General features: G+C 39.4%; 1 protein-coding gene across 1 annotated transcript; it reads right to left on the bottom strand.

Moving 5' to 3' along the window:
- Nucleotides 1–39050: 39050 nt before the first annotated feature.
- On the bottom strand, nucleotides 39051–66028 carry SLC16A9 (solute carrier family 16 member 9). Its single transcript, XM_028123997.1, has 5 exons — nucleotides 65833–66028; nucleotides 54108–54251; nucleotides 43122–43217; nucleotides 39724–40641; nucleotides 39051–39310 (listed from the first exon to the last, which is right to left on the bottom strand). Exons 1-5 carry the CDS (start codon nucleotides 66026–66028, stop codon nucleotides 39132–39134), a joined length of 1533 nt encoding a protein of 510 aa, XP_027979798.1. The 3' UTR covers nucleotides 39051–39131.
- Between the last annotated feature and the right edge of the window lie 6061 nt (nucleotides 66029–72089).

The following is a 72089-nucleotide window of genomic DNA, read 5'->3' as shown; positions in this document are numbered from 1 at the left end:
CCACGTCGTTGCAAATGGCAAGATCTCATTCCTTTTGATGGCTGCATAATATTCCATTGTGTATATATACCACTCTTCTTTATCCATTCATCTGTCGATGGACATCTTGGCTCTTTCCACAGTTTGGCTATTGTGGACATTGCTGCTATAAACATTGGGGTGCACGTACCCCTTCGGGTCCCTACATTTGTATCTTTGGGGTAAATACCCAGTAGTGCAATCGCTGGATCGTATGGTAGCTCTATTTTCAACTGTTTGAGGAACCTCCATACTGTTTTCCAGAGTGGCTGCACCAGCTTGCATTCCCACCAGCAGTATAGGAGGGTTCCCCTTTCACCACATCCCCACCAACATCTGTCGTTCCCTGACTTGTTAATTTTAGCCATTCTGACGGGTGTGAGGTGGTATCTCATGGAGGTTTTGATTTGGATTTCCCTGAGGCCTAGCGATGTGGAGCACTTTTTCATGTGTCTCTTGGCCATTTGGATGTCTTCTTTGGAAAAACGTCTGTTCATGTCTTCTGCCCATTTCTTGATTGGATTATTTGTTCTTTGGGTGTTGAGTTTGATAAGTTCTTTATACATTTTGGATACTAGCCCTTTATCTGATATGTCATTTGCAAATATTTTCTCCCATTCTGTCAGTTGTCTTTTGGTTTTGTGGACTGTTTCTTTTGCTGTGCAAAAGCTTTTTATCTTGATGAAATCCCAATAGTTCATTTTTGCCCTGGCTTCCCTTGCTTTTGACAATGTTTCTAGGAAGAAGTTGCTGCGGCTGAGGTCGAAGAGGTTGCTACCTGTGTTCTCCTTTAGGATTTTGATGGACTCCTGTCTCACATTGAGGTCTTTCAACCATTTGGAGTCTATTTTTGTGTGTGGTGTAAGGAAATGGTCCAGTTTCATTCTTCTGCATGTGGCTGTCCATTTTCCCAACACCATTTGTTGAAGAGACTGTCTTTTTGCCATTGGACGTTCTTTCCTGCTTTGTCAAAGATGAGTTGACCATAGAGTTGAGGGTCCATTTCTGGGCTCTCGATTCTGTTCCATTGATCTATGTGTCTGTTTTTGTGCCAGTACCATACTGTCTTGATGATGACAGCTTTGTAATAGAGCTGGAAGTCTGGAATTGTGATGCCACCAGCTTTGCTTTTCTTTTTCAACATTCTTCTGGCTATTCGGGGTCTCTTCTGGTTCCATACAAATTTTAGGATTATTTGTTCCATTTCTTTGAAAAAAGTGGATAGTATTTTGATGGGGATTGCATTGAATGTGTAGATTGCTCTAGGTAGCATTGACAGCTTCACAATGTTTGTTCTTCCAATCCATGAGCATGGAACGTTTTTCCATTTCTTTCTGTCTTCCTCAATTTCTTTCATGAGTATTTTATAGTTTTCTGAGTACAGATCCTTTGCCTCTTTGGTTAAATTTATTCCTAGGTATCTTATGGTTTTGGGTGCAATTGTAAATGGGATCGACTCCTTAATTTCTCTCCCTTCTGTCTTGTTGTTGGTGTATAGGAATGCCACTGATTTCTGTGCACTGATTTTATATCCTGCTACTTTACGGAATTCCTGTATGAGTTCTAGCAGTTTTGGGATAGAGTCTTTTGGGTTTTCCACATACATTGTATTATCTGCAAAGAGTGAGAGTTTGACTTCCTCTTTGCCGATTTGGATGCCTTTGATTTCTTTTTGTTGTCTGATTGCTGTGGCTAGGACTTCTAATACTATGTTGAATAGCAGTGGTGATAGTGGACATCCCTGCCGTGTTCCTGACCTTAGGGGAAAAGCTCTCAGCTTTTCCCCATTGAGAATGATATTCGCTGGAGGTTTTTCATAGATGGCTTTTATGATATTGAGGTTTGTACCCTCTATCCCTATACTCTGAAGAGTTTTGATCAAGAAAGGATGCTGTACTTTGTCAAATGCTTTTTCTGCATCTATTGAGAGGATCCTATGATTCTTGTTCTTTCTTTTGTTAATGTATTGTATCACGTTGATTGATTTGCGGATGTTGAACCAGCCTTGCAGCCCAGGGATAAATCCCACTTGGTTGTGGTGAATAATCCTTTTAATGTACTGTTGGATCCTATTGGCTAGTATTTTGGTGAGAATTTTTGCATCCATGTTCATCAAGGATATTGGTCTGTAGTTCTCCTTTTTGATGGGGTCTTTGTCTGGTTTTGGGATCAAGGTAATGCTGGCCTCATAAAATGAGTTTGGAAGTTTTCCTTCCATTTCTATTTTTTGGAACAGTTTCAGGAGAATAGGTATTAATTCTTCTTGAAATGTCTGATAGAATTCCCCTGGGAAGCCATCTGGCCCTGGGCTTTTGTTTGTTGGGAGATTTTTGATGACTGCTTCAGTTTCCTTAGTGGTTGTAGGTCTGTTCAGGTTTTCTATTTCTTCCTGGTTCACTTTTGGTAGTTGATACATCTCTAGGAATGCACCCATTTCTTCCAGGTTATCTAATTTGCTGGCATAGAGCTGCTTATAATATGTTCTTATAATTGTTTGTATTTCTTTGTTGTTGGTTGTGATCTCTCCTATTTCATTCATGATTTTGTTGATTTAGGTCATTTCTCTTTTCTATTTGATCAGTCTGGCCAGGGGTTTATCAATCTTGTTAATTCTTTCAAAGAACCAGCTCCTAGTTTCATTGATCTGTTCTACTGTTCTTTTGGTTTCTAGTTCATTGATTTCTGCTCTGATCTTTATTATTTCTCTTCTCCTGCTGGGTTTAGGCTTTATTTGCTGTTCTTTCTCCAGCTCCTCTGGGTGTAGGGTTAGGTTGTGTATTTGAGACCTTTCTTGTTTCTTGAGAAAGGCTTGTATTGCTATATACTTTCCTCTCAGGACTGCCTTTGCTGTAACCCAAAGGTTTTGAACAGTTGTGTTTTCATTTTCATTGGTTTCCATGAATTTTTTTTATTCTTCTTTAATTTCTTGGTTGACCCATTCATTCTTTAGTAGGATGCTCTTTAGCCTCCATGTATTTGAGTTCTTTCCGACTTTCCTCTTGTGATTGAGTTCTAGTTTCAAAGCATTGTGGTCTGAAAATATGCAGGGAATAAGCGCAATCTTTTGGTACCGGTGGAGACCTGATTTGTGACCTAGGATGTGATCAATTCTGGAGAATGTTCCATGGGCACTGGAGAAGAATGTGTATTCCGTTGCTTTGGGATGGAATGTTCTGAATATGTCTGTGAAGTCCATTTGGTCCAGTGTGTCATTTAAAGTCTTTATTTCCTTGTTGATCTTTTGCTTAGATGATCTGTCCATTTCAGTCAGGCGGGTGTTAAAGTCCCCCACTATTATTGTATTGTTGTCAATGTGTTTCTTTGCTTTCGTTATTAATTGCCTTACATAATTGGCTGCTCCCATGTTTGGGGCATAGATACTTACAATTGTTAGATCTTCTTGTTGGATAGACCCTTTAAGTAGGATATAGTGTCCTTCCTCATCTCTTATTGCAGTCTTTGGTTTAAAGTCTAATTTGTCTGATATAAGGATTGCCACCCTAGCTTTCTTTTGGTGTCCATTAGCATGGTAAATCGTTTTCCACCCCCTCACTTTCAATCTGGGGGTGTCTTTGGGTCTAAAATGAGTCTCTTGCAGACAGCATATCGATGGGTCTTGTTTTTTAATCCAATCTGATAGCCTGTGTCTTTTGATTGGGACATTTAGCCCATTTACATTCAGGGTAACTATTGAAAGGTATGAATTTAGTGCCATTGTATTGCCTGTAAGGTGACTGTTAACTGTATGTTGTCTGTGTTCCTTTCTGATCTGTGCTGCTTTTTGTCTCTCTCTTTGCTTAGAGGACCCCTTTCAATATTTTTTGGAGGGCTGGTTTCGTGTTTGCAAATTCCTTTAGTTTTTGTTTGTCCTGGAAGCTTTTTATCTCTCCTTCTATTTTCAATGACAACCTAGGTGGATATAGTATTCTTGGCTGCATATTTTTCTCGTTTAGTGCTCTGAAGATATCATGCCAGTCCTTTCTGGCCTGCCAGGTCTCTGTGGATAGGTCTGTTGCCAATCTAATATTTCTCCCATTGTAGGTTACATATCTCTTCTCCCGAGCTGCTTTCAGGATTTTCTCTTTGTCTCTGAGACTCATAAGTTTTACTATTAGATGTCGGGGTGTTGACCTATTTTTATTGATTTTGAGAGGGGTTCTCTGTGCCTCCTGGATTTTGATGCCTGTTTCCTTCCTCACATTAGGGAAGTTCTCTGCTATTATTTGCTCCAATATATCTTCTGCCCCTCTCTCTCTCTCTTCTTCTTCTGGGATCCCAATTATTCTAATGTTGTTTCATCTTATCGTATCACTTATCTCTCGAATTCTGCCCTCATGATCCTGTAGTTGTTTCTCTCTCTTTTTCTCAGCCTCTTTATTTTCCATCATTTGGTCTTCTATATCACTGATTCTCTCTTCTGCCTCATTTATCCTAGCAGTTAGTGCCCCCATTTTTTATTGCACCTCATTCCTTTTTGATTTCAACTTGGTTAGATTTTAGTTCTTTTATTTCTCCAGAAAGGGTTTCTCTAATAACTTCCACGCTTTTTTCAAGCCCAGCTAGTATCTTTAAAGTCATGATTCTGAACTCTAGGTCCGACATCGTACTAATGTCCGTATTGAGTAGGTCCCTGGCTGATGGTACTATCTCTTGTTCTTTTTGCTGAGGTGATTTTTTTCGTCTTGTCATTTTGTCCAGAGGAGAATAGATGAATGAGAGAGCAAAATGCTAACAGGTTAACAACGTCCCCAGCAAATATACTCTATACAAATCAGAAAAGACCTGAAACCAGGGGAAAAGAAAGCGAAAGAAAGAGAAAAGAAAGAAAGAAAAAAAAAGAGAAAAAGATTAAAAACAAAAACAGAACAATACAAAAAAAAAACGAATATGATCAAATATGATCAGGCTAGTGCATAGATCAGTTCCACACACTAGATTTTGGGTGTATTTTGGTCTGTTAGAAAAAAGTGCCTCCTAAAATTTTAAAGGAAGAAAGACATGTATGTACAAAATAAGGGTTGATACAATGAAGGGATGGAAGATGACTGTAAAGATGAAAATAATAAAAGATTTTATAAAAGAAATTGATATGATAAGAAGTTGTTTGAAAAAAGAAGAAGATTTAAAAAAAAAGGGGGGAGAGAATGTGATCAGGCAGGAGACTAGAACAAAGCCATACACTAGTGATTTAGGGTATATTTTGATCTGTTAGAAGAAACTGTATCTCAAAATTTTAAGGAGAGAACAACTTATAAATATATGCCAAAAATAAGGGTAACTACTATGAAGGGATAAAATACGACTCTAAAAATGAAAAATAAAAAATGTTTTTTTAAAAAAAGGGATTGAAAGTTGTTGATTGAAAAAGGGAAAAAGAGAAATTAAAAAAACAGTTAAAAAAGTTAACTTTGAAAAACTAATGAATCATAGTAAAAAAAGCCATGAATTCTATGTGCAGTATTCCCCTAGCGCTGGAGTTCTCCCATTCTCCTTGATCGGTAAACTTGGTGTTGGCTTGCTGGCTGTTCGTGCTGATCTTCTGGGGGAGGGGCCTGTTGCCGTGGTTCCCAAATATCTTTGCCAGAGGCAGAATTGCCCCACCCTTGTCGGTCCCAGCTAAGCCACCTGCTTGGGTTTGCTCTCAGGAGCTTTTGTTACCTGCAAGCTTTCCATACGGCTTTGGAGGACAACAGTGAAAATGGCGGCCTCCCAATCTCTGCCCCAGAGGAGGCAAGAACTCGGGGCCCCACTCCTCAGTGCGCCCCCAGAGAAAAGCAGTCACTCCCATCTCCATGGTCTCCGGCCGCACTCCGTGCTCACCCGGCCTGTGACTGAGCATTTCTATCTCTGGCACCCAACCCCATGTGGAGTCTCCAAACCCAGCAGATCCCTGTGGTGCGCTCCCGCACCGCTCCTCCCGGGGGAGGAAGGGGAGTCTCCCTGGATCTGCCACTTGTTGGGTCCCTGCTGGAGGAGCAGTGGCACAACTGGGCCGCGGATCACAGTTTATGGCCACCCCGAGCTGAGAGCCCGCGCCTTGGCTCCGTCCCTTCAGCCGGCTTCCCCGCTCCGATACCTGGGAGCTCTGCCGCACTCAGGCACCCCCGGTCTTTCTGTGACCCCGAGGGTCCTGATACTACACTGTCCCGCGAGGGTTCCACCCCCCGCTTAGCCACTGCAGTGACATCCCTCAGTGGAGCCGACTTCTAAAAGTTCCGATTTTGTGCTCCGCGGCTCTAGCACTTGCCAGAAGCAGCCCACAGAGGCCCCCTCCTCCGCTGTCTATCCTCCCAAATATCGCCTTGGATTCACTTCTCCGCACGTCCTACCTTCCAGAAAGTGGTCACTTCTCTGTTCAGAGAGTTGTTGCTACTCTCCTCTTCGATCTCCTGTTGAGTTCATAGGTGTTCAGAATGGTTTGATCCCTATTCAGCTGAATTCCTGAGACCAGATGAAACCCAGGTCTCCTACTCCTCCGCCATCTTGCTCTGCTCCCCCGAAACTGTTCTGTATATTAACTGTGGTGGTAACCTTGCTATTCTACACATATGATAAAGTGCATGGAACTAAATATCACACAAACACACACACACACACACACACACACACACACACAGGAATGCATGTAAAACTATTGAAATCTGAACATGGTCAGTGGATTGTATCCATGTTAATTTCTTGGTTGTGATACCGTACTGTAATTATACAAGATGTGACCACTGGGAGAAGCTGGGTAAGGATATATGAAAACTCTCTGTAATATTTCTTACAAGCACATGTGACTCTATAATTATCTCAAAATAAAAAGTTTTTAAAAATTTTAAATACAGTGGCACTGGATAATGTAATATAGCAATTTTTATGTTTATATATAGATTAAAATGGAGTTTTACTTTCACAAAATGATGTGTGAGGAGTTTATTTATATTTTTGATGCCAAGGTTGATCAGTTACTTCTTTTAAGAAAAGAGAGAAAAGACCTCCAGCACTGAATTAAAGCACACTTGGATATCCAACAAGAATTCTTAGTTTTTCATACCTCACATGTCAACACAAGAGTGGTGGAAATTTGCTCTAGGTAGTTTCATCATAAGCATCTTTGTCAAAAGCATTTTTGCTGCAAACATTTTCTCCACAATACTAATTGGCCATAAGGCAATTTTGCCATAAAAGATAAAATCACAAAAAATAAAAGGACATTAAAAAGAACATAATGAAAAAGGAAAAAAGGATTAACAAAATTAAAAAGATTTTATTGTGAAATACCAAATATTTGAATACATTCAAAATGTGTAGTGGAGATTCACGGCAATACTGTACAAATAACTGATTTTCTTTTGCAGATTGTACCTAAACACTCACCTTCAAAGTCTTTCATTCACAGTATTATACTTTTTTTTTTTTTGGTTTTTGATTCATCTCTTCCTTCAGCATCCCATTTTTTCCTTTTTATGCTAAAATTTCTTCCTTCATAAAGAGAGGCATCCATTTCCAATACTAGGATGCATATTTCTAGCTGAGTTTTGTATTATGTTGTGAAAGCTGTTCTTGGCATATTGTCATGTCTGTTGACAGCCATTCCAAAGTTATATGGGAAATGGGGTTCAAAACTCTGTGCCACTGTATAGACCATCACAGGGGCTAAGACTTCCATAATTTAAAAATTGAGGTAGTACATCAAGGGAGAAATGAAACCACACTCAACCAGTTGATGAAACCAACAAACTGTTCAGCCAAACTGTCAACCACTTATTTTTTTTATCTTTCATGGCAAAATTGCCTTACAGCCAATTAATTATGCAGTGAAATGTTGGCAGCAAAAATGCTTGCGGTAAAGAGGCTTGCAGTTAAAATACCAGACACAGTGGAAATGCTCCTGACGTGGTAGTTAGGAACCTTATGCCTTAAGTCTGATTTTGCCTCTTTCAGAGGCTAAGCCAGTTTGACCTTTAGTAATAATATAACACAAATATAATTTCCTTTAATAACATCGGTATTTGGAATATCCCTCCTTGCTAAATACTTACTGATACTATTAAAGCTGGTAAGAACAATTTTTTTTCATATTTCTCCTATTTAACTTATATACTATGATCCAACTTTTTTTAAACAAATTCGTGGAGGACCTCAATAATATTCATAAAATTTTAGACATCTGTTCAAATAGCAAAATGTCCCAAGCCAGAAACTCAGAACTTCTCAGATTTCATAGCAGACCTCATCCCTTTCATACACTACTGTTAACCTAGTAGTGCAGACTCTTCCCAATATCTCATACCCTCCTCAGCCAAAATAAAACTTGAACTCATTCCAAATGATTATGTCATTAGAAGAACATTTTTAACTGCATGCATTGATCTAACTACCTTTCAACAAGAGCATAGAGTGATTAAAATAGCAGAGGAGGCACACACTGACATGGTTTCAGGTTGTTTATGTCTTTGGCTTTTATCTGGACAAAAAAGTCACAAGCTTTAGAAATGCCAATATGTGACTTTATCTTGCAATTAATGTTGCTGTGTCCACATTCTTTTTTTAAGTTTTTATTTAAATTTCAGTTAGTTAGCATACAGTGTAATATTAGTTTCAGGTGTACAGTATAGTGACTCAACACTTGTATACATCATGCAGTGCTCATCACAGCAAGTGCCCTCCTTAATTCCCATCACCTATTTCACCCATCCCCCTGCCCACCTCCCATCTAGTAACCATCAGTTTGTTCTCTATAGTTAAGAGTTTGTTTCTTGGTTTGCCTCTCTCTCTTCTTTTTGCTCAATTGTTTTGTTTCTTAAATTCCACATATAAGTGAAATCATATGGTATTTGTTTTAGTCTGACTTATTTCACTTAGCTTAACACTAACTCCATCCATATTGTTGCCACTGGAAAGATTTTATTCTTTTTTATGGCTAAATAATATTCCATTGTGTGTGTGTGTGTGTGTGTGTGTGTGTGTGTGTGTATATACATACCACATCTTCTTTAACCATTCATCAATTGATTCCTCAAACTTGGGCTGTTTCCATAATTTGGCTATTGTAAATAATGCTACAATAAACATCAGGGTGCTTGTATCCCTTTGAATTAGTATTTTTGTATACTTTGGGTAAATACCTAGGAGTGCAATGGCTGGATCATAGGGGTAGATCTACTGTTTTTAACAGTAGCTACACCAGTTTGCATTTCCACCAACAGTACAAGGGAGTTCTTCTTTCTCCACATCCTCCCCAACACCTGTTGTTTCTTGTGTTGTTGATTTTAGCCGTCCTGACAGGTGTGAGGTGATAACTCATTGTAGTTTTGATTTGCATTTCCCTGATGATGAATGATATTGAGCCTGTCAGTCATCTGTATGTCTTTTTGGATAAATGTCTATTCATGTCTTCTGCCCATTTTTAATTGGGTTATTCATTTTTTGAGTGTTGAGTTTTATAAGTTCTTTATATATTTTGGATACTTTATCAGATAGGTCATTTGCAAATATCTTCTCCCATTCCACAGGTTGCCTTTTAGTTTTGTTGATTGTTTCCTTCATGGTGCAGAAGCTTTTTTATTTTGATGTAGTTCCAATAGTTTATTTTTGCTTTTGTTTCCCTTGCCTCGGGAGACCTATCTAGAAAAAAAAGTTACTACAGAGATGTCCAAGAAATTACTGCCTGTGCTCTCTTCAAGGACTTTTATGGTTTCAGGTGCATATCTGACTGATACTATTTTTCTCTCTTGAATGTTGAATCACCTTGTTGCAATGTCAGGGAGATACACTACAACGTGGGGGACCCTATCCCCAATACATCTTGCTTGTGATTTTAAATCAGGTAGGTTTCAGAGGAACTTTAGAAAAATGGATGGCCATCTCTAGCAAATATAGGCAATAAAAAGAGAATCTAGTAGAAATCTCTTTGGATTATTCTTACAAGAGAATATTTGTATTAAAATAATCTGTAGCAAATATTCTTTAAGGGTTGGCAAGCTTTGAACATGGGCAAATACTATTTGAAACTTATGAGTAGAGGTGGTAGATAGAAAGTGATCATTAAATTCTGAAGATCAAAATCAAGTTTAAGATTGTGTAGAACTCTATTAATAGACAACATTTTAAAGCTACCATCATAAAGGAAATCAAACTTTTAAGTCATAATATGGGGTCTGATGGGTCCAAAACACAACAGTAACAAAAATTTCTTGGTGCACTGGCCAAGAATGGGTCTAAAGTTTTGAAGGAACTAATACAAAGAAAGAGCAAATAAATAACTACCCAGATGTTTCCATGCCACCGAGCCCCCCAGGTAAGTCAAACCTGTTTGGGATTATAACTTCCTCAGTACAGACCTCCTGGGGTTCTCAGCACTGGGACTTTTTGGGGTAAAGGGCAGACATGGTCATGTTACTAGCGGAGATATTTGTGTGTATACATTGCTAGTCATTCTTGTCTAATCTCATCACTGAAACCATCACTTCCCCCACCCCCGGCCATGTCAAAAAAATAACAACTCAGAAACAAATAAAAACAGGAGATTGGGTGAAGAAGTAAAAGACTATAACTTCCTGGCTTTATTTCTTTAAAAAAATTTAATTATAGTTGACACATAATGTTACATTAGTTTCAGGTGTACAACATAGTGATTCAACATCTCTCTATGTCATGCTATGCTCACTACAAGTGTACCTGCGGACCATCACCATATGGTATTACAATACCATTGACTATATTCCTTATACTGTGCCTTTTATTCCCACGACTTAGTCATTCCATGTTGGTTGCAAAGCCTGTCTCTCCCACACCCCTTCAGCCACTTTGCCCACCACCCCCCTTTCCTCTGGCAACCATCAGTTTGTTCTCTGTATTTAAATGTCTGATTCTGGTTTTTGTTCATTTATTTATTCATTTGGGTTTTTTTAGATTCCACATAAGAGTGATATCATATGTTTTTGTCTTTCTCAGTCTTATTTCACTTAGCATAACACCCTCTAGGTCCAACCATGTTGTTGGAAACAACAAAAATCTCATTCCTTTTTTATGACCATGTAATATTCCATTGTAGATATACCACATCTTCTTTATCCATTTGTCTATTGATGGATACTTGGGTTGCTTCTATATCTTTGTTATTGTAAATAATGCTGCAATAAACATAGGGGTGCATATATCTTTTCAAATTAGTGTTTTCATTTTCTTTTTTTTAAAGATTTTATTTATTTGACAGAGAGAACACAAGCAGAGGGAGAGAGAGGGAGAAGCAGGCTCCCTGCTGAGCAAGGAGCCCGATGTGGGACTCGATCCCAGGACCCTGGGATCATGACCCAGGCTGAAGGCAGCCGCTTAACTGACTGAGCCACCCAGGCGTCCCTAGTGTTTTCATTTTCTTTGGGTAATTACCTAGTAGTGCAATTATTGGATCATATAGTATTTCTATTTTTAATTTTTTGAGGAACTTCCATACTATTTTCCACAGTGGCTACACCAAGTTACATTCCCACTTACAGTGCACAACAGTTCCTTTTTCTCCAAACCCTCACCAAAACTTGTTATTTCCTATCTTTTATATTTTAACTATTCTGACAAGTATAAGGTGATAGCTGATTGTGGTTTTGATTCGCATTTGGTTTGCATGATTAGTGATGTTCAGCATGTTTTCATGTGTCTGTTGGCCATTTGTATGTCTTCTTTAGAAAAATGTCTATTCAGATGCTCTGCCCATTTTTAAAAATTAGATTGCTTTTTTTTTTTTTTTTGGTATTGAGTTGTAGAACTTCTTTATATATTTTGGTTGTCCTGGCTTTGTTTCTTTTTCTGCAGCCCCCACAGTTGGAAATATACAGAAATGCCAACAACTAAGCGCAATTACACATGCAGGAGGGGTCAGATTCACAGTACTGTCTGTCGTGTATTTCCCCGTTGTAGTCCTCTAGACTTTAGCAAAATCTCCTTCTGACTGTCCAAGCTGTGATTCACAGGTACTCTGAGAAAAAGGGGAAGGGTCAACTCTCCATGGTGGGCTAGAATTCTAAAGAGAAGCTGGAGAGCATAGAGATGGCAGTGGGAATTAGACATGATCCCAAGAGGAAAGTAAATCTTTGGGAAGAGTTGGGATCATGTACTCCTGCCACCCCACCCCACTTAAAATATTTATTATCTGATCCTTATAGAAATATTTTGGGGTGCCTGGCTGGCTCAGTCAGTAGAGTGTGTAACTCTAGATCTTGGGGTTGTGAGTTTGAGCCCCACACTGGGTATGGAGATTGCTTAAAAATAAAAGCTTTAAAAAAATAATTTTGTTGCCCCCTGGTATAAATAGTAAAAATAAGAAAATAAAAAGAATGCATACTTTGTACTGGATTTTTTAAAGCTCCTTTCATATACATAACCCTATTGATCTATCAATATGTTCTCTTTGGTTTTCCCACAATAACCCTGATTGAGGAAAAAATATGTTTTTAAAAAATATCCAAATAAGAACAGGGCTTTAGTACAATGTATGATAATAATCTATTTACCATCATTTTCACACATTCTGTTTGCTAGCAAGAGCAAATGCCAATCATTATTAATTCTTGACCTTCTCAGGTCTGGTGTAAAACTAACTGCAGATAATTTAACTAGCAATTCTCCCCCTAATGGTTAGGGATGTGGCAGTGAGAGTTGGAACTGGGACCTTCACACACTGGCGGCTGCTGGCCATCTTGTCGTCCCCAGCCTTTGAGAAAAGACACATGTAGCAGCTACTTCAGATGGAATTCATCCATGGGAAAAGTTACAGCTTCCTAACAAATATCTTCAATGTTTTGTGCATCAAGACTTCTTTTCTTGAGATAGCTTGAAATTTTTCTTCTTTGAGCTTTTTCATATTTTTCAAATTTTCTAAGATAAATATATATTACCTTTGTAAGCAGAAAAAAAGCTATTTAAAAATAAATTATACAATAGCCTATTGTTTTCATGTGCACTATTTAGACTAAGTACATGTCATCCCACAAGACTACTCTTCTCAAGGAATAGCCATTATAAAGGGACTATGTCGCCATGTGCAGTGTTCTATGGCCACCAAAGTATGTAGGGCCTACTCCAGAGCAGTTGGCCCACGATGTACCTATAAGATCTAATACAAGATCTCCCAAACCTTATGGTATTTTTTAAAAATAGTTTATTTTTAGAGTAATTTTATATTTACAAAAAAAATACTGAGAAAATAATACGAAGTTCTCATATACCCACCCCACATACAGTTTCCTCTACTAACCTCTTACCTTAGGATGGTTACATTTGTTACAATTAATAAACCATCACTGATACTTTATTAACTAAAGTCAAAGTATTTCAGACTTTCTCAGTTTTTCATGTCCCTTTCCTATTCCAGGATCTCATCGAGGATACCACACTATATTTAATCATTATATCTTCTTAGTCACCTCCTGGCTGTGACAATTTCTCAGACTTTCCTTGTTTTGATGACCTTGATAGTCTTGAGTACTAGTCAGGTATATTGTAGGATGTCCCCCCACTGGGATTTGTCTGATGCTTTTCTTATGATTCAACTAGGATTGTGGATTTTTTTTTTTTTTTGGAGGAGGATCAGAGGGGTAAAGTAGCATTTTCCAACACATTGTATCAAGGGTATATGCAATTAACATGACATATAACTATTGATGTTGACCTTGATCAACTGGCTAAAGTAGTATTTGGCAGTTTTCTCCATTGTATGGTTATTCTCTTGTCCCTCTCGCTTTCTATACAGTATTCTTAAGAAGAAATTCACAGCACACAACCCACACTTAAGGAATGGGGTGTTTTGCTTCACCTCACTGAGGGTGGGGTATCTACAGAAATTATTTGGAATCCTTCTGCATAGGAGATTTGTCTCTTCTGCCTCATTTATTAATTTATTCAATCATTTACTCATATCCATATGAACTCATGGATATTTATCTCATATTTTAGGCTCTACGAAAATGCGCTTTCACAGAGCTATAAAATAGTGTTCCAGAGGAACATAGGCCCTGCCTGTGCTGCTCAAACAATTGATTCTATTTCTTGGAACAATCTATTTCCAGGTCCAGCTCTGTCCTTCCGGGGATGGTTCTCCACTATGGAAAATAGAAAGGATTAAAAGTGAAATGCTGAGCCCAGCCTTTCCCATTCCAGCCACACCTGACTTGTGGCTTCTGCCTAGAACATTCATTTAAAAAGTACTTGCAAAATGATTAATCAATGAAAGAATGAGGCCCTACATCTTTCAAGAGGGCTGTTTGAGTGTCGGAGAATAGAGTAAAGGACATTTTTCCTAGGATGCACTACAGTTCAGACAGAAGCCTTGACTCTCCATAGAATTCTTTCTCTTTCATTTTCTCCACATGTCGCCATTGGATTATTGCCTCTCCCAGCAAAGACAGGGACAACATACTTTTGCCCCTGTAATTGAACTTTGATGTTGAACTAAGAATCTCACATCTATCATATGAAAACTCATATGAGCACATTTGGAGTTTTAGTTCATTACCAAAAGACAGGGGTCTCTTGAAGTCAGAAGACATCCTTCCCAGAGAAAGAAAGCACGCCTCTAAGAGGGGGTCAGGACTGTGGGCAGAAATAGCACTTGCACCCCTAGTACCCACATACAATAAATGATAAATAAATATGTGATGAATGAATGAATGAATGAACTCAGGGAAGGAAATCAGGAGACCCGTCTCCCTGGCTTCTAACTGGCTATCTTGAGAAATCACATCCTTGCTCTGGGTCTCAGTTTTTCTTGGGCTGGGATCAGGAAAGGCTGTTCATTCCAACTATTAAAAAGCAAAAGCATTCAATATACTTTGTACGGGAAGTTCTTAGGCTTAAAAATATGTTCCAGGAACCCTACTGTGAAAATGCCTTTGCTGAGTGGAAGTAGCCAGATTGATTACAATTGTGTGAAAGTCACAAAAAATGTTTAAGGCAGCCACTTCCAGCAGCTTTAACAATTGCTCCTGAGATGGAAAGGGGAGTGAGAATAAACAATACACCTATTCTTCATAGCTATTTCTCTAGATCAAGCTGGATTTCAGCATTGAGAATTAAACCGTTTGTGCTTTTCCATTCTCTGCCTTCTTTGTGTGTTAGGTTTAATAATTTTTAAGTCTTTTAAAATAACCTGTAATTGCAGAAACAGGACATACGATAAAATGCAAACAAGTAAAACTTAAAAAATAAAAACATCACATTCTTACCATACAGAGATTTCCACTGTGAACACCTAGTACATGTCCTTCTGGGTCATTTTCTACATATATAGTACCTATGTGTGTGAGTTCAACTGAAATGAGAGCATATACTTGTTTACGATCTCTTTGTCAATCAACAATCTCCACATTATCTCTGCTAATATCCACACAATAGTCATATTTTCCCAACTGACCCCAAACTATCCTTTAGCTGGTTTGTTCAAACTAATATCCAACACAGGACAGTGATTACATTGCATCTTTTAATTTTTTACCTTCAGTGTCTTTTAACCTAGTTCACTGCCCTCCTCTGACTTATGAAATAGGTGGCCCCAAATATCCTGAAGAATGTTCTACCTTCTGGATTTGGATTTGTTGTTCCTTTGCAGTGTTGTTTAGCTCTTCTCATACGATGGAAATTCAGTCTAAAGACTTGATGGATTCAAGTTGTGTCACATCAGAAGACGTAATATCTTAGCACACTATTGGAATGTTCAGCCTGACCCTGGCTTAGTGTGATGATAGTCTCATATCACATTGTACTGGAAGGTGTTCACCTTGCACCTGAGCGTGTGACTATGTGCTGTTGTCCTGGCACTATAGGGATGTTCGATCATCCTTCAACCGTCTGCCTAATGATTTTTAACATGTTGATCATGACTACCCGGATCAATACTTTCATTATGGTTTCCAAAATGACAATTCCTATTTCTTTCCTTCTTTGCACAGTGAGTGTCCATTTCCCTTTGAGTATCACAATTGTCCCAGTCACTTGTGGATTCTCAAGGTGCCACATCAATGGTCCCTATAACCTTCCTGCCATGATGACCATACATGAAGGTACAAGTGTCCACGTTTGTATCATGCTGTTGAGCATGGGGAAGGTTAACCCTGGTCATATCCTCATGAAAAAGTGCCTGATGCTTCTCTGTTTTATAACAACACTACTTGAAATGACACTCATGTAAGGCAAGTTGGGATGGGTCATCAACTTCCTATGTGGGATCATGAAATAGACCTTGAAAATAGGCACACTCTGAAGTGCTTTGCTTTTGCATAGGAAGCATTTAAAAGCTGGGGGGTTCTCCCTTATGGAGTTTACCCTCTTCCCCTCCCTCCTCCTCATCACTGACCCATCAAGCTCCTCTGTGAGGTCTAGTCGAAAGGGGCTAACCCTATCTAAGTCAAGTTCACTTGCCCCCATCAGTTGTCCTGTCTGGCCCCCATAACCCCACGACACATGACTGTTGGGACAATAGGTTCCTGAAATGCTTGAGCTTTGGATGCTGGAAGGGAAAAAACAGTTTTATTGAGTTCATCTTGTGTGCCAGGCATCCTTCTAGGAACATATCTTAGCTTAGGCTGCTATAACAGAATACCACTGTCTGAGTATCTTATAAACAACAGAAATTTATTTCTCAGTTCTGGAAGCTAGAAGTCTGTGAGCAGGGCACCAGCATGGTCAGGTTCCGGTGAAGGCCCTCTTCCAAGCTGCAGACAGCTGACATTTCTCTGTGCCCTCACACGGTGGAAGGAGCAGGGAGCTCTCTGGGACCTCTTCTGTAAGGGCACAAATACCACTCCTGAGGGCTCTGTCCTCATGACCTAATCACCTCCCAAAGGCCCCACCTATTGCTACCCTCACAATGGGGATTAAGATTCAACATATGAATTCTGGGGGAACATAAACATTCAGCGTGTAGCAGAACATAGTTCTGAGATACCAATTTATGGATAAAGAAACTGAGGATAGAGATATTAAGAGTCTTGCCCTGTGTTTCAGACATTTAGTTGCACATCTGATCACATTACCCTCACTTCATCACTGCTGATAGAGTCCACCACCCATTCTATAGGCTAAAAATGTCACAGATAGGGCATGGGCATGTGACCTATCCAGGCCAGTGATACGCAAGAAGTGTTCAAGGGGCTTCAGAGATCAGTTTCCCTGCCTCATAGAAAGAAGTACATGAGAAGAATCTGCGCCTCTCCACTGTTTTTCCTTTCAGCTATAATCATGAGAGAATGTAATACCTGGAGCTATGGCAGCCATCTTGCTACCATAAGAGAATGTGTCTGAGGAAAAGTAGGCACACTGATGATGGCAGAGCAGCAAGATAGACAGAACTGAGTACCTGATGGAATCAACTGATCTGCCTTACTAGCCTTGGAACTGCCCCGGATTCCAACCCCCTATTACACGAGATAGTAAATATCACCTAAATAGCCTACTAATACACCTAGGAAAGCAAGGAGTGAGGGCTTGAACCCCTCTCTGTCTCCTATGAAGATAGAAATTTCAACTCCCTGGTTCTCCGGGTTTGTTTCTTGGCCCTCAAATTCATAGGAGACTCAGAGACAGCTTCCATGCCAAGTTCCACCCAGCTGCCTGCAAACATGTGGCGTGACACTCAGCTCTTCACGTGACTTTGGTCTCTTCCTGAACTAGGATTTATTTTCCAATGATTTGGTCTGCGACTTACTGCCAACACTGGCCTCAAGTCTGCCCCTCCACCAAGGTTTGAACATGCCCTTAGGATCCAGCTCTGGGGAAGGCATCTCACGCACTAAACCTCTTCATAACTGCAAGGGCCAACAGAGGGGCTTTGTTGCTGCCTGGTAACCCAAGCCAAATAAATGCTGGGCAAATACTTCCCGTTTTCAGAATTCACTGGCCATGCAGCTATGCTTTCTGATCATAGACTTGTTATCTATTCTCTATCTATGTTATATATATATCTTTATGTTACTATATATAATTATACACATTTCATATATATATGAGAAGGAATGTTCCTACCCTCTGCAATATTGTGTCTTGGCAAGTAAGTACATACTACTTACCCCCATCAAAACTCACCTTCCACAAAGTCCATGTAATGTACTTTTATACTAAGGTTAAAGTGTCAGATAAAAGCTTAAATCTACTCCCTTAGCAGAATTGTACTTTAAGGATTTCCGCTGCCTTAACCCAGAGGAGAAACTTGCACAGGAACTGTAGTTACTGAGGCCACCTGGTGGGAAGGAATTCCGGGTTCTGAGGTTCTTTTCCTGTGCCACTTGCGTGGCTCTCACAGACACAGCTGTGACCGGCAGGGCAGTCCACAAGCTTTAGCAAAAAATTAACAGTGATCCAAGAGCAGGACTCCACTGTGTTGCCTGATCCAGGAGCATTCACAGTCGGGAGCTTGTTTCTATTTTTATTTAGTATCTGGAATTGCAAGTGCCTTCTGACCCTGTTTGGTTGGAGGTTGGAAGAAGGGTGGGTATTACATTTTATGGCCCTGTTAATTACCACCATTGTTCCTTGCCTTTGTTGGACTATGTAGTTAGAATCCTATAGGCAGATGTGCATTTCTTAACATGGAAGGATCTCCACTCGGGGTCATGGGATTCCCAGCTCACTTGTCATACAGGAAAGGTCAGCAAGGCAGTGCTCAGCCAAATGTCAGGAGTCCGAGAAGCTTGTGTCCAGGACCCTGCAGTCTACCCTTTTTTGCCCCCTCTCCTCTCAATTAGAAGCCTATCTATCTAAGTCTCTTGTGCTGTTTTTCTTCCCAGGAGTCCGTGTTAGAACATCCTCTCAGCTAAATCTTAGGAAAATGTTAAGATAGGATAAGAGCTTACCCTAGGAAGGAAGCCCTTAGGGTGAAATCCCAGAAGGTGAACACAGAGATGATGGGATCAGGCTGTCCAGCGGCTCCTCAAAGTCTCTCCCCGGCCACTTGGGACACAATGTCATTAACACTCCGAATAATGCTGTTATGGCTGAATGTTTGTGTTCTCCTCCACCCACCCAAAATTCCTATGTTAAATCCTAACCCCCTGTGATGGTGTTAGGAGGTGTGGTCTTTGGAGGATGATTAGGTCATGAAAGTGGAGCCTCCTTGATGGGATTAGAATCCACATAAGAAGGGGAAGAAAGCTAGCTCTCCTCTGCTCTCTGCCAGGAGAGGATACAACAAGAAGGCAGCCATCGGCAAACCAGATGGTCCTCACTGGAACCCAACCATGCTGGCACCCTGATCTTGGACTTCCATCCTCCAGAACCATGAGAGAAAAATTTCTGTGTTTATAAGCCACTCAGTCTGTGGTACATTTGTATAGCAGCCCAAACGGACTAAGGTAAAGGCCATGTAGGTACCAGCTGCATCATCATCATCATCATCATCATCATGGCGAGGACTACAGGGAGGCACTCACTGTCACGGTCATTTTGCACCTTCACTTAGTCCCAGCCCTGATTACTGTCATCAGTGAATACTTAGGTTGCAGGCCCTGTTTAAGGCCTTTCTATGTTACCAATTTAGTGAATGAGAAGAGGAAATTGAGTCTAAGAAATATGATCAATAGACATTCTGGCCAAGCTACACAGTTAATGAAGGGTAAAGCGTAGATTTGAATTGTTGACAATAAACAGGTCCCCCAAGGTTTTTGTCCCCTCAGCTTTATTGAGATACAATTGACAAATTCAAAATTGTATATATTTAAGATGTAATGTGATGATTTGACATGCATATGCATTGTGAAATGATTGCCACAATCAAGCCAAAGTTCTGAAGTTGGGAGACTGGGAAACTCAGGATATACACTCTATCCATCACTGAGTACAAACATATGTCCACAAAAATCCAATGACTTATTTTTAATAGGAAATTTGTGGGATGAAGCAATGATTAAAAATGTTAAGTTAATCAATAAAGTTCTGCCAGTGCCTAATGGTATGACCACAAGCAAGTCAATTGGCATTTCTGGACCAGTAAGGAAATTGCAAACTCACACCTTTCCAACAGAAGTAACCAATAAAGGGGTTAAGGAATATGGGTGCAAGATAATAGGGAAGCATGTGAAGTTATGGATATCAGTAAAGCTTCTGCCCCATCTGTTGGTTTTCTAAGGCCACTTATTTGCAACCTATACTGGCCACGCCAACATGTCTGTTGGTGAAATTCAGCCACAGGTTGGGTTGCAGATCCATGAAGTGAATGCAATTTCCAGGGTGTATGGCCAGAAGCTAATTCCCAACTTGGAGTAACTGAAGGCACTAACTCAACATTTTACAGTAACAGCTGACGGAGATGCCAAGCTCTCTGGCTGAGCCAAGTCATCTGTGAAATGTGGACACAATTCAATTTAAATAATAAAACAGTAGCAGCCTGGATTTATGATTCTGCGTGACTCTCTGCTTTATTCAAATTGGACCCACTACACCGCCTGATTTCTCAGCAGGCAGTTTAGCCCATAAGAGATACTCCATATCCAGCAACAAATCTCATTTCCTCTCAGACTGAAGAAGACAGCAAAAGCCAGATGGCCTTTCAAGGCTGTTAATTATGCTCAATGATCCCAAGATGGATGCGGCCTACTTCTGGACTTTTTCTGCTAAACCACAAGGTGGGGCTGAAGCATAGGAAATGCTTCTTAAGCTGGCAGGTGTCACCAGCTTCGAGGAGGCAAAAGAGAAGGCAAAGATCCTTTATCTCTGATCGCTGAATAAGAAAGGAAAAGGCCTAGAAGGGCCCCGCGAGGAAGGTCTCTGTGCACAGCGAATTCCTACTTATTCCTAGCAAACCCACAGATGCCTGAGTTTCAGGAGCTCGAGGCTGCTGGTAAATTAGGTCTGAAAATTCAAAGGAGCTTAAAGAGCAATTAAGTCACACTTTGGTTTGGTAATGAAGCCAGCACCAAGCAATGGGCCAGGTAATTAATATAATTGAGCTCAGAGCTGAAAAAGACACCAAGTCTATGTTGTAAATCCTACACCTGTTAAGGGCTGTGTGTATTTACAGGTGAGTTAAGCAGTGAAGGAAGCCCCAGGAAGACCCTGCAGGAAATTGTAAACAGCTAGTCACCTCCTCAAAAGTCAGGGAGCAAAGACAGAAAAAAGGGCCGCCTTCCCCACAGTCTTTCTAGAACAGCATTGTCCACCTGTGGCTGTTGGGTACTTCTTGAAGTTTAAAATACACACTGAATTTCAAAAAAAATGTGATCTCATTAATCATGTTATATATTGATTATATGTTGAAATGATAACATTTTGGATCTACTGAGTGAAATAAAGTATTAAAATTAATTTCCCATTTCTTTTTTTTATTTGGTTCCTAGAAACTTTTTAACTATATATGTGGCTCACATTGTTTTTCTATTGGATATTGCTTCTTAGGAGCTAGGTACTGGCACAACCATATCACTTTTAAAATACTGAAATACTTTGGGGGCACCTGGGTGATTCACTTGTTGAGGGTCCAGCTCTTGATTTCAGCTCAGGTCATGATCTCAAGGTCATGACGTGGAGCCTGGCCTTGGGCTCCACACTGAGCATAGGGCCTGCTTCTAATTCCCTCTCTCCTTCTCCTCACCCCCAATCCCCGCTAGCAGGTGTGTGTCCACGCATTCTCTCACTTTCTCTAAAAAAATAATATAAAATAAAATAATACAATAGAGTAAAGTTAAGTAAAGTAAAATAAAATATTGAGATATTTCCATACCAGCAGGATGAGAACACCGCCCTAGTCCCCAAGCCCTTCCTGCGTCCACTGCCCTGGCCGCTCAGTCCCTCAGCCCTGAGGTGCCCACTCCTCCATCACTCCTCCACTCAAAATGCCTCCATGGAATATAAAATGAAAAACTAGGAGTTTATTATTTTAAAAAATGCATTTCTACCTCACAACCCAACTATTCTACTTCTGGGTATTTCTCCCAAAAGAAATAAAAACATATACCCACAAAAAGACTTGTACAAGAATATCCATAGGGGCTTTATTCATAATAACCAAAAACAACCTAAATATCACCAAACTGTGGTACATTCATACTACTGAGTACTATTCAGCATTAAAAAAAAAAAAAAGAACTATTAAGAACACAATATGGGGCACCTGGGTGTCTCAGTCATTAAGCATCTGGCTTCAGCTCAGATCATGATTCTGGAGTCCTGGAATCGAGCTCCACATCAGGTTCCTTGCTCCACGGGAAGCCTGCTTCTCCCTCTCCCTCTGCCCCTGCTTGTGTTCCCTCTCTCACTGTCTCTCTGTGTCAAAATATAAATAAAATCTTAAAAACACACACACACACACACAATATGGATCAAAGTTACAAGATTTAGCAAATAAAAATACAAATACTGCATGGGACATACTTTTACTAAAAATTATTTGTTGTTTATCTGAAATTCAAATTTAGCTGGGCATCCTATACTTTATCTGGCAAACTTAACAGGGCTTAATCCCAAAAATATAATGTTAAGTAAATGAAGTCAGATGCAAAAGAATAGATTCTAAATGATTCCTTTTCTATGAAGTTCATCAACAAACAAAATTAACATTTGCTGATAGAAATTAGAACGGTGGTTGCCTCTGGGAGGTAGAGATTGAATGGAGTGGAGCCTCAGTGAAATTTCTAGGATACTAGAAATGTTGATTGGGCTAGTAATTACACAGGTGCATACATTTAGCAGAAGTCATCACTTTGTACACTTCATTTTACCTCAATTTTTTAAAAAAACAACAATCTTCTATGGATTCTCAATACCTAACCTCTTGCTAAATAGCATACAAGGTCCTTCGTTCTCTTGCCGTTATTTTACCCATTATTCTTCCATTATCCTTAATGAATCCTACAGGCCAAGTGTGATAAAACTTTTATTCATCATTTCACCCGCTGCTTTGACTGTCTCCTAGAAGCTGAAGACCTGCTAAGAGACGTGGACCAACAGTCTTCTCTGGTACATTATACCTTGCAATCTACCTCCATGATGCCACTACCCCATTGCATTATTGTCACTGTCTACACCACACTAATCTGTAAATTCCTGGAGGGCAGGGACCTTTCCTCCTTGTATTCATGCAGCATAACGTAATGCACTTAGTACCAACCATAACCAAAGGAACTAATCATCCAGTCTAACCTCTCTCCTTAATTCCCTACACCTATTGTATTTTTTTCAAATACAATATTAAACACATCTGTGCATGTAAAAAATATTCAAGTGGTCAGAAGAGAATGAAGGGCACAGTTTCCCTAACCATAAGCAACCACTATGTTTTATTCTAACTCATTCCATAAATGTTCTAGGCATAAGCAAGTATATATTATTTGTGCATATATGTATATATTTATATATTCCTCCTGTTTATATAAGTGGGAAATACTGTATCACTTAATCCCCATTTGGCACTCCCATTCCCAACTTATTTTTTGTCCTATTCTTTGCCCCCAAGAGGTGGCCCCTGTATACCTCATTACCCAGCCTCTTTTGTTGGTTGGTTTCCAATTGGGTTTATCCAGTGAGAGACAATGGAAAGGGGTTGGAGGGTAGGAGAGAGAAGTCTGGGTCTCTTCTTCCTCTGCTTTGGCCCCATATCCCTGGTGGTAGCTGCACCCTTCCATACCATAGCTCCTGCATACAGTCCCTACTCCAGGCTCCAGCACCTTCAGCCCCATCAGCTCTAGGGATAGACCTTAGAATCGGTTTCCTGGAAACACACTGAGATGGAGAGGTGAATGCTGATGGCTTATTGAGGAATGCTCTTTGGATACACACCTATAAGGAAAGGAGGAGAGCAGGATTGGCCAGAAGGAGAAGCTAACATGAAATGCATTTCAGTGAGACCTCAGATGGTGCTACAAAGAGCTCTGGAGCTGGGAGGGCCCTTCAGAATTGTCCCAAATTGAGAAGAGGGGGCTGGGCTTTTGTACCCCTATGTCAGATAGTCATTGGCCATGGCTGCTCCTAGGAGGGAATATAACCTGAATGAAGCTGTCCCCTATAGAGGCTGAGGGCAACCAAGTGAAGGGTCATCCGTGAGCCAACAATGGTTGATATTTTCAGCCCCCGTGAATGAATGCATCAGCCCTGAAAAGGAGACCTGGGTGGAGAACCTTAGTAGCCTTTACACTGGTGTCTAATGCCTCTGCCCACACTTCTGCACACCACCCACTCATTTGTCCCACCTGGGGCAAACTCTGTTTCCCGATTGGATCCTGACTAACATATATACAATACACAGCCACACACACACACTTATACTCACACTTAATGTGTTCTGAAACACATTCCATCTCAGTCAGTTACTGTCTTTAATAGCTGCAGAGTAACTCGCTATATCAATATAATATAATGCAATTATCAAGTTCACTTCTTAGACACTGTGGTGGTTTCCAGCTTTGTTCTTACAGATAATACTGCAATGAGCCTTTGTGTGTGAGCACACATCTACAACATGAAGATAAATTTTAATTGTGAAATTGCTGGATCAAAGAGTATGTACCTTTTAACTTTGACGACTACTCTCCAAGTATCTATGAATATCATGGTGAGTATGTGAGAGAGGCTCTGTCAGCACTTGTTGACTGGATGCATGTTCACTACTTTTCAAAGCAGCCTGTTTGAGTCCAGGTTTCTCCAGCATGCACAGCGCTCTTACCCTTCTCTTCCACCTCCCTCACCCCAACACACACACATACACGCATGCACGCACGCACACATGCATGCACGTACACATCTCTCTGGATACAAACTTACTGCTGGACTGGAGGAAGGCCGCTCTGAGACTATGTGTGGCTTCACCAAACCCTCATGGTCTTTCTGACTTTCCTTCATGTAGATGGTCTTATGATACTTGGCTCTCAGGACTACAGCGGCAAGTGTGATTAGTGGAGGATTTTCTATCTGTCCTCTCTCCCTCTGGAGTTCAGGATGTCCTTAATAACTCCATTAAGTGTCAAGAACCAGAAAACTGGAGGTTAACCTGGGAAAATGAACCTTTTCATACGTGAATGCACCTTATTGTACAACCAGTACTCAGACCAGTGTCCCCCATTCTGCAGACATTCAGACACTCAGTATGTGTTTGCTGCTGGAGGATACTAGTGATCTCACCTTGACGCCCTTTTAAAGCCATTACAACATCTCAAAGGAGGACCGATCAGCTTTCTGGTTAAATTCAGCTTCATCAATTCTGCCACCTCAGCTCCAAATTCTCCCTTTAATGCCCTCCCATCCAAGCATAACATATAGATATAGTTCATTTGTTTTGACTAAGAACATTAGTATGTGAACTACACTCTAAAATTAGTTCTGGAACATTCTTGGAAATGGAAGAGAAGTTATATAATTTCAAGAACACAAAATGAAGGGACACCTGTCATTTCATCTAATGCTTTAATCTCTTGGTTTTAAAAGGAGCTACATTTGATTTTAATAGAAATGGAGGTCATCCAGCACAATCTGATAGGCTTGTCACCTCCCATCAAACTTTGAGTCACAACTTGTGAAAAACAGACTGTCCAAAAGGGCCCAGGAGAGGAGAGCAAAGGTCAGGCCAGAGTCGACTTCCAGAAATTGAGGCAGGGCTGGGTGCCTCAGGCTGTAGAAGGACCATGGTGAGGGCTCCATGCCATCCTGTTACCAGGAAGACACAACCCAGGGGAACAGAGCAACTTCTGCTCACTGAAGCCAAGTACAGTAGGGCTGAATTAGCAGGAGAATCAGACTGAACAGGAGATAGGTGGTCAGAAGTTTTAGGTAACCATCCCAGCTCTAGGCTCTAAAACAGTTCCTCAGCCACGGGAGTCCTCAGTTTCCTCCTCTATAAAATAGTGATAGTGTCATTGCCTGCCCTACATCATGTGGCTGTTATGAGGATCAAATGAGATATTGGATTGAAAAGCCCTTTGTAAGCCACCCCACAGGCCCAATGGGAATGACTCGTCCCGGTTTGCTCAATGCAGTAGAAATAACTTCCATAGGAAATAAAGCCAGGGATCACTATTAGTCATACATCTCAAGCTGTTCTTCCAGGACTGTGGATGAGCTTGTAGTTATCTGTCCACACTCTCTCAGGTCATCCCCAGAGGTGACTATTCTAGATAAGCAAAGTCAGGAATTCATTTTTGGCCAGGAGACAAAGCAAAACAAATTGACCCTGTATTTAAACCTCACATAGTAACAGAAATGGTAATTTTGGGCTAATTAGCGCAGTCCCAAGTCAGTGAACAGAGTTAATGACATTTTCATCACACATAAGAATAAAACTGCTTAGGAGTTGTTTGCACTCATGGGCCCCATCACCTTTCCCCATTCCCCATCGAACCCACTCTAACAAGACACTCGTGTACTGACTGCTCCTCCATCCCACTTATCAAGCACCGGTTTTGTCTCCACACTGGGGAAGCTGACTGTGTTTGTGGCCTTCCCCTTACCGGACCCACCTGTTAGATGGCACAGGTGACTATTTCCCTTCCCTGAATCACTTTCTCCACTGGGCTTCAGGGATGCCATTCTTTTTCCTCTTATTTATCCACTTGCTTGCTCCTTTTTGGCCTCCTTTGTTGGTTCCATCTTATCTTCCAAATTCCTAAATGATGGAATGCCCAGATTCAGTTCCTCCCCTCTTTTCTTCTCTATGTACAATCACCTCCTAGTGATCTCACCAGACTTGAAGCTTTACTTTCTATGATTCTGATGACTCCCAAATGCATGCACAGCAACCCTGAACTTCACTCCTGTGCATCCATTACCTGTTCAGTATCTTTATTTGGATGTGGAATAGATATTTCAAACTTAACATATGCATAGCAGAACTTTTATTTTACAACCTGCAAAATTTCTCTCATCTCAGCAAATGGCAAATCCATCCTTTCAGTTGCTGAAGCCAAAAGCCCTGGAATAATCCTTGCCTCTCTCTTTAATATCCCATGTCAAACCTGTCAACAGATCTTCCTGGCCCTACCTTCAAAGTATATCCAGAATCTGACTACTTGTCACCACCCCTGATCAGTTCCAATTCACCCTCATTCCCTAACTAAATTACTACAATAGCTTCCAGGCTTGTCTCCCTTCTTATTCCCTAGTCTTCTATAGGCCATTCTCAATACAAAACCCAGGATAATCCTCTTAAAACATTAATCAGATCTTCTTTCCTCCCTCCCTCCCTCCCTCCCTTCCTTCCTTCCTTCCTTTGTTCCTTCCTTCTTTCCTACTTTCTTTCCTTCCTCCCTCCCTCACTCAGCCTCTCTCCCTCTCTCCCCCTCATCACTAGGTGCTGTCAACCTCATTTAGAGGAAAAGCCAACATCCTCACAATGGCATATAAAGCCCCGTATGTAAGCCTATAAGCACCTTCACTCTCTGATCTCATGTCCTCATCATTCTCTCCACTCCACCCACGAGTGCCAAGCACACTCCTGACTAAGGGCCTTGGCACTTGGTTCCCCTGCTGGGACTGATTTCTCCCTAGACAGCCGCATAGCTCGATCTCTTGTTTGCACCATGCCTCTACTCACAAGTCATCCCGCCTGTGAAAGTTTTCCTAACACTCGTATTTGAAAAACTCCTCATACCCTGGCACTCACGTCCCTCTTACCTGCTTTTCTTCCATTGTGTGTGTGTCTGCATATATAGGCACACACACGCACACACACGCATACACATAGGCAGGTACACACATACATACGTACACACGTGTGCACATGTACACATATGCATATGCATGCATACACACGTACATGTATACATGAACACATACACACGTACACATTTTTATGTGCACACATATATACACACATGCACACACACATATGCAGGTACACATACACACATACACATGTGTGCACATGTACACATATACATATGCATGCATACACATGTACACGTATACATGTACACACACGGACACATTTTTATGTGCACACATATACACACATATGCACACACGCACACACATATGCAGGTACACACATACACATGTGCACATGTACACATATACATATGCATGCGCACGTACATATATACATGTGCACACATACACACTTTTATGTGCACACATATATAGACATACACTCATGCACATACATACATAGAATATATTTGTTGTTGTCTCTCAACCTTACTTAAAATCTAAGATTCTAAAGGATACTATGTGCCTGGCAGATAGTTGGCATTTGGTTATTTTTATAATAAATAAGATATAAGTATATTTAAGCATTCAATTTTCAAAACAAACTTCTCAGCATATGAGTCATGATTTTTAGGTTATATTCCATATTGTTTATCTAGATTTCAGATGGAGAGAGATATCACGTCTCTGGCTTTCACAGTATGGACTTGGAATGTGTGAGCAATGCAGTTTCAAGGTGCTATCTCGCAGGAGTTTATGTGAGATCATGAACTTAAAAGACTTGATCAAAAATTCCCAAGAGATCAGCAGATTTTTCCCTCAATATTTCCTTTTAGAAACTCTCATAAGAGAGCTGATTAAAAAGATAAAGTATTGGGGTGCGTGGGTGGCTCAGTTGTCTAAGTGTCTGCCTTTGGCTCAGGTCATGATCCCAGGGTCCTGGGATCCAGCCCCAAAGTGGGCTCTGTGGTCAGTGGGAGTCTGCTTCTCCCTCTGCCCCTCCCCCACTTGTGCATGCACACATGTGTGTTCTCTCTCTCAAATAAATAAAATCTTTTTTTTAAAAAGAAGGTAATACAAGTTTAAAAACATGCACATAGCTTATATCTAAAATATATAAATTTGTATTTAAAATCAGTTTGAAAACAATCAATAAAAAATCTTCAAACACAAACATAAAAAGTTTCAACATGGCAAAAGAGATCAAAAAGCACAAAGACAAATGACAAACTGGGAAAAAAATCACTTTAAACTTATAGTACAAGGGGCAAATATCCCTAACATATAAAGAGTTTCTAAAAATAGAGAATAAAAACACCAATAACCTATAGAAAAACAGTTTACAAAGAATAAAATTCAAATGTCCCTTAAATATCTGAAAAGATGTTTAAGTTCACACATAATAGGAAAAATGCAAATTAGAACTGAACAAATAAGCCTCAGTGAGTAGCAAGTTGGTGACTTAATCACACAGAGAGGAACTATTTCAAAGGGCTAAAATATAATAATCTGAGTGCACACCCTGAATAGGCTACCTTCAGATGAAAAGAACTGCAAAGTAGTGTTTCAGTAATCGTATTACCAATAATAATAATAATATCATTATTTTGAAAATGTTATACACATGACAGGATAGAGCAAATACTGTCATTAGCAAATCAGGATTTTCAACATCAAAGAAAAGAGTTTAAATATAAAATCAGTTGAAGGTAGGTTAAAAACATGTGATCCTTAATTTAAATTAGAATTATCAGTATTAGCACATGATGCATTTTCTGTTGAAAAAATAAATATAGGAGGAGCCTGGGTGGCTCAGGCGATAAGCGTCTGCCTTCGGCTCAGGTCATGATCCCAGGGTCCTGGGATCGAGCCCCACATCGGGCTCCGTGCTCAGTGGGGAGCCTGCACCTCCCTTTCCCACTCCCCCTGCTTGTGTTCCCTCTCTTGCTGTGTCTCTCTCTGTCAAATAAATAAATAAAATCTTTAAAAAAAATAAAAATAAAAATATCTATTTTGTAGAAACAATCCCAAGTGCCCAGATTGTGGTCTAAAAGCCATCCCCTTGTGCTCCTTGGAGGAATGGCTAATTGCAGATCTGGGGCAGTAATGTACAAGATGAGTTGGGCTAAAACATTTTGTCATAAGAGGAAGTAAAGAAACTAGCAAAGACTATGAGCTTGTGTCATTCGTACTTAAGGGTAAACTTAATGGGAAAATTTGGGCATCAGGAGAAAAAACCTGTAATTGCTGAAACCACCCCCTCAATGCCCCCAATTTAAAATCCATGAGTTCATAATGATATCTTCCCCCCAAGGCGGGAGGCGGGGGCGGCACGACTCATTGGTGGCATCTGAAGGACGCCAGAAAAACCAACTTTTTTTTTTCTGAAACTAATAAATAAAGAGAAAGAATTAAATAAGTAAAATAAGTATCTTGCTTTTCTTGTATGCACTGTTCCTTGGGGAAAGTGAAAGTCGACAAGAGGAAACTTCTCTTTATAGAAGTATGTCAGTTAATAAATAAAGGAATGATAGAATTAGAATATCACCATTTTGCACTCTCTAATGTAATAATGAGCATAGGTAATGCTAATAACTAGCTACAAAAACCATTAGGTGAAGAAAATATTATGGGGAAATTTATAAAGGATAATCATACTAGACCTACTGTTCAATCTTAACATCAAAAAAATCAGACAACCAGACATTTAGTGCATCTTGATGAAAGTACACACAACCAATGAATTTTTCTTACCAAAGCAATCAAACCTGAATGTGATCAAGCTCTAGATATAACTACTAGTTTCCAGGTAATACGGGATACAAAAGAATATATTAAATAATACGGGGGGGTACAATCAGCAAGACAGACTATAGGAAACTCTACAGGACAAATAATTTGATTTCTTCAACAAATAAATCAAAGGAAAATCTTGAAAGAGACTTGAGATTCATATCAACCAAATATAATGTGTGTAGAATTTTTAAATATGTTTTTGGATAGCAATATCTACAATTGCACTGCCCAAAAAACATATAATAAGAACCATATATAGAACATTAAATTTTCTCACAGCCACATCTTTTTAGTAAAAGAAACAGAAGAAGTTAATTTTAATAATATATCCATATTGTCATCTAATCATAAAATAATCATTAAATATATAATCAATATATAAAATTATCCAATTATTTCACTTTTTTGTACTAAGTCTTTGAAATCCAATGTACTCTACATTTAAACTTAAAACACAGCTCAATTCAGATTAGTCACATTTCAAGTGCTCAATAGCTACAATTTCTAGCACCTATCCTGCTGGGGAAAAAAAAAAGAAAGTTCTTGCTAAAAATAAAGTTCTGGTTACAGATTGAATGCCTGTTTTCAAGGGGCAGGAGTGATGTCATGAATTTCTGGATACAAATAATGATGCAGGAGAGTTCTGTTCTGGACCTTGTCTCCTTCTGGCCCACAGTGTTTTCTTCTCTGAGGTCATGGGGTTGGATCAGATCATTTCTATATGCACATTCACTTCCCCATCTCCATAAATAGACAGGATCTGGGCCTGTGCCTGAGACACTGGCTGGGTGACCTTGAGCACATTGCTTGGCTCATTTGATTCTTTGGTTTCTTGATCTGTCCCATGGTGATGGTGGCTCCCTCAGCAAAAGTACTGGCCATGTAGACTGCCTTCTGAGCAATAAAATATGCAATCAAGCATAATGCCTCTGAACAGATAATTGCCCAGAGGCTTTGACCAGTAGCACTTGGCTGTAACCTAATCAAAGGTAGTAACATACTAGGGAGAGAGGAGGGGTTGGTCAGCCATAGTACATTTATAAGAGGATTGCCATGGAGGTAAATATTGTTTGTGCCCAACTATGCACAGTCTAGAGGCAGTTCCTTAGAGTGGCAAAGTTTGAACCAGGCTGTCTTCTCATGATGCTCTTAAACACTCCCATCACTCAATGAACTACCATGGCGCTGATCCCAGGAACCTCAAACACCTTCCAATTAGTGGTATTTGGCTTCCCCTTGAACTTAGCTACAGTTTGGAAAGGGTGACTACCAGGTGAACTGGCAGGTCCAGTCCTCTTGGCTATTTTATTGCTCATACAAATCAGTAATTCTCATTGTGCCTCCTATATCCATTCTTTGGGGAATTTTAGCATGAGTCAGAGGTGACAACTCAATTGGGACAATGCTAGAGGGCCATCCCTGCTCCAGAGCTTCCCCTAGGAGCTGAGGCTTCTGTTACAACCAGCTCTGGGGCCCTGACAAGCTCCACGAGGACAGGAACCTTGTCTATCTTGCACACAGTTACATCTTTGGTACCTGGGAGAGTGCCTGACACATAATAGGTGCTCAGTTAATATATGATGCATGAGTAAGAAATGAAGTACCTGGACTTCTCACAAGACAGCCAGAGCCCAGATGTCCCAAGATGAAAGGCATCTTTGTGTCATTTTGATAATCAAGCAGCCAGCCTTACCTGATGACACCCAGTCTTTGCCAAAGTCTTTGGAACTTAAATAGGACAAGATACAGTTGTGAAGTACCTGAAAGAATACTGGATACATATAGGCCCTCAAGAAAGATGTCTCCCTCCCCTCTCCCTGCTCTGATGACCCTGTGTGCAGGGCATTATCCCACTGTATTGAAGTTACAGGTGTTTTCAGTCAGATCTCCTGGTGAAAACAAACTATGCAATGGAATTTGCAAGCAGGGAGTTTACTGGGGAGTGCTTTCCAGAAAAGCACCTGCAAGGAAGTAGGAAAATAGGGTGGGACAGAGGGAAAGGTTCAGCTGTGAATCAAGTGCAACAGAGGCCTCAGTTCTAGAGGAAGCTCTAGAGCTGGGATGGCTCTGGAGTTGTCGAAATTTAGTCAAAGAAGCCATTCATCAGTCACTGAGGCCAGGGTCACTAGACTCTGGCTTCCCTGAAGAGGCAGTAGAATGCCTTCAGCTGAAGGTAGTTCCCAGAGCAGGACTCAGCTGTGAGCCCTCAGCAGCCAATCCCAGGCCCCGGGGAGATGAGTGACCAGGTCCTGAAGGGTATCTGGGTGGCACACCACAGCATCTGCTATGACAGCAAGCATACATGTATACCTTTTCCTCCTGCTAGGACAATCTGATAGAGAGAATTGGCCTTAAAGCACAATTACTAGTTAGACTACCATGGGATCGATTTTTTGCTTTAAGAAATCCTTGTGAACAGAGGGACCACATTTGTCTTGTGTATCACCATTACCTCAACGCCGGTGTACCTGCCACATGGTGTGTGCTACATAAAAATTTGTTGAATGAATACAAAAATTAACAAGCAAATTTTTAAAAGCAGGTTCTGAATATATACTTAATTGGGTATCAGTTGGTCCTACTGAACCATGAACTTCTCAGAGCAAGAGACTTTCTTATTTATTCTTGTATTTCTGGAATCTAGGACAGCCCCTGGGAGTGATACACTCTCCCCTCCCATACCACCACTACACACACACTGTTTGCAGGATAGTTTGATAACATGACCGTATCATATAGCAGTGAGGTAAGAATCCAATCTACCATATATATTGTGTATCTACCATTTTACCATATACCTCCTACTTTTTATAATACTGGGATTCACTTTATGGGAGCAGAGGTTAAAAATCATTTCTATTTTTTTTAGAAACTACAACACACTGGACATTTTGCATCTATTATTTCTAAATCTTCCAGCAATACAGTTCACCAACAACAAAAATGAAGCTAAGAGAGTTTAACAAATGAAACTAAGATTACTCACCTAGTAAGATGGTAGCTGGAGGAACTAAGTCAAGCCTGCTGTGTTGGACTTCAGATCCCAATCTTTCTCTTCTATGCCGGGCTATTTTCTTGTTAACAACTATTCCCAATGTTCAGCTTACCAGGCCCCAGGTAGTTAAAACAGCCCTTGGTGCTCCGTGATTTCCTGGGACATGTTCCTACTCATAGAACTGTCCTGGCTAACTAGGCACTGAACTGCTGTCTCCTTCACTGAGAGCCCCGACCCTTCCCAAAGATTTCTCAAGGGGGGTGATGGGGTTTGAGCAAATTCCCCAAAGGCAAAGCCAATAATCCACAAAGGAAGTTTACCCCGAACTTCCTCAAGAAGCCCAACTGAAAGGAGGGCTGTTGCCTAAAAACAACCTGGAGATTTTCAATTTTCAGGTCTTCCTGGAAAGACCAGGATGCCTCAGGTCCTGAAACAAGGTGTTCCTCTGAGATGTTTCATAACTACATGTGGACTGTAGGCTGAGGTAATGAGGAGAATCTCTCTTTTGAACACCCACAGCTCTCCCTCTCTCTCTTTCTCTCTCTCTCTCTCTCTCTCTCACACACACACACACACACACACACACACTTTCTCTCAGATTTCTTTGCAACATCCATTGCCAGTTCCATCAGAACTGCCAGCAGGTTTCCTTGATGCTTCTGTTGACACCTTTCCTTGGTTCACACCACTCGCCAGGGCTTTGAGAACAAAGAACAGAGACAGCTCTCATCCCTGCTTATGCCTCTCAGCTAGTGAGAGCTAAAATGCCACTGGAAGTTACAGCAGTTTTCAGTCTTGATCCGAGGAGGGTCCCATATATTATTCCATTTTATCAGACAAACTGCCACTCTACTGTTGCGTCCAGGAACCTGAGCTCATCCTGACTCTGTGTAGCATGGCACTCTCATTGGCTTCAACTGATTCCTCCATCAGCCCTTGTTCACACTTGACCTTCAGGGAGAATCTCCTTCGAGAGGGGATCCTGCCCAGGAGTTCTCAAAATGGCACCCTCTCAGCAGCTGTAGAGACTATATGAAAATGGACTGTTGAGCCTGGCCTCTCATCTCTTAAAGGTTAATATAGCCATTTCCATCTGTTCTCTTTTGTTGTTATGGTCCGAGAGCCATTTGGGCTGCGCTTAGAAATGCCCTATTAAAGCTGTAGATATTGAGGTGTTTTCAGATCTAAGCTGGAGGAATAACATCTTGCCTTATCACATTAGGTATTTTCCAGGAAGGAAAAACAAGCATGTCTCCATGGCTTTGTACTTTAGGGTGACCTACAGCAGGACAGCACCTGGACCACAGTTAATTATTTGTTATAGAAAATATGCTGTTGGGGCACCTGGGTGGCTCAGTCGGTTAAGTGTCCAACTCGTAGATTTTGGCTCAGGTCATAAGTCAGGGTCATGAGAGGGAGTCCTGCAACAGGCTCCGTGCTGGGCTGGGTATGGAGCCTGCTTGGGATTCTCTCTCTCCCACTCCCTCTGCCCCTACCCGCCCCTTAAAAAATCTGCTTAAAAAAAAAAAAAGAAAAGAAAATGTACTGTTTACCGATGTTTGTAGACTATCACTTAGAAAAAAATTATTAAATTCTAAATATATATATTTTTAATTTTTGCGAGGAGAGAGAATAAAAGTAAGTGACTCTTTAGGACAAGGAATGCATGTTGTAAGAAGCAACTAATGTGACAGACCTGCTAGGAATAGAATCCCAGAAGACCTGGCAAGGAATTATGCTCCCCCAAGAGTAAATCTGAAAGAGGTCGGGGAAGGCAGAGGGAGGTAAGAGCCCTGAGCTGAAGCCAATTAGTGCTCAATAAACAAATGCGAGCATTTTGCTTTCTGTCTAATTTCAGGCCCACCTTCCAAACAGCTCAGATGATGAGTTCTTAAGGAAATAAATAAAAGTTCAAATTCCCATAGCAATTTGATTTACAAAGTGAATTCTATTTGATTTGTGGAGGAACAGCTTGTGTTTTGTTTTGTGTCAGAGCCTCTGAATGGCAATTCCAGAAAAAATGTGCTGAGTCATGAATCCTTAAGGGTGAAAGATCTTGACAAGAACATGGTCGGGGAGGGCAATAGCTGTGAGAGCGGCGCCAGTTAGGGGTAACAGGAGGCGCCTTCTTCCTCTAAATGAGGCCCTTGGAAGCAAACATTTACCCCACACCTGTGCCCCGGAACACTTGACACCTCCCTCAGAGACTGAGAGGCCACATCCTAAGGAATAATGAGAGCAACAAAAATAATAATAGCTAGTGTTTATTGAACAGGTGCCAGGAATGTATATGGGTTATGTTATTTAATTCCCCTAATAGTCCTATGACATGTTTGACAAGGGAGGAAACACCTAAGGCTTTGCAAGGTTAAAGGTTAAATGATACGCTCTCAGTCACCTAGCACAGGACCTGGGCTAGGATTTGAACCCAGAAACCGTAGCCTTAACAAATATGTGTACCGCATCTCTGAATATTATCCATGTATCCATCTCTGATCATTTTAACTGATTGTAGTCAGACTCCTGACTCAAAGAGGCATTTCATTAACCGGCATCCTTCAGACACTCTTGACTGCAGAGCAAAAGGTCCCCCAGGATCATTATTAATGAGGGAGAAATTGTATGGCATTGCTAATGTAAACTGTGTACTTGATGTGTTTAAAATAATGCTCCTAAGTAAGAGAAAAAATGAGGCGTTCTTTCCTTCAAAAGAGAGCTCTCCTTTATTTCCCAGAACGTTGCGAGTTAAGATAATCCCAGATTGATTGCTAGAAGTTGAGGCTCTCTGAGGTCAGGGGACTTTCCCAGCCAGCACAACATAACTGACAGCCCCCACGGTCATGACCTCCCAGCGCTGCGACTCCTGGTTCCTGGGAACGGTTCCTCACGGGGTTTTTAAAAGGTGGTGGCTGAAACTTCTCTCTTGATGACCTGGTCACCCTAGAGAAAATTAATTCAGCAACGGGCTCCTGGGAGGCTTATCAGAGACAGAGTGAGGCAGAAGGCCGAAAGGAGGAAGCAGGGGCTCTTAACAAAGTCCCAGGCACTTAGAAGGTTACCAAATACCATTTCAGTCGCAAAAGAAAGATTATGTTCTAATCAATTATAATTTCATTAAGTGTGTTTTTAAATGTTAATTCTTGGGTGTCTGGCAGGCTCAGTCGGAAGAGCAGGTGACTCTCGATCCCGGGATCATGAGTTCAACCCCTGACACAGATACATAAACTTTTTAAAAAAAATGTTAATTCTTAGGAAATGGGCAAAATTGAATAATTATTTACATAAACATGACTTGTCTATTCACTAAAGGATTGGCTTTACAGCAGCCCTCCCACCCAAGCCCCATTTCCTAGCCGTGTTAAAAATCAGAGGGTTTACTAGAAACTTTCTTCATTTTGCTTTTGGAAGCTACTTATATATGTTGTCCACATCATGACAATTATGTTTTGTACCATACAATGAAGACTATAATCCCCACCTCACAGGGCTATAATGAAAGATAAATAATATAATGTGCCTAGAACATATTAAGAATTCCATTAATGACTGCCAACATCATTCTGTAGGATTGACATGTTAGCTTTTTGGAAGGCAATGGTCAAAATAGTTCAGCAGATTGACTTGAATGTGTTGAGGTCCAGTCAGCAAATTCTGGGGTCTGAAGTGAACATGTGGTAATTAATTTTTTTTACATTTCAAGTGAAATGTCACTGCAGTTTGGGGGAGGAGGGTGGCTAAGAAGAGAAAAAGCAACCAAACCAATGCAAAACAAACCAAAAAAATATTTTATTGTAACAAAAAAATCATTCCCTAGACAATGGAAAATGCACACACTGGTTGACATTAGTAGACAGAGTGAAGATGCATTTGGACAATTATCAACATTGATGAATGTGGGGATGTTGTGAAAGTTAAATTTTTCAGGTTATAGGATTTCCTGAATATAATATTGGCAAAAAGGAACTTTCAATACAAAAACATTTAGTTTAAATTTTTAAAATGTCACTTCTTTTATTTACTAACCTTGACAGTAACTAAAGAATGAGGTACAGAAAACTTTCCAGAAGTCTGAGTATGGAGTAGAAGTCCAAGGCACTTTGGAGCCCCATTATTGCATTATTGAGTAGGATTAACTCAGTTATGAAATTCCCCCACACTCCAGGTTTACTCCATAGAAAAGTAGTACTTACCTACTTCACTGAGGTGTGGTGGGGCTTCATGCTTATAAAGTGCTTTAGGCGCCTTCCAAGAAAGGCAACATAGAAGTATAAAATCTTACATATTTCAAAAGAAATGAAAAGAAAATTTTGGCACAATAAGAAGAGTGCATCCTATTTAAAGAACCACAGTTGGCTATTTCTAAAAACACCTCACCTCAATGGTTTATTGCTTTTTTGTTTTTTATTTAAGAGAATGACTCTTTCTCTATTGCCAGTCTTATAACAGCCATTCTCGACGGCTCTATTGTCAGAATTCCTTGAAGAGTTCCCTAAAAATGTTGATGCTTGGCCTACAGCCTACACCTACAGAATTAAAATCTCTAAGAGTAGCACTCAGGCAACTATATTTTTTAAAAGATCTAGCAGATTCTATCATATAGCAAAGTTAAAAAATATTTCTTTAGGAAAATGTCCATTTATTAAACATTGATTTTCTTCCAAAAATTTTTATATGATTGAATAAACTTGGATCAGGGTATGAATGTCTTATTGCCTTTTTCTCTTTCCATGTCCCACACAGACTTGGAGTACATACACACACATACACACACACACACATGCACGCACACATACACGCACGCACACACGTGCACACACGCGCACACACACACACACGTTTTAGTTCTGCCCTTGAATTAAAATTTGATACAGGTAAAATCTGATAGTACCAAATAAACGGTTCATTGAGAAGTTATGCAAGGATTTGCAATTCATTCCCACTGTGGCCGAAGCAAAGGGACGTTGCCCATTTGCCAGAACGGAATGGTTTACGCATTTCCAATTTGGAAACAGGTAAAATCAGCACTTCCTGGAAATCAGCACTTCCTGGGAAACATCAGTTGACTAGATGCTGACAGAGAAGAGTGAGTGGGGTTATGCAGCCGACCATGAGCAAGGCTGTGATGAATGCCCCTGTTTGGAGACTGCCTTCCTCTCAGCAAACACCTTAGGAAATGAAACGATTTAAGCACAGTGGGTCTGAACATGGGGTGCTGCCTCAAGGGAAATAAAATCAAATAGTGAAAACTAGTGACTGTAATTCAAAATATCTTTGAAAAAAAAAAGATCGGCTTGCTCCACTGCAATTCTTAATGCCATTTTAGTAACTGTTTTCATGTACCAGCCAGTCTAACATAGAGAAGAGAGCGATTTAGTCCCTAGTGGCCTTCACATATAGCTCATCATGCTGCCTGCATCGGGTTTAAAATAAAAGAGCCCCCTCTAGGTGCCTTGCAGTGGAACTAATGGAGCCTACAGAGAAATTATATTTCTTTACACAGAGAAAGCCTTCCGAGGTAGGCCAAAATTTTTACATCATCAAGAACTCATGAGTAATGAGTCCCACTTCTTGGAAAAAGAAAAAAAAGGAGAAAAATATATACAGGAGATAGAAGCTACATATACAGTACATAGAGAATAGGATTTGTTAAAAAAAAAAATTTTCATTCAGAGTCAGCCACAGTGAAATTTTGCTATGAGAAAAGTCTGTAGTGCCTTCCAATATTCCTCTAAACATTAGAGGTAACTTTGTACAGAAAGGTTGATGGAGCCGGCTTGGGCAGCAGCTTGTTGCATGTGTTGCAGGAGGGCAAGGCGGTCAGCAGCAGGATGAAGCCTCCCAGCAGGACACAGAAGCCACTGAAATAAAACGCAGTGTCATAGGTCTGGGTCCAGTCATAAAACCAACCTGCAAAGACAGTAAGAAATAAGTGAATTTGATAGAAATCGTATGAAGGGGAAGCCCATCCTCCATTAATTTCATCAATCTTTGATACAGTAAGGATCGGGATATATATTAATTACCCCATGTACTCTAGAGCGGACTACTGGGAGTCCGCAGAGAAGAACCTCCCAAATAATTTGGACAACGATAAACAGGCATTTTGAGTTTCTCCCAAATAAAAAATGAACACAAATCCCTGAGCAAGTATACTGGCCTTTTCAACTATATCAAAGTGATTATGAATAAATCATTACCAGGAGACATTTATGCAGATTTATTTTGTGCTAATCTGTGCTACTATTACAATCTGGATTTCTATATCCAGGGATGTTACAAAGAAGAACAGGAAAATAGACTGACTTTAAGGAACATCTTACCAACAATTGGTGGTCCAAGGCTATTTCCAAGTCCAGCAAAGAACATTAATATCCCATAGGCATGGGCTAATTTTTCAATTCCCACAGTCTTTGTGGTCACATATGGGAAGATGGACCAATTACCAGTCAGAAACCCTAGAATCCCAGAAAGTATTGCCAATGTGACATAACTTTTGGCAAATGGAATTGCACACAAGGCCAGGCCCATGATTACTAAGGTAGCTACGTAAAGATATAAGGTATTAATCCACTTGAAGTCAGCCAGTATCCCTAAAAGGAGTTTACCCACTGCTGTCATAATACCAATAATGGAAATGAGAGGCATAATAAGCTCTTCTTCTTTCACATTTGAACTTCTTGCCACATCTTCCATAAGTAAAGAAGGCGGAAATCCCCCGATGTCAAACAGGAAGATAGCAATGAAGAGGGCTGAGAATACTTTGTTTTTAAAAAGAGCCACAGTTTCTCCACAGTAGTCTTTATATAATTGCCACTTCCTCTTGGCAAGCTGTTTGCAAAAATATGTCTGTTCTGCAACTTTCTTTTTGTACGTTTCAGCCTCTTTTGCATGCGCCACTGTTGCTGGGTTTTTAAGAAGTAGACTCTCCTGTTTGCGGCCACCACTGGCCAAGGTGCTCTTGCATGTTTCCTCAGCACCATAGCTCTTTCCAAGAATGTTTGTGTTCTCTTCCAGGTCCTTTTCTTTCTCACTGTAAATGGAGTATCGAGCTGGTCCACTTTCCAGAGCTGTTTTTTCAGGCAAAGGGCAATCAGAAGACTCGAGGGGTCTCATCAGGCTGCCACAGGCTAATATATTTAAAGCTAAGGCACCCACAATCAGCAGGCATCCATCCAGCCCATAGAACTCAATCAGCAACCTCTGCAAAGCAGCATAGATAAAAAGTCCAACACTTGAACCTAAAAAGGAAATGGGAGCTGTTCAATCTTAATCTCTTATAATTTGGGACTCTCAGAACAACCATTATTAATATCGGCCAAATAAGACTGGTAAAGGAAGGAGCAGGATTATATTCCAATAAACCTTTATCTATGGACATTGAATTTTTAATTGCACATAATTTTCATATGCCCTAGAACATCCTTATTCTGATTTTTGTATTAACTATACAAAAATGTAAAAATCATTCTTAGCTCATGAGCTCTCCAAAAACAGGCAGTAGACCAGATCTGGCCTGTGGACATTAGTTAACAACCCCTGTTCACCATGGAACAAGATCACTTACCAAAAATCTTTGTTTCATGCCCAAGTTCCTTTTTTTCAGTGAGGTCACAATATTTCACATATTTTGATTTTTGGTTTCTTTTCAATTTTTAAAAAATTCTGCTGTGAGTTTTGTTTTGCTTGTCATCTTTCACTGAATGTGGATGCTATAGGCTGAATGTCTGTGCCCCCACCCCAATTCATATGTTGAAATCCTAACCTCTAACATGATGGTATTAGGAAGTGGGGCCTTTGGGGAGTGATGAGGTCATGAGCCCATGGAGTACTCATGAATGGGATTAGCACCCATATCAAAGAGACCCCTGAGAGACCCCCTCCCCTTCCACCATGTGAGGAAACAGCAAGAAAGTGGCAATCTGCAGCCTGGAAGAGGTCTGACACCAGAACCCCACCATGCCAGCATACTGATGTCGGATTCCCAGGCTCCAGAACAGAGACATACATTTCTGTTGTAGATAAGCCACCTAGTCTATGGCACTTTGTTATCACAGCCCAAAAGGACTAAGTAGATCCATGATTCTACCTAATTTTGCCTCACTGAGCTCCCTGTGAGTTGAAACTAAAAACTCCTTAATTCTGCCAAATCTTAACTGTCCAGAGTCGATCCATTTTTACTTCAGTGTGCCATAGCCCAGGCCCTTATGCCCTCCTTTCTAGACCGAGTGAAAGCATACAGCATACAATTTCTGGCATCGTCAGCATACATGAATTTGGACATTATGGGAAACCTAGGTCATAATTACAATACTCCATGTTTTAGAGCCCTTGCTATGTGCCTTACACATATGTTCCTTTAATATTCCCAATAACTTGATGTGATGAGTACTATTATCCCCATTTTACAGTTCAGAAAACTGAGGCTTAACTCAACAGTTAACTGAACAGAACGGTTAGATAACTTGTCTGTCACCAGACAGCAAGTGAGTGACACAGGTAGGATTCAAAACCAGCTCTTCTGGGTCCGGGGTCTGGGCTTGTTGCTACATTACAATGCCTCACAAAAACAGAGTGCAGGTAAGTCCTATTGTCCTTTAAGCTCATGCCTACCCTCACGCTTTCTCCCACACCTGCAGGAGATCCTGTAAGGTTCTTTGAACAAAATTCCAACTGCTTTGGGTTCTCTGTCTTCTGTTTTTGCTATTTCTTCTCCCAGTTCTGCCTCAGCCTAGCCGTGTCCTCAGACTCTGGCCCTGTCTTGTCTCCTCTTAGACCATGATTCACATTTCTCACCTGGCAATGCTTCCTTTTACCACCTTTGGTAAATATCCCGCTCCATTTAATTCAATCTGGAATCACTTTGTTGCCACTGGGTTGGCCTCAGGAATAAAACATTAGTTTGGATTCTGCTGCCAGAAAGATCATTGAACTTACTCGGTTTCTCTGGAAATCTGACCTCCCAGGACTACGGGCTCATTAACGAGTAAGTAGCGTATGTAAACGTACAACTTTTACGCAACTTGACATCTCTGTCTCCTAAGCAAACTCATAAAATATTGGCCACAGAAAATTTTGATAAGTTCCCTAAACAGCTTAGGAAAAAATCCATCTGAAAAGTGCAATGCCACTTTAAAACATCAGAGGAAGTCCAGGAGGCTTTTTTATTTACATTTCCCCGCAATGATTATCTCCTGATTATTAAAGGAAGAACAAGAGTCAACAGCTGTCATGTGGATATGCACATGGCCAGGGAGATGCATTCATAAATCAGGACTTGAGAAAAAACTGTACACTTAGCAGTAAATGGAGATGGTGAAATGTCGGCATCAAGCTTCCTGACGGAGCCCTGGGGTCCCCACTTTCCTGGCATTTCTCCTACCTCTCCCAGAGAGAAGGTGCCTCACATAAGTGCACTCTGCTTCTTTAGTAAAGCTCTCACCAGCTTATGACTCACTCGACTGGGCCCATAAGCTTTTCTTTCCTTTATTATATTGGTCATCAAATGCCCCAGATTTTTCATATATGTATCCTAGGATTTTCTGGAAGCTACACCCTTATTCACAGTGGAAAATAACATTTCCTTCTTGGGCTAGAGTAAAAACTTGTGCTCCCTAAGTGGGAGCTGGGAAGTGGTTGGTTAAACATCTGTGTTTGGTAACTTTTGACTTTGATTAGAAGGCTGGATAGTGACAATGCTATACTTATTTTGAAAATGTACCTGTTGAAATCAGGCCAAGGGCAAGGCCTCGGTGGCTGTCAAAATACTGGCACGTAATGGTCACTGTTGCCGTGTATAATAAACCACATCCGAGTCCTAAACATAAGAAGACATTGCATAAATAAGACAGACTATAGTACTTCAATGCAAAAACAAAAAAGACTAAATATCTCCAGTAAGCCGTTCTGTTTCTGACTGGCCAGAACTCTTCAGAGCATGGATTCCTGGGTCCTTTAGATGTCAGGTGTGCAGCTCCAATGAACATATTTGGGTAGGCTCAGTTCTTACTCCACATCCATCCTAAGGTTGGGCTCAAGTAAAAAAAAAAAAAAGTCCAATTTCTGAAGCATGAATGAATAATGCAAATTTAAATCAAGACATTACGGGCAGATAAAGAAAATGGTTAAGTCACCAAATAGTAAAATTTAATCAAACGTGCCCTTTCTGTCTCTCTTCCAAGTCCTTGCCCTGAACTCAGTGTCCCTTCCTCCTCAAAGTGCTCTAAACAATTTGAGAAAGTTCCTTTCACTGGTCCAAGCTATTTTGTGAGAAGTTATAGTTTGCACACCCCAGTCTACAAGACAAAGACCCCCCCACAGGTCCTCTGGGGTTCTCAGATCATCCCATCACAGTAAAATATATATTTGTAAGTTTCTTTCTTTCGGAGATGCAAACTACCCTATTTAGGAGTAAAATGTCTTTAATTTAGCTTAAAATATCTATGCAAAAAAAAGGAAGCAAATACAATAAAATATTAACAACTGTTAAGTTTAAGTGGAACATACAGCTATTTGCTATATGATTCTCTATTTTTCTGTAGATTGAAATTCTTTTATAATTAAAAAAAGGTACATTACTAAATTTCCCTTTCTTGAGAACCAAGAACAATATTTATCTCCAGATCTTCTCCAAGGCTTTTGTTTATTAGCTTAAATCTTTTCTTTCCTATTTAGCACCTGATAAACCCACTTTGTTTTTCATAAAATTTTCCTCTGGCTTCTAACTCATGGCTTTTTGCCTTTCCTCTGCAATATTATCTGCTCTTGAGGATCATTCTATAACAAACACATAGCCATAGTTTAAAAAACTGGATTTTAACCGTGGTCCATTAAATGAGTTAAGATCATTTTCATTACTTTTAATTGGTACCTAAACTATGATTAGAAAGAATACATGGGCTTCGCAAATATACTGCATAACTATTTTAAGAAATTAACATTTTAAACAACTTAAGACCCAGAGGATCATCTGTGATTCCATAAAAAGTCTTCTTAAAGAAATGAGATAGACTAAAACAATTACACTTTAAGCAAACTTTTTTAAAGTAAAGTGCCCTTTTTATATGATTTAAGGGGAAAAAATATCTCATCAACTAAAACATGAGTTGGATTGATTTATACAGTTACTATGTGTATATAGGACACTTCAAGATATAAAATAAAACTGTTTTTAAACAATCAATTTCAAAACCAAAAAATGGCACCCTTAGCTGAGACTATACATCAGAAAGCCTTTGGAGGGTGAATGAATTTCCTTTTCTGTGATTTGGTTGTCAGGGCTCTGTCAAATGTTAGGCATTAGAGACAAGAAAAAAAAAGACATTTCGGATTGCTAAATGTCAATGTCAGAAAAGTTGAAACAATTTTTAAACTTTTAGTCTGAGACCAAAAAAAGGCATTTTTAAGAATTATTTCAAGGCCATTAAGTTTATTTCACTTTTTTTTGATGTCACAGAAACTTGAAATGTTTTCTCCTTAAATTTTTGAAAAAGTTAGCATGATGCCTTCCTACATCTGTATCAGGCTGACCTTAAACTGGAAGTTATTACAGAGGGTTCCCTAGAATCTCCAAGATCTTTCCTAGAGTCCATAAAGTCACAACTATTTTCCTCATAGTCTTAACTAGTCTCCCACTTATCTGCAGTTTTGCCTTCCATCGTTTCAGTTACTTGCAGTCAACTGCAGTCCAGAAGCAGATGATCCTCCTGACATATGGTTCGAAGGTCAGTAGTAGCCTAACGTTAGGTCACAGCACCTACGTCATTCACCTCACTTTGTCTCATCACTCAGGCATTTTACCATCTCACATCATCACAAGAAGGGTGAGTACAGTACAACAAGGTAGTCTGAGAGAGAGACCACTTCACGTAACTTTTGTTACAGTATATTGTTATAATTGTTCTATTTTATTATTAACAATTGTTGTTAATCTCTTACTGTGCCTAATTTATAAATTAAACTTTATCATAAGTGTGTACATATAGGAGAAAACATAGGGTTCATTACTATGCATGTTCAGACATTCATTGGTGGTCTTGGACTGTATCTCCCATGGGTAATGGGGGACTACTGTAACACTAACATGATCTCTGCTTTTTTTTCACCATGTTTACATTTACACTGAGGGAGCAAAAGAGATGGTGAGTAAAACCACAAAGGCCTTAGCACAAATCAAGGTATTGGTACCAAACTTTGGTATCAAGTTATGCTACATAACCACCTACTCACAATAAAAACAAACAAAATTTTTTTTAAAATGCTTCATTTGGATGACAACAGTTGTTACAAGGAAAAGCCCTTATGCAATTGTTTTAGTAGCCAGCTCAAATAGCCCCTCTCCTCCTGTGTAACCCTGTTTGTATGTAAAAGAATACAGACAAACTATGGTTACTCAGACTTGGGTATTTGGCAGACATCTTTTTGAAAACAAACTAAGAAGGGAGACAACTGGCAAAAATTGTTACCAATGATAAAATCCAAATATTCCAGAAAAAAATAGAATTCTAGAAAACTTGTATCCATGACCATGAATTTGGCCAGCTTCCTAATATATAAAGGTTTTCTGATGAGTCTGTTGGTGATAGTAACAAAAGTGATTTTTGATGTTGTATAATGAAATTTAACAATATTTATAAGTTCTTTCATAACTCAGTGAACCAATATTTTTCAAATAACCAATTCATGATATTACAAAATCAGGCTTGAATGAAGATCTATTCAAAGTGCAGAATATGTCATTTGCCACGATGTAGATGGAGCTAGAGAGTATTATGCTAAGTGAAATAAGTCAGTCAGAGAAAGACAAATGCCATATGATCTCACTCATACGTGGAATTTAAGAAAGTAAACAGATGAACATATGGGAAGGGGGAAAAGAAAAAAATGGAGAGAGGAAAACAAGCCATAAGAGACTCTTAACTCTAGAGAACAAACTGAGGGTTGATAGAAGGAGGTGTGTGGAGGAGGGCTAGATGGGTGATGGGTAGGGCACTTGTGATGAGCACTGGCTGTTGTATGTAAGTGATGAATCACTGAATTCTACTCCAGAAACCAATATTGCACTGTACGTTCACTAACCAGAATTTAAATAAAAATTTGAAAAAATAAAGGTTAGGTATTATAATAATAAATTAAAAAAAAGAAATGAAAAAAAGAAAAAGCAAAGTGCAGAATAAATAATTGGGTTTAATATAACAGAGTGTGAAAAGTATATTGATGTGGTACCAGGTTTCATATTATAATTAACATTGGAAAATCATCACACATCAAGTTTTGGTATAGTATCAAAGAAGAATATCTACAATTACATGAAAAGGCTGTTAAAAACTCCTCCCTTTTCCAACTACATCTTTGTGTGTGACAATATTTACCTCATACACTTCAATCAAAAAAACAGATTGCAACAGACTGCGTATGGAGCCGGTATGAGAATCCAGAAGTCTTCTAAGAAGCCAAACACTGAAGAGATTTGCAAAACTGTGAAATAATGCAGCTCTTTTCCATAAATTGTTTTTCTTTTAGAAAATAGAGTTATTCTTCATAATAAGTTCATTATTTATGTTGTCATGTACTGGGTTTGTTATTATCTTTAAATGAATTACTAACCAAATATTTTCAAATTTTTCAGCTTTTAATACAGTTAATTTTAACAGAATAAATATCTATAAGTATAATCCATATATTCAAAAGTTCCTTGGGGTCCTATATAAAAGAGTGTAAAGGGTCCCAAGACTATAAAGTTTGGAAACCACTGTCTTAAAGCATCCCTTGGTCTCCAATCATTTTTAATCAGACTCCTATCAGTGAAAAAAATTCTGAGCATCAGCCTGCAGTATAGTTTTTAAACTAAATACCTATATTACTAGCAATTCAAAGCAAAAACATTAGTAAAATATTATTGTTTTCCTTTACTTAGATAGGTAAAAGCTAAATTTATTTACATGTTCTGACATTTCCTTTCCACACCTTATGTTCCATTGCACACACCTCTGGGCAAGACCACAAGTTCAGAGGCCTCTTTTCCCTCATCTCTTCCCACCAAACCAGACAGAAGCTCTTTAGTACACCCACTACCTAAATTATTAACCTCCCTCTCTCTCTGCCCCACCCTGGCTCCGTTCACCACCTCATCTTTTCTGAGATGAATTCTGCCTTCCTGATCACTGTCTCGAGCCTCCAGTACTTTTCCCACCAATCTGTCTTCTTTTTTTTTTTCTTTTTCCATCAATCTACCTTCTAAGCTGCTGTCATACAATTCTCATTATGTCACACTCCTACAGTCAAGTCCGTATAAAAACATTTTGTCATCCGGCCTTTCGTGCACACCATGCTTTGAGGTATTTGCACCTATCCACATGACTTCTGCGGTCCTTAAACAAATATCTGTAAAAACACTCTTATCCACGGTCTATCATACCATTTGAGCTCCTGTAGTGTCCTCCTTCCACCGCTCCTCACTCCCCTTCGAAACCCATGCCTACCTGACTGCATCCTACCTGTCTTTCCAGACTCAGCTCAAGCATGAACTCCTGCATGAAATCTGTTTCAGCACCCCCTCCCCCACAGGTACATACTACACCAGCACGGAATGTTGGTTTCATTTTATTATTGCACTTATTTTGCTGTGCTACAAGTTGCAAATTTACAAGTTTATTCCCCCAACTAGACAATGAGCCATCTGAAGGTAGGCTGTGCCTTATTCATCCAAGTATCCTGGTTCCAGGTCTGAGCCTGGCACAGAGTGTTTCTAAAATCTGTTGAATGAACTCCCCACAGAAGTTAGTCTACTACCTTTTCCCATAAACCTCATTTGAGTTTTTGCATCTTTTCTCTTCCTATCTGTGTCTCTATACATATAACAAACACAATCACTCTGTATGTATGTGTGTGTACATGTATTTTTAAATAATTTCTTTATATCTGTTCCCCACTTCAATGATACTGAATTTTTTTTACTTTTTACTTTAGCCGGAAACTAAATCTTAGCTCAAAAAATATTAAAGATTTTTTTCTTTCACAATAATTAATTTACTAGGATAACATCAGTAGGAAGACAGAATTATATGGTTTGAAAAAAGATAGAACTAATTTGCTACTTCTATGCATTATAGGATGACGCTTTGGGCAAATCACACTAAACTTCCTCATTTTCTCATTTTTCTCAATCCTTATCTATAAACTAAAAAAATACCTAGATCAATTAAACTGATAAGAGAGTTAAGAGAAGAAAATATAACTGAAGTAAAACCCTCTGATATTATAAAATGCTTCAAATTTAGAATAAATAAAGCAAGCATTTCTAAAGAACCAGCATGTGAATAAAAGCATGAAAAGTGGAAGTCTGATCTGTTTTAGGAAGACGAGCAATATAACATCTGAAATTGTGTATGTATTTTTGAAAATGTCTATGAATTTTTTTAAATAGCCTTCCATCATATACACATTTTTGCGTGTAACTGAATAGATATATATCAAGCCCCAACATTTATATATGAAAACTTCTCCCTGCAGTATTACTTTTATGAAAAGGAAACATTTTAGTAATAGTACATTTTAACATGGCAATCTTAAGAAGCAATATGGTGAGGCTACAGAATCCAGATACTGTGTGGCGGTCGGGGGGAGGGCCAGTGCCCAGGACATCCCCGGTTTGGCTACTAGAAGTCTCATATCCTAGAAAACCCATTAGTCCTGGGCAAACCAGGACAGTGGTCACTGTAGTGTGGGGACCTGTCTCAGTTATTTGGGAGAATTCCCCTTCTGTATGTTTTAAAGCAAGTATTTGAACCACCTCTTAGAATAGTTGAGCCAAGATGATTTATTATCCTGACCAAAGGTTAGGATAAGAAATTACATATAGCGTTCCAGAAATACCTACTTCTAGAAATGAAACTGTGGGAAGGTAACTTAAGGCACCAAAAAAGATAAATAAGTTTAGCATATCCAAATGCAGGTACTTTTATGCTGCTGGCTTCAAACATCTGCATGAAGAGTTTAAAAGTGCAAGCGATTGGCTAGTGTTTTTAATAAACTGTCTCTGACTTTTGTAGCTGAGCATGAATATTCTGAACATGTCATTGACTAGTTATGAGCACAGGCTTGGCAATCAGGCAGGCTTGGATTCAAATCCCAGCTCTATCTCTCACTGGCTGGGCGACTTGGGGGACTTGAGAATTTACTTAAACTCTATTTCTTAGTTTCTTTATCTTTAAAACAATCTCACGAGATAGCTGTAAAGATTAAAAGACATAAAAAATGTAAAAGATTGGGGCGCCTGGGTGGCTCAGATGGTTGAGCATCTGCCTTCAGCTCAGGTCATGATCCCGGGATCCTGGGATGGAGCCCAGCATCGGGCTCCCCGCTTGGCAGGGAGCCTGCTTCTCCCTCTCCCTCTGCTGTTCCCCCTGTTTGTGCTCTCTCGCTCTCTCTGGCACTAAATAAATAAAATCTTTAAAAAAAAATGTAAAAGATTCAGTATCTGTGCCTGGAATATAGCAAGTTCTAAAAAATAACCATTAACCAACTTTTTACCTGAGTATTATGGCATTATGTCGATAACAGCCTCAGACTAATTAGAAAATCATAGTTCCTTATTACAACTGAGCATCCGTGAGGGATAAAAGGACTATTTTTAATGATATAACCATTAAAAACAAAACAAAACAAAAAGGCTTATAAAACTCTAACTGCTAAAATGACCTTCAGGAAATGACCTTGATCTCATTTGCCGTAATTGAGCAGGAGAATCAGACTGTCTGCAAACATGGTCTTTTCCCTCCCCGATCTCAATAAGCTGAGCAGATTCACTACATACGCAGATATTACCATGAAAACGAAGGAAGAGAAAACTGAATTTTTCCAAAGACCAAGAAGGAATAGTAAGAAAATACTAACTAGGTAGCTAAAAAACAATATACTCTGAGGAAAAGAGACAAAAGACATTGATTTTGAGTTACGCTTTTCAGAAAAGCAAAAAGAAATTATTAGGGAGACACTTGAGCAACTCATTTAGCACATATTTCCCACCCCCACCTTGCACCCCACTTTCTTTTTCTTGGTTTAGTAAAGTAATTGAGAAAATAGAAGCCTGAATACCCAGGTTTGGCAGTGCGGCTTGCAGTCACTTGAGAAGGGGGAAATGGCCTTTTTATGTTAGCTATAAAAACTGAACAAGAGAACATCATATTTTCAAGATGATCCTTTGTAAAACATCAATTAAGTGGTCAAACAGAATTATGCCCATTGATACACTTTGGTATCCTTTTTGATATTTTGTATTATAATTAAACATATGAAAAAGCTTTAATTTCTTTTTCTATCTTCTTAAGCTGTTATACAAATATTGCTGATTCCATAAAGCTTCCTCGGGAGCAAAAAACTGCTGCTGTGGTCTTGAACTAAGTGTACAGAAAGGAATTTAAGGGAAGGGATGTATGAAACACCTCCTGTGCTTCTCACAAATAGGCACAATAGCCTTGTGCAGTCATTCAATAAAAAAAAGAGAAGTTCAGAGAGATTAAATAATTTTCCAAGGTCACAAAACTAATATTAACGGTTGTGCTAACTAATATTTATTGCATTACCTCCTCAATTCACAAAACCCGAAAGTGGATGTCATTATTACATTCAGTTTTAAAAATGAGAAAATAGAAGCTAAGTAACTTGCCTGGAGTCACCACACCTGGCAAGTGAATAACATAAGGTTAACCCACATGGTTGGACCCCAGAGCCTGCCTCTTGGTGTTTGCTCCTTCCCTCCACATACTGTCCCTCTTAAGAGACCATCTAGTTCATCCTAGGCAAATGAAAATGCTCAGTATACAATTCTGCACAGAACTGGTGCTCAATTAATATTATCATTAAAGTGACTCTTTCTTATTTTTTTCTAAGGGACTCAATACAAAAAGGAAAATGAGTGTAGACCGTAATAATTTCCTGTCACTTCCTTTTCAACTGGCTATTCTAAATGATGATAGAATGGAAGTATCACTGTTCAGTATCATCTCATTTATTTATCCCAGAAATATTCAATAAGCCCTGGACTATGAGCCTACCGATGAAAAAAAAGAAAGAAAGAAACATAAAGACGTCAAACATGGTAATAAGAATTAATTATCTGCTGGCTAGGAGTAGTTAACAAGGCCCCAATAATTACCAGGGAGAACGATCTTTTTATTAATTGAAATCCAACTCAATTCTTTTATTTGTCTTATTTTTATTTATATGTCACTTGACTTTATTTGGTCTTCACAAAACCTGTGTGAGGTAGGTTTCCCAGCCTGCCTTCACAGATAAGGGACAGCCATTTGTCCTCAAGCTTGTTCAGGCTCACAGAATCTCCTTCTCCTGACCTTAAACCCAGCACTCTCTCCACGAGCTGACAATTGCTACTTAGTTGCAGGGATTCAGAACCTATTGCCAAATCAGAGTCTTCAAACCTGAGCCTATTTTCTGACCCAGAATCATTAAGTGAAGGAAAGACCAGGATTCCAGGAGGAAGGACATTACAATAAACTCTATGACAAGTGTGTAGATAACAATACCTTAAATGCTTCCCCAAAGGTAACTATGGCCATTTATATAGGTACTTGTGCACTTGGGAAAGTGGGATACCTTTTGAGTCTAGGTGGACGCAAAACATGAGCTGCCAAGGTTAACTAGGGGCCTCAAGCATTTATGTGGCCTTCCTTTAGAATGCGGTCATATGGGGGCCAGGTAATATACAGGATCATGGCCCAGGTGTGGCTCACAATGGATCCATTGAGTCCATGGACCCGTCCAAGTTCCTGATATTTCATTGGCTCACCCATTCATGGTTGTGGGTGTAACCCTCTACATTGTTCCTTGGCCATTGGGGTAAGAGTTACCATAGTGGAGAAAGCCAAGTGGAAGCCCTATAACACCAGAACCAGCCAAGACCAATCTCAAGTCCTATCTTAACTGAAAATCGTGGATTCATGGAGGTGGTGGGGGCGGGGGGGGGGCACAGTTAGTTCTCAGAAGATTCCAGCAACTTAAGCCAAATCACAAAATAACTTCATAGGTTGATAAAACTCCCTCCATTGCTGCAGAAATTGACATTTAGTTATGGGAGTTACTTAATGTTATCTTTTTCTTTCTATATATCCTTAGGTATTCTTCCAACACAATCAAATGTATATAACTCTTAGACATTGCAAGCCAATTTTTTCTTCTTAAAAATTTATTTTTATCTACAGGTAATGCAAATGCTATGGTATCACTCACTGCTCATCAATTTTTAAGTCAGTAACAACTTTGTATGCCTAAATTAACCTTGAAACCATGTGGAAGAGGAAAATCCCATGAAACTTTAAATGTGTAGTCCAGAGTTTGGGGGAAATGCCCAAATCGTATCAATGGCATAATGGTTCAATTTTCTATGTAAAAAGGGATTTGTCCTAAAAGGAATAATCCAATATTCATGCATAAACACAGATACCTACATTTTTATTTTTATGACTTTAGACAATAATGCAAAATGATCATTCAGTGGAGACTCTCAAATTTTACACAAGAGATTAATGTATTTGTACCCACAATCCAAAACTGTATTAAACACTACAGGAAATATAAAATCCCAAAAATGTACTGCATGTTCTCAAAGAACTAACATGGGATTCAGGTCTCAGCAGTATTAGACTATGTAGTTAAATTTAAAATAGACTTCAAGGGTTCAAAAAGCACCGAAAAGAGTTACAAAAATGTGAAAGAGGTCAGGACCTGGTGTCAGACTGAGTGGATTCAACCCCAAATCTCCTACTTATATAGCTTCAGTTAGTAATTTCCCTTCTCTGAGCTTCACTTTCCCTCTCTGTAATGTGAGTTCTTGTGAAGATTAACTGAGGTCAGATAAAGAATTCAGCACAGAGCCAAGCACATAGGAAGTACTCAGTGCATATTAGCTGTTCTTATTTCTATTATGTATTCTTCAGGAAACAGTCCCAAGTAAAAAAGAGAATATCACTAGTCAACAAAATTAGGTTCTTTCAGACACTAAGAAAAACTTTGACAGCTGCAATCATCTTTTTCAAATTCTCTACCAACAGCCCCTAGGACTAGTCTGATGATGTTGAACGTTGAATACAATTAGTATAATATATCACAAAGGCATCTGCCCCAAAACTGTCCTCTCAGGCCCGGAGCCCTCTGCTTTTTCTCTCCTGTAATCAGGATCATCAATTATCCCCACCACTCAGTTTTTCTTCACTCTTGCCTTATCTTAAAATAATAATAATAACAATTATGTGTTTTAAAATCTACTTTTTACTTCTGCTGTGACTTTGTGCTGTGGGCCCTGGGAGCACAGGATGTTTAGAACACAACTCAACAGAGCCCTGCCTAACGGGCCATATGAAAGGGACCACTTCCTAAGTCAGTGAGAAGTGCTATCAGTCTCATGCTCCCCCCTCTCTCTTTGCCTTTTTTGTGTAGTGCTGAAATGAAAAACCTTCTTGTGCCTTGCAAGAGAACATAATGTGCATTGGTAAAACATATTTATCCTTTCAAATATTTGGATTCATTGGGTGGACATGTTACTAAGGCAGTAATTTTTGGTGAAGTGGTCATTGAAAGTAAATTATTTTTTATCATTTTCATGCCATATATTAACTGAATAATAAAGCTGACATTGGTAAAATGATGTCTAACTCTTGAAGCTTAGAAAAATTACAGTGACCAGGTTTCTTACCTACAACAATGCCATAGGAAAAAAACAGAAAGTAGATATTGGGGGCAAAACTGCTCAACATCAGGCCTCCAGCTACCATGAAGCCACTGAAGATTGTCACAGGTCTTGCTCCAAAAGAGGAGACACAGAGGCTGCAGACAGGACCTAAAATAATAAATGAAACCTTCACTTATTCAACAGTAACCTCCTTCCCACAATCATAGGATCCATCCCATCATAAATTTAAAAAATGATTCTTTCCATCATACAATAACAACACTAACAATAAACATCTACTGTGTATTTACTATGTGCTGGACACTCTGTGAGATACTTCATATAAACAATCACATTTCATTTTAATCTCACTGCAGCCCAGGAAGGTAGATACTATTGTTCACCTCATTTTTTGATAAGGAAATTAAAGTTTCTGGATGATAAGGCCACATAGTTAAGAAATGGCGTTCTGGAGTCTGACCTTATTCAAAGTGGAGCTCTACTACTTGCTGGCAATTTGATCTCAGGAAACTTTTCTGATCTCTCTGTGCCTCAGTTTCCTCATCTGATGACTGTAATAATAGTACCACCTCATAGGGTTGCCGTGAGGACAAATGAGAGCACAGACGTCAAGCTGATTCCAAGGCCTGACACAAGGAAATTCCCAGTCAATGCCAGCTCTTCAGTGATGACAATGGCAGCTGCCACCAGAGTAGTAACAGAGGAAGAAGTGAAAACCCAGGCAGTCTGAGTCCTGAGCCCAGCATCTTAACCATCATACTATGCTGAGGATTTTGCCTCCTGCATGTTCCATGCATTTTTTCCTACCCAGCGCTCCTTTCCAGCACAAGGGCAATCATCAATATGACCCTATAGAGGGATGGGGGGGTGGTTATTCATTTCCTAGAGAATATTCTGGCAGGTGAGGCCAAATGGAGAAGCACCCCACCTGTTCCGGTATGAATCTGTCAGTACCACTGTCCTACATTCTATGTGCAACCTGGAATTTGTGGGAAGAAGTACACTGTTGAGTAACAGGTAACAGTGACACTGCCTGGATCTGTGCTATGGATAAGTGGGCAACATGGATAACTATGGATAAGTAATGGGACTTAAGTGATAGTGAAATTCTTTCCCACTAGCCGTGTACCTAGAAAGCACCTACAACTACAGAGCTAAGCTTATCAGAAATGAAAGGACATTAAGGACTATTCAGCCCATTAGTCTATTTACATGGAAGGAAACTGAAGCTCAGAGACATTGTCCAAGCCCATGGCAGAAGAAAGAGCCCAGGATTTGAAAGCAAAGAGAAACACATCTGAATTAAGTTGACAACAACCTTTCAAGGTACAAATTATTATTCCCAATTTTTAAAAAGTGCAATCACCAGGATGGCTAAAGATAGACAACAGTAAGTGTTAGCAAGGATAGGAAGCAATCGGAACCCTCATAAACTGCTGGTCTTGTCTCCTAAAGCTGAACATGGCACATGGTATAGCCCAGAAATTCTGCTTCTATGTATACACTCAATAGAAATACCTGTACCAAAAGTATATAATGTTCACAGCAGAACTATGTATAGTAGCCTAGAAACCCAGATGTTCATCAGCAATAGAAAACATAAGTGAATTCTGGTATAGTCATACAATGGACTATTATATGGCAATGAGAATGAATGATCTGCAGCTACACATGCAGAAGTATCTCATAAACATATGTGGTGTGAAAGACACTCAACACAAGAAAAAATAAGTTGCATAATTGCAATTATAGAAAGTACAAACACAAGCAAAATTGATCTATGATTAGAAGTCAGGATAATGGTTATCTTTGGTAATGGGTAGGGAGTTATAACCAGAAGGGAGCATGGCCCCACTTCTAGGGTACTACCAATGTTCTGTTTCTTGATGTGAATATTCACATTATTACATGGGTGTAATTTGGTTTGTGAAAAGTTCATCAAGCTGTGCTCAGAATATGCACACTTTTCTGTGTATATCTTTCGTTCAGTAACCTCAAACAGAGAAATGAGTTACACTGTTTATAAGTGATAGAGCCAGGATCTGGCCACTCCAAGTCCAACATTCCTGCCAATACCAGAGAATCTCTCAAGTGCCTACTTAGGCAGGATGTGACCACTGAGATACCACACAGCTCTCAAACACGTACAGCTCTCCCACGTTTCTCCCTGGTCATGAACTGGCCCCTGACATTTCAGGCCTTCTATGTGAGCCAGTTCAGAAGAGGAGACTGATATATTTATATGATAAACAAAGGGGAATAATCTGTGCCAGTGTTTTAAAAGGAAAATCCATTTGAAAGACCAAACTTATCATCCATAGTTGAGCTATCTGTATACCCAATGAGAAATACTTAGACACTTCAAAAATAGAAATGATTTGAAGGGTCAAATTTCATAAATGGATGTGTGACATCATAAAAGCATGATCCTTCTGTGTTGTTTACCAAACATTGACATTGACATTGAGAGTCCGTGTCAACAAATTTAACAAGCACAATGGAATTAAAACACAGAGATGATTATTATTGGCATACCTGAAAAGTTTCAAGTACCATCCTCAAAGTAGGACTTTAAATCTATGCTCCTTAATGCATGATAACTTCACAAGGAGATGCAGAGTATGGGAAGCTAGGGGTGTGGATGAAGGGTAATAATTTTCATAGCATGTACAATTACACTGTAAATATTACATGCTAATAAGTACATAATTATTATCAACTATGTGATAAGTTCATAAATCATTTTGGTCTAATACATGATTATTTGAAAAACATTAAGCTCAGGAAAGAAATGAGCAAAAATTCTTTGACAAAACAGTAAATTGAAAACTTTTTAAAAATTTCTCTAGTTTCATACTGCCATCTTCTGTTTACTTAGAAAAAATCTTGATGTCAGAGATTTAAAACAGAATTTTAGAGCTGAAAGAGGCCTTGGAAAGAGTCCAAACACCTCATTTTTAAAATGATAAAACTGGAACTCAGAAAGATCCTGTAATTTGACCAAGAATCCATAGCCAACCAATGACAAGGCTAAGGCCAAAGTCAGCTTAGCATTCTTCCCAACTGAGAAGTATTTCAACTGACACCTTAATTTTTTCCTAAAAATCAAAATACTAGTAGAGAACACCAATGTACTTTTGTTAATACCTTACAGCTTAAGTAGTTCTATGAATCGATGGCAGATGAAAATGTAACATTCATATCATTTTGGTGTTTAAAAGTTCAGAGCAATTTATTTTATTCTCATCCTTAAAACTAGAGTATTTCTAGATTCTATTTACATAGACTTAAACCACAGTAGCCCCATATTTCATCAATAACAATCAGGGTGAAGTATAACTGGAATTGACCATTAAGTCACATCTGCAAGACATGACACATTTACATGCTTAGCTCTTGCTAATAGCAGGCAAGTTTCCCAAGATGAGAAACCATAGAGTACTCCTCAGTGCTGGACTAGTTTCAAGAGATAAACTGAATGAAAGGATGACTCTCAGGGGAGATTTCTTATAATGTTTCAGGTCTTGCACTTTGCAGAAGGAGCCTTTGGAACAAAAGTTAGTTAACTCATAATATGAGCCAGCGATTCCACTTATGGAAAGCTGTAAAACTTTAGAAAAAAGGAAGAAGAAAGCTTCATCATCTTTTTATTTTAACAAGTAAAGTCATCTTTTAAATGTAACCACCATCCATTGTCGCTGCCATTTCATTTAAGAGGAAGAAGGAATCTTTTAATAAGGAAATAGAAGGATACATCATTTGAGAATAAAATGTAAGATAAAAAGAAGATAGTGGGAACCTAATACACACACACAGAGGATCAGTGCCTTTATATTCATTTCGCCTTCAGTGAAAATGTTTCTTGAAACTAAAATTGTATGTCTATTGGTGTTTGGGAGCCATTATTACTATTACTACATTCCATCTGGGAGATGAAAGTTGACGAGCTGGTTGAACCGAAAGTGCTTGGCTAAATGTTCAGTAGTAGAGCTGGCAGCTGGCTCAGAATGGTTTAAGGCCGGAGGATGGCAGGGTGGGGCGCCAGGAGGGGGACAGCTCTCTCCTTCCCAGCGTATGGTATTCAGGGCTCTTACAAGATACTCTGTTCTCCCAGCAACACTTTTGGTACAATGGGAACACATTCACTCAAAAAATGTAAGAACCTGTATATTAGCGAATAGCCCTACAAACCAGAGTGCGGAGCACAGGAAGTAAGGAAGATAAGGATGGCACTGTGAGTACTGCAACCTCGTAAGTGCAAAATGAAACAAAAAATATAAAATAATTTGTTAATAGCCATCCGCAAATCAGATTGATTGAGGTAATTTTCAGCCAATAAAGGGAATAAAAAGGGAGATGAAAATGAAAATCCTAACTGAAAAAGTGTTTTGTTATGATCACGGGTGAATGAAGAAAATGACAAGAATGAGTCGTTATAAGGAAGTCAGAAAGATCTACAAGTAGGTGATGAAATTGTTTCCTTCATCCCTCAGGGTGATTTAGGAAGAAATAAGAGAGCTAAATTTTCGCTGGCTGTTCAAATTAGCATGGAGGAAGAATACACTTCTTAAAATTTTAAAGTACGTTGGTAACATTATATTTAGGTCTGCATTCATCAAACAAAAAACTAAATATTTTTTTTTTAAGATTTTATTTATTTATTCATGAGAGACAGAGGGGGAGAGAGAGAGAGAGAGAAGCAGAGGGAGAAGCAGGCTCCCAAGGAGCAGGGAGCCCGATGCGGGACTCGATCCCAGGACCCCGGGATCATGACCTGAGCCGAAGGCAGACGCTTAACCATCTGAGCCACCCAGGCGCCCAAAAAACTAAATATTTGATCACTGTCATTCCTTCACTATTTAGCAGATGTCCACTAGAGCAATACTGCACAATAGAAATACAAGGAGTCACACATGTGAGCCACATATGGAATTCTAACCTCCCTAAGTAGGCACCTTAGAAAAATAAAAAGAAGTAAAATTAATTTTAGTAATACATTTTATCTGACTCAATACATCTAAAACATTAGCATTTCAACATTTCAATATCATTAATGAGACATTTTATAGTCTTTTGTTTTGGAGTAAGGCTATGAAATCCAGTGTGATTTTGTTACACTTCTAGCACATCTCAACTTGAACTAGCCACATTTCAAGTGCTCAAGAGCCACATGTGGCTGGTGGCCACTTTGCTGGACAGCGTGGCACTGGAGTCCCATACCATGGTTGAAGACACAGAGAGAACGACACACAATCCAAGAGCTAAATCAGAAGACCAAATAAACACACAAGAGTTCAATTAAAATCCAAGGTCACAGACAAGAGGCCCCAAAAGAAAAGCTCAAATCATGTGTGGGGGATTTCAGAAAAAGGAGAGCACCATGGGCCAAAACAACTGAGCCTTGAACTGGGCCCTAAAGTATGATTATATATAAAAGAGATGAAAATTCTAAATGGAGGAAATGGAAACATAATGTGGTTTTCCAATTTATCATTATTATAAGATAGCTTTGAGAAAGAAATCATGCCTTTTGGGAAACAAATAAACTTCCATGCACTTATTTCTCCTAAAAAGTTTCAGAATCCCAAGAGTGGTAGGATGGCCAGGCCTACTGTACTGAAGCAGTAAGTAGGCTGACAGTACAGTGAGGAGAAAAAAAAAAATAGAGCAGTAACCAGGTTGTATGCCTGCAGCACAGCAAGTATTTCCTAACAAAGCAGATGACTGGGCCATGAGAGTCTTACCCCTCTACCCACAATGCAGGGAGCCCAGCAACTCTTGTAGGTTTCTCACCCCTTCCTCCTGCCGAGACCAGAATTTCAAGTTCATCTCCCTAAAGGAAGAGAAAGGCACTAAGGAGCCAAACCCACTCAAATCCTTGATCTCGGGCATACTGACTGCTTTGCTTGTTGGTTGGTTTGCTGATCTATAGAGAGTACGGAAAGCTGAAGCAAAACCCAGAGTTATTCTCACCAATCCTGGAAATGCCTAGCATCCTGGGAACTGGCCAATGCAACAGAATCCTGGTAAGAGGCAGAAATTCAGTCCTACTTGAAGGAGTTAACAGTGCTTGGGAGTAAAATCATCCAGATATCCTCAAATGCAACTCTGCCAACCCTCACAACTCATTCAACATGCCCAGCTGGCTCTAGTGACTCACCATATTAACCTGAGGGTGGATTTATTGATTCATTATCAGTTTGCAGACCTTTGGAGGAATTAAGGAGAAAAGGAGAGGAGAGACTGTTGAATCTGCTTAGAGTACAAAAATAGAGAACAAAAGGTCTCCCTGCTGTTTCAGCAACTCTGTTGTCTGAAAAATGGCCCCGCCCTTCTTGAATTTGAAGAATGACGTTTCACTGAAAAGTGTTTTAGCTCATCCAAAAACAATGCAGGGCCACGAACAGCCCTTGAGTTCAGTTCCCTCCCTCCAGTATCAGTCACGTTTCAACCAGAGAAACAGAACCAGAAGATATGTGTTAAGAGATTTATTGCAAGGAACTGGCTTATGCAACTGTGAGACCTGGCTAGGCAAGTACAAAACCCATAGGGCCGGCCATCAGGAAGGGCAGCTTGAAACTCTCTGGCACAGGCTGAAGCTACAACTGAAGATAGAATTTCTTCTTCTGGGAAAGTTCATTTCTGCTCTTAAGTCTTTTTAAATGGATTGAATCAAATTCACCTAAATTATCTAGGATAATCTCCCTTACTTAAAGTCCATTGATGACGGACTTTGAGCACAACTATAAAATGCCTTTACAGCAGGGCGCCTGGGTGGCTCAGTCGTTAAGCGTCTGCCTTTGGCTCAGGTCATGATCCTGGGGTCCTGGGATCGAGCCCCACATCGGGCTCCCTGCTCAGCGGGAAGCCTGTTCTCCCTCTGCCCCTCCCCCTGCTTGTGTTCCCTCTCTCACTGTGTCTCTCTCTGTCAAAAAAATAAATAAAATCTTAAAAAAAATTAAAAAATTAAATACCTTTACAGCAACACCTACACTGGTGTTTGACTAACGGGGGAATGTAGCCTACCAGGTGGACATTGACCATCACATCTCCCAATGCAATGCCTCCTTCTGCAGCCAGATTTACTCTACCAGAATGCATCCCGAGGTGCAGGCTGCAGGCCTTGGCATGGAGGGACTCCGTGTGGATGGCCTGCTCCCTGATGGCCCACCATGCACAGCCCATCCTCCCATCTGGCGCACCTCACAACCCATCTCTGTAAAACTCCAGACATTGCTTTGCCCTTGCACTTTTGAAGCCTCAAATTGTCAGTAAGCCTTTTTTCTGTCTCTTCCCTGAAACTAAAATCCCTTATAAGCACAGGCGATGTCTTCTGTCTTGGAATCCTGAGCATGGAGGAGACTCTATGGATGTGTGTAATGGAGGCGAGCTCATTTACTATGTATAACCCAAATTCTCAGCTTTATTCATCCCAAGGATCATCTGGACAAGCAAATAATTCAGATGAGAGGAAGAAGTATTTTCTCCTCGATTATTCAAGTTTCAAAGAGAAGGAATGAAAAAGATGATAAAGAAAGTAAAAAAGTGCATGTCTTGCATTATTCGGATGTGCTACTGTGAGCTTCTGTCCAAGTCTAGGTTTGCCAGAGAAAAGGGGTAGACCTTTAAATTTGAGATGTTCAGGCACAATCTTACCAAAGTTCCAGTTCTCCCTCTAGCCCATCACCCCAGAAATATCTTTTTCTCTCATTCTGAAGGGTCCCTTTCTTTTGCACCTTCCACAGTTTGGTTGGAACTGCTTGGAAAAGTAATTTTATTTGTAGCTGATTCTTGTCCTCTAATAGCTAATATATGTTGAGCACCTGCCATATACCAAGCACCATCTCAATTATTTTACACAACAATCATATAAGATAGTACTTTTATTGTCCCCAATTTAAAGATGAAGAAAAAGGCTGAACAGGTGCCACTATTCCTCCTAGAGAATGTGCTTTATCTTGGGCTGCATCTTCATGTGGGCATCTTGGGCACTAAAATTTAAGGACAATAATGCCTACCTCAGTGCAATGTTGTGAGGATCAATTAAGATCAAGTAAGTGAAAGTGGATGGTATTGAGACAGGCATATGAGGGGCGCTTAGTGAACGTATGGGACAAGCACAAGAACTGTAGAATATAGATGTTGCTTGGCAAATGTACTTATTCTTCTCTGCCTTGCTCAGTTATAAAGCTCCAGGCATTGGATCACAGAACTGAGGATGACACCTACTATGTTTTCTCTGGACAAAACTGGGTAAAGACAATAACTCCTGTTTCTCAGATATAATATGGCCTGCCTACATCTGGGGAGTTAATTAAAATGAAGACGCCCAGAACCACTCCCCATCCTCACCCCACTGCACTGATAGGTAGGCAATTGCCTTTTTAGACAAGCTTGAGTAATTCATATATACTCCTGAATTTAAGAGCAAATACAGGGGCACCTGGGTGGCTCAGTTGGTTAAGCATCTGCCTTTGGTTCAGGTCATGATCCCGGGGTCCTCGGATCAAGCCCTGAATCGGGCTCCCTGCTCAGCAGGGAGCAGTCTGCTTCTCCCTCTCCCTCTGCCCCTGCTTCCCCTGCTTGTGCTCTCTCTGTCAAATAAATAAATAAAATCTTTAAAAAAAAAGAGAGAGCAAATACACACACACACACACACATATGTATGTATGTATATAAAGCCCATCTTTATCAAAAAATGTATGAATCTGTATACACATATGTATACATTATATTTTATCAAAAAGACGCAAAGATGTCCATGTATGTGTTTTTTTCACCAGAATCAGAGTCAGTGGACACTCTTTTTCATCTTTTACATAGCATGAGCAATGCTACAACCAAGCAGAAACCTACAGTAGCTCCCTTTACAAAGTCAAAGCAAATCATACATTGGAGAATCATCAAAAAGTGCAAGGTTAAAATCTAAGTCAAGAGGGCTTAAGCCAGTGGTAGTTCCCAACTGAAAATCACTTTTTGGGCTTACAAAAATTCACATATGTGGACCCCATTATAGACTGACTGAATTAGAATGTCTGAGGGTCGAATAGTGGCTTTTACATGCTTAACTGTTTCTGTAGATGATTCTAGCTACCTTCCTGGTTCAGGAGGAGGTGCTGATGATAACCATTTGGGTTACCAACACGAGCTATACTTTTCCCATTTCCAAGGTAGTATTAATTTGTTTATTTCTCTGTAGAACAAAGTTGTCAACAAAGGGCTGACATGGTTCACACACTACTAGACACCTCTTGCTAATACTTCATTATCATGGTTTCCAGGACTTGTCCTTTAATTTATGCTCTGAAGAGCCAGGGGAGGCCAATATCACACATGTTCAGCAGACACAGACTAAAGTGCTCACACCTGTGCGCACACACACACCTATCGGCGGTAGCTCTTCAGCCATCATTTCTTTCCTACCACTCCCTCACTCTCAAACCCTTGGTCTCTTTATTCTATGTTCACCGTCAAAGGGTATGATTAGCTGATCCAAGTGCCTCCTCGTCTAGCTGATGACCCTGAAGTTAAGTGGGACTTATACAAGGTAACTCAGCTAAATAATCTTAGTGCCAGGACTTGAACTAGCATTTGGCTTCAACTCAATTCTCCCCCCAGTACTTGTTTTCTCCCCTGACCTTTGGAGGGATGTTCTATTTCTGTAACCCCTCCATGCAGGGCTGGTTTCGTGGCCTTGAGACCACTGTGGCTGCACAAAGCTCAGCTCTTACAATGGCCAAGCCCTTGATTTACCGCTCTGCTGTTGCTGTCTTGAAATTCTTAATTTTTAACAAAGGGCCTTGTATTTTTATTTTGCAGTGGGTCCTGCAAATTACATAGCTGGTCCTGCCTACAAGGTAAGGGGGCCGCTCATGGCCCTTGAAGCAGTGGGAGCTTGGAGAAAGTGCAGAGCTGCAGTTCAGTTTCAGAATCTCAGCCTGAGTTCTGACCACCAGGGCCCCACCCATCCGAAGGAGCTCTCAGCTTCTCTGAACTCTCAACTCCTACCTGGACAGACTTAGTGAAAAAACTTGTTCTCTGAGTATGTGCTAACTGAGATATCATTTCCATTATCCCTGACCCTTGCTGGAAGATGAGGTAATGACATTTCTGTTTAACTTAGTATTTGCGGGGTGCCTGGGTGGCTCAGTTATTAAGTGTCTGCCTTTGGCTCAGGTCATGATCCCAGGGTCCTGGGATCAAGTCCCGCAGGGTCCTGGGATCAAGTCCCTCTCTCACTCTCCCTGCTTGTGTTCCCTCTCTTGCTGTGTCTCTGTCAAATAAATAAATAAAATCTTTAAAAGAAAAAGTAACTTAGTATTTGCTAATAGAAATGGTGACCAATTGGAGAACATTAAAAAATTCTGTCCTCTTCATACCAGATCATTTTCTAGAAATCAATACCTGCAAACCCCTATATTAATATATCAGTTATCATCCATTTATACTTTGCAAACAATCTGCATTTTGAAAAACTCTTTCAAACAAATCTTGAGCAAACTCTTCCTGTTTCTCTTGAGTTCATAATGACAGTATTATTTTCATTTATTTAGTTATGTTTGGTTATCTTATCTGGCATGACCAGATGATCCAGCATTGTTTTTCAAGTCTTGCTTTTAATTTAACAAGGTAATACATTAATTGGAAGCAAATGTTTATGTTTTGTTTTAAGAAGTCCCCTTTAGTGATCAGGAAAGACAATATGTTCAAATGAAGGTATGGCTAGTGCATTTTGTTTTCATGAAATCATTTCAGAGCTGAAAAGTACCTTACAAATCACCACATTCAATGTCCTTATTTTCTCTGTATATTCCCATAGAACAGAGATTGTGATTTGCTCAATGAACCATGTCAACTTCATAGCACATAGGAAGAGACTCCAGGGCAACTGACGCCAAACCATCTTAGCATACCTGTGCTTCAATAGTTCCAAGTAAATTACGTGATCATTAAATACTGCTGCAGAGTTCAAACTATTACTTCAGAAACTGAAGTGCCATCTGATTTTCATCCTTTAAAGGTAAATGAAAACCTACTGTTCTTTCTAAAGATGATAGGAATCACTATTACATCATATATAAATGTTTATGAAGAACATCTCTCTTGGAGACAAAATACATCACATCTGTCATGCATAACACTGCATTAGAATTCTGAATAGAATCGCCATTGTGAGATGGGACTACCCCTTGCCATGTCACACTTCTCTTATGAAGGGGACACAAATGATGTTCATACAATTTGATCGCAGTGTACCTAAATCGCAGAGGAGTAATTTTGAATCATACAGGAACTGCTTACGACTGCCTGACATCATGTGGCCCTTTGGTCACCAGCATTCACTGGACACACCTAGATCTATGCCCTCATGTCCATGTGTCATTTGTACTCATGGAAGTATGTGTGTCTCTCACTAAACTGTGAGTCCTTTAAGGGCAGGAACAGTGTGTACTCTCCATCTTTTTTTATAAAAAAAGTCTAGTACATCTAGTACACTGACTGGCACATAACAGCAAATAAATGGATAAAGAGATGAATGAAGATCTTATGGAACCCTGTATTTTCACATAGATTTATTATAGTGAAAGGGTACTACAATCTCAATGAAAGCAGGGAAATATGTTATACTTAAAAAAAATATCCTCCTATGCCTTGCACAGTGTTGGTGATGCAACAAATCTAATTAAATGATAAAGGAGTGAGGAGAAGCATTAATTTATCCACTTACTTGCAAGCAAGCCAACTCCACTTGCAAGGGATCCAACCCAGGCTGTTCTTCCTTTCCCTTCACCAAAGGAGTCCAGCCATTCTATGTACAAGACTCCAACAGCCAACGGAGATCCGTAACACAAAAACTGAGTGAAAAAGGAGACAAGTACAATCACCCAGCCCCATCCACCATCAGGTGACTTTTTAAATTCCATTGTAAGGTAAGATCAAAGAGGTGTTCCTCCGTAGGTCCTAAGCAAAAACAAAAAGGAAAGAAAAGCATATTTAGAGTATAGTAGGGCACAGTATTTTGGATTAAAAATATCTCCTCCTAAATTAAGTCATAAAAAGCTTCTCTAAAATTACACATGGAAAAGCATAAAATATCACTGACATCAACTTTAAATTTTTTACTGATGATTTGAGTAAAGAATACATCCACATGGTTCAAAAAAAATTTTTTTTATTATAAAAAGGCACAGAGTGAAAACCTTGTCCCCATTCAGCAGGTTTGGTCTTTTGTCACATGTTGGCTTCTCCAGGAAGCAGACTCTTAGTAAGAGAAAGGTTTTTGGGAACTGTTTTATTCCTATGGAAGGTAACAGGCAGGAGAGGAAAAAGGTAAGCTGCCATGTAGTATCAAGGAAGGGAACTTCTAAAGAGTTACTCTGAGTTAGGCACGGAGAGTTGGCCCATTACACCCCCATGTTGATCATTCACCAGATTTAGGCCATTCAGGGAGTGCGCATGACCATAAATGAGGGGGCTCCCTTCAAATGAGGCAGTCATTCCAGTAGGGCTGTCAGCTGAAGGCACCCTGCCAACAGTACTGTGAGCAGCTAGGGCAAGGAATTTCTCAGTCCCAAAGAGTCTGGAGGGGAATTGGCAGCACATCACAATGTCCACCAACTTGAGTCTCCTCCCAGACTTTCTTCATGAATATACAAGGAATTTTCCTCTTTTTTGACAAAAAATAGCATATTGTACATTCTATTCCAAACCTTGTCCATGCCCTTAACATCCCCAAGATTTTTCCCTATCAATACATAGACAGCATCCTTAGCCATTTTTTTCTTAACAAGCACGAAGTATCTCACCATATGACTGCATACTTATTTATTTACTGAATAGGCAAAACATTACACAGCCTTTTAGTCTCTTTAGATGTTTGGCTATTGCTATCACATGTTATCTAGTTTATTATCTAGATTATTATCTAGTTCAAGAATGAAAAAGAGGGACCAAAAGTATGTAGCCCACACCTAACTATTTCCCACCTAACTCCCATATCCTCCACAAGAAACCAATGCTTCTTGTTTCTTTTATATGCTTCTAGAGTTTGTTTATGCATACATTGCTAATTCAAATATAGATTTCCTCTATTTTTTACACAAAAATAGTATGATATATACATATGTATCTGTATATATCTTGCTTTTTTTCACTTGACAAACATCCTGAAGATCTTTCCCATCGATGCATAGTGACCTTCCTTATTCTCTTCTTTGTGCTGCCTTGTGTTTCAGTATAGGGCTTTCTCTTAATTCAACCAGTTCCTTGTGATTTACAATGAAAACAACTCTGCAGTGAATAACCTTACATATACATATATCTTTTTGCATACATGCACATCTGTTAGGTAAAACCCAAAAGAGGAATCGCTGAGTCAAAAGGTAAGTACACTGTAATTGTAACTAGAATTACAAAATTGGCTTCAAGGGATTAAACCAATTTATGTCATCCCCAGCAATTTGTGGTATATCATAAAACTTTTGGATTTTTTGCCAATTTGGTAACTGTAAAAAAGTATTTCGTTATAGATTGAAGTTGCATTTTTCAGCATCCCCTGAATATTGTATGTCATTTCATAGATGAAAAGCCATTTGCAATTCCTATCTAATTCTTGGGTATGTATATATGGGTGTATTTCTGGATTTTCCATTCTGTTCCATCAGTCTGCCTATTCACTCACCATTACCACATTAGTTTAATACTAAGTTTAAGGTAAATTTGTAAATTGATTTTAGGCAAACTGATCCTTTTATGATGTTGAGTCTTTCTATCAAAGAACATGGTATGGCTTTGCATTTGTTCAAGTCTCCTATTGTGTTCTTAATGTTTAAAGTTTTCCCTAACATTTTTTTTATTTTAAATATTCTATTCTTTTTGCTAATATTATAATTGGGGTTATTTCTTTGTCTTTTGTTTGTGTGTGTAAAAGTTATTGATGTCCACATGTTAATTTTGTGTCTTACTACCTTACCAAATTCTCTTGTTTGCAGTAGATTTTTGGACAATTCTCTTGGGTATATACAATATATAATACAATAAAGTTACACAATCAACTACAAACAGTGATAGTTTTACATTTTTATTTTGAATTTTTATACTTCAGATTTCCTTCTTTTGCCTTTGCATCGAACAGGGCATACAGGATAATGTTAAATAATAAGGGCATATGTCTCTGTCTGGTTCCTAACTTAGTCGGAACACTTTCAAATGCCAAGGTGCTGCCTCTGGGGCTTAAATCAATTTATTTCACAAATTAAGAAAACACTTATATTTCTTTATCTTTGAGTGTTATTATAAAGGATGCTTACTATGTTTTATCAAATGCATTTCTAGTGCACAGGGAGATGATTATGATCTCCTCCATAAAACTTTTAATGTAATAAAATCTGTATTTTCTTTTTTTTTTAGATTATTTATTTATTTGTCAGAAAGAGAGAGCTAGAGAGAGAACAAGCAGGGGGGAAGCAGCAAGCAGAGGGAGAAGCAGGCTCCCCGTTGAGCAGGGAGCCCGCTCTGGGGCTTGATCCCAGGAGTCCAGGATCATGACCTGAGCCGAACAAAGACGCTTAACTGACTGAGCCACTCAGGCGCCCTCAAAATGATATTTTAAAAGAATTTGAAAATATTACTTCTTTCAAAGTTCTAAAACAGTTTACATGGCATGGATTAGGAGGCCCAAGCCTTGACCTCCCTGTCTCCACAGGGCTTCCCACTTAATCTACACTTCCTATGTCTCTGCACCATGTCAGGTTTACAGTACTTTGACCACAGATCTTTCTAAGCCATTCCCTTGGCTGTGATTCCATCAGATAATAGCTAAAGACAGTGGAAATTATCATTCATCCATTCATGCATGTCCCTAATTAGATGGTGGAGCATTTGGCTACCTTAAGAGAGTCATAGTTACACCCATCAATTTATCTGGGCTTCAGTGAATTTCTTCACTTTGACATTCAGAACACTAGGCAAAAATCACGTCACCACCCGCCACAGGCCTTTGTATAAATTAACTTTCAGTATTTCATAACTGAAAACTGGAAGATGTTACAATTTGCACACAAGACTGTAGAGTCTAAAAGCCAGCCTCTCAGACCAAACGATTGTGTTAGCAGACAGAATAGTGCAAACTTCCAAATATCTAAATCCTTTGAAATAATCAGATATGTCCCTTCATCAGAAATTAACTCTTTCTAGTACCTACTCTACTGTAAAAGCAAACAACATAATTCTGGTCCTTCTAATGACAATTTGGTACTTTGCAATTTTTCTTGGTCAAAATCCCTTTTAAAGAAAATATACTCTTGATTCCCGAAACTAGATACTATATAATAACAATAGCCAAACCTCTAAAGAGACTAAAGGGCTGTATAAGAACAAATGCATATGAGACTGTCCTTCATTTAAATCTTAAAGTTACAGCACTTCAGGAAAAGCACACAATTACATAGGCAAAGTACCAGAATCATGAAGAAAGCCAGTATTTTCTGGAGGGTGGGAAGAGTGAACGGGTGAGGAGTATCTCCCTTGCCAGTGCGCAGACTTAAGTAGACAGAAATGCCTTTATACACAAAATACCTTGGCCTTGCTTTACTCTGCCTTGCCTTGGGTGACATTTCAACACATAGGACAAGAGCCAGAAAATTCTTCTCACCGTAAACATTTGGGAGAACAACCTTTGAAATACAAAGCTCCCGTGTATATCAACTCTGACTAGAAAGACAAGTTTTTATAAAGAGTTGGCCAAGAGCTTCTGACCTTTAATTGTCTCATAGTTTGATATACATGTGCTCTCTATAGAACATGCTGAAAAGTACCATTTCATGATTTCTTGTTTTCTGTCAGGGTAACAAATACATTTCTCCTACAGTTTCCTCTATTCCTTAGGTGTTTCTCACCTAAGGAATTATATATTCTGCAAGGTGATTTCACGAATAGGCTAATCTTTATTTCCCCCCTTTTGTAATGGCTCCCAATTTCCTTTGGGGGACTTAGGTCTTCTCTATGGGTAGAGAGCTGGTAGGACTGTTGATCAAGATTCCTTGATCTTGATCTATAGAATAGTACCTGATCCAAGCAAGGGCAGCAGAACCTCTCTCCCAGGTTTCTGAATCTTAGGTGAAATGCCATAAGGAAAAAAAAATAGACATTTGAAGTTTATTGATTGCAAAGGTAGCACATTGAAGAGACCCTCTGTCAGTTCCTACTACTTTGACTACCTAGGAGATACCCAAGATTGGCTTCTCTAGCTTTTCATTTCACCCTATGAGCAAACCCAATAAATTAATTTTAAGTTAGCTGGTGTTTGTTTCTTTTACTTAGAACAGAATAAACAAATTTGAGTATGCAGTGATTTCAAGTTGGATTGTATTAACTTTCTATACCCCACTTGCTTCCATTTGGGACAAAGGGTAAGTTTAGGAATATAGTCTATGGCCTCATAATATAGGAAATATAGATATGCCATAACTTTTTTCTGAAATTTCTTTATTATCCTTGCTATTCATATCTTATGATTCAATGTGATAAAAATCTCTTCTCTGGCATTTTTTTTAAATAAAAACTTGAAATTAACTGAAATTTCCACTAAGCACACTTATACTAATGTCTACAGAAATACAGCATTATAAAAGTGATCTTTATTCAACAGGTTTTTTGATCACTTACAAATTAAATTATATTGCACTAGATACCAAGGTAAATCAGAAGAAATATGACATGGCCTTTGCCCTCTAGGAGCTTATACCCCAGTTAGGAAGGTAAGAACATGTGATCCTTGAGTGCCAAAGAGGTGGCCAGCTCTTAAAACGTTTGGGAGTCAGAAGGGAAGGAAAGCGGGAGTGAAAGGCCTTATGAAGTAAGTTGGTCCTAAAGAACAATGGAGAGATTCAGGAAAGCATGGCACTGGCAAGAAAACAACATGAACTTGGGTGTGGAATCAGGATAGGCCTACTACACTTGGTGGAAAGTACAGAAGACAGCTCTTAGAGGGCTCAAGGAGGAAAACAAGATTAGAAAGGTAGCACCCTCAGTTGAAATTTAAGAAGAAAGTGTATCAGGAAGCCTATACTTATAACCCCAAGATAGGATTTTTTTTCATACTTTACATGATATATGCTGGCATTAATAACCCACTTACATTATCTAAGTGATGGATTTTTTTGTCCTAAAAAATAACAAGATCTGTAAACATCAGAGAGTGTTATTTTATTTGGACTAGTGTTCCATGAGTATATTCCAAGTTTGGGGCTCTTACTCATTTAACTGTATGAAATTATGCTTCTAGGAAACAATACACTGTAGCATATTCTAGTACATTCTTTGAAAATTTAGAATCTTTTTAAATCAGAGTGTTCACAGACCCAGACTTTGCATGACAAGACACCTTATAAAACTCAAAATTATAAGCCATTTTGAGAAGACCATTCTTTGTCACACTACGATCTAAGGGAACATCACAAAATTAACATTAACTTATCATTTAAGGTACTTCTTATTTTTAGTTTAAACATTAAATATGTTCTACATATTATAAACCTCGTTTGGAGTGGAGAGAGAGGACAGCATGAATAAAACTCACCATAACAAGATATTATTACTCAAGAAAATCAGATTATCGTAGTATAAAGGACAGTGTATCTCTTAACGCTAGAATTTGTTTTGTCAGAGGGCAAATTCCAAGCTACTTTCTTTGGAAAATGAAAGGGACTGTCTATGAAAATCTACATTTTACTCATGATGTTTAAATTCTAATACCTTAGATTGCATTTAGTTCTGTGCAAATAATGCCAATCCTTTGTTATTTCCTTAAGCCTACACTGGCTGAAAATGTTTATTCTCCACATATAGGATCCCAGAATTGCATATTTGACATTTATAAACATTCACTGTTAACACAGAAGCTTTCTGTCCCTGAAGTGTATACATACATAGCATACCATTTTTTGCCAAATTGGGAGTGATTTATAATTGATCTTATTTTGAGTT

Source organism: Eumetopias jubatus, unplaced genomic scaffold (genome assembly GCF_037043125.1).
Source record: "Eumetopias jubatus isolate StellerSeaLion01/CBP00866 unplaced genomic scaffold, mEumJub1_p1.0 scaffold_17, whole genome shotgun sequence".
Taxonomy (NCBI): Eukaryota; Metazoa; Chordata; class Mammalia; order Carnivora; family Otariidae; genus Eumetopias; species Eumetopias jubatus.
Note: the sequence above shows the minus strand (reverse complement) of the source record. Positions and strands in the feature narration are given on the sequence as shown.

Excerpts from the sequence above, each read along its gene's own strand:
- SLC16A9 (XM_028123997.1), bottom strand. The coding sequence starts at position 66,028 with ATGGAATTTAAAAAGTCACCTGATGGTGGATGGGGCTGGGTGATTGTA. Across the intron at positions 40,642-43,121 it reads CCTTGGCCTGATTTCAACAG|GTTCAAGTGTTGGACTTTTT; the intron begins GTACATTTTCAA and ends TTTCCTTTTTAG. Across the intron at positions 39,311-39,723 it reads CCTTGGACCACCAATTGTTG|GTTGGTTTTATGACTGGACC; the intron begins GTAAGATGTTCC and ends CTGTCTTTGCAG.